Source organism: Myxocyprinus asiaticus, chromosome 3 (genome assembly GCF_019703515.2).
Source record: "Myxocyprinus asiaticus isolate MX2 ecotype Aquarium Trade chromosome 3, UBuf_Myxa_2, whole genome shotgun sequence".
Taxonomy (NCBI): domain Eukaryota; kingdom Metazoa; phylum Chordata; class Actinopteri; order Cypriniformes; family Catostomidae; genus Myxocyprinus; species Myxocyprinus asiaticus.
This window is the reverse complement of record NC_059346.1, coordinates 52,214,366-52,286,454: the sequence shown is the minus strand read 5'-3', so window position 1 is coordinate 52,286,454 and position 72,089 is coordinate 52,214,366. Positions and strand designations below refer to the sequence as shown.

General features: G+C 38.0%; 3 protein-coding genes, 1 long non-coding RNA gene and 1 pseudogene across 4 annotated transcripts in view; 4 read left to right on the top strand and 1 right to left on the bottom strand.

Annotated features, from left to right (window-relative positions):
• LOC127426936 (mitochondrial import receptor subunit TOM40B-like) overlaps positions 1-3,874 on the bottom strand; it is a 10,624-nt gene extending 6,750 nt beyond the window's left edge. The window contains exons 1-6 of the mRNA XM_051674137.1: positions 3,734-3,874; positions 3,143-3,293; positions 1,849-1,916; positions 1,589-1,681; positions 1,145-1,246; positions 959-1,064 (exon numbers count right to left, since the gene is read on the bottom strand). Of these exons, the coding sequence (XP_051530097.1) occupies positions 959-1,064; positions 1,145-1,246; positions 1,589-1,681; positions 1,849-1,916; positions 3,143-3,287 (514 nt within the window). The 5' untranslated portion in view covers positions 3,288-3,293; positions 3,734-3,874. The remainder of the gene's footprint in view (positions 1-958; positions 1,065-1,144; positions 1,247-1,588; positions 1,682-1,848; positions 1,917-3,142; positions 3,294-3,733) is intronic.
• Positions 3,875-3,927: 53 nt separating this feature from the next.
• Positions 3,928-9,737, top strand: LOC127426998 (uncharacterized). Its single transcript, XR_007894887.1, has 2 exons — positions 3,928-4,257; positions 6,874-9,737. It is a non-coding gene; the product is annotated as an uncharacterized LOC127426998 (long non-coding RNA).
• A 64-nt stretch (positions 9,738-9,801) lies between these two features.
• On the top strand, positions 9,802-12,923 carry LOC127420763 (ferredoxin-fold anticodon-binding domain-containing protein 1-like; annotated as a pseudogene).
• Positions 12,924-15,684: 2,761 nt separating this feature from the next.
• LOC127426852 (alpha-1,2-mannosyltransferase ALG9-like) lies at positions 15,685-31,483 on the top strand. The gene is made up of 15 exons (XM_051673888.1): positions 15,685-15,904; positions 16,689-16,824; positions 18,450-18,584; positions 18,838-18,908; positions 19,012-19,100; positions 20,244-20,379; positions 20,803-20,890; positions 21,043-21,148; positions 21,306-21,428; positions 21,543-21,697; positions 22,112-22,241; positions 24,108-24,255; positions 24,343-24,472; positions 27,085-27,215; positions 30,563-31,483. Exons 1-15 carry the CDS (start codon positions 15,759-15,761, stop codon positions 30,684-30,686), a joined length of 1,848 nt encoding a protein of 615 aa, XP_051529848.1. The 5' UTR covers positions 15,685-15,758; the 3' UTR covers positions 30,687-31,483.
• Positions 31,484-39,976: 8,493 nt separating this feature from the next.
• On the top strand, positions 39,977-70,094 carry LOC127426859 (serine/threonine-protein phosphatase 2A 65 kDa regulatory subunit A beta isoform-like). The gene is made up of 15 exons (XM_051673900.1): positions 39,977-40,125; positions 41,008-41,098; positions 41,247-41,347; positions 41,452-41,684; positions 44,223-44,370; positions 46,204-46,359; positions 46,827-46,941; positions 50,574-50,644; positions 56,324-56,458; positions 57,064-57,237; positions 57,434-57,494; positions 60,800-60,954; positions 62,252-62,394; positions 62,530-62,621; positions 68,867-70,094. The coding sequence occupies exons 1-15, from the start codon at positions 40,048-40,050 to the stop codon at positions 68,881-68,883; spliced, it is 1,770 nt and encodes a 589-aa protein (XP_051529860.1). The 5' UTR covers positions 39,977-40,047; the 3' UTR covers positions 68,884-70,094.
• The last annotated feature ends 1,995 nt before the right edge of the window (positions 70,095-72,089 follow it).

Sequence of the window (72,089 nt, the reverse complement as noted above, 5' to 3'; positions counted from 1 at the left end):
TTAAACACTTAATTCTGTTCCTCACACAATGCTATCTTATGATATCAAAACACTTGAAAAATAAGGTGAAACATTTGAACATTTGCATTGCATTACATAATCAACTACAATTACAGGCTTATTCCAGTGTGATCAAGTTGCGCAGTAGCTTAACTGATAGAGTGTTGCTCTTGCGATGGAAAGGACCAGGGTACGAGTCCTGAAGAGCATGTGAGACGACACATGAGCCAGAAGTGTCATAGAAGCATTACAGAATAATGTGGTTGCTTCAGCAATTGCGTTTTTCATGCCACTTTTGATATTTATGACACTATCGGTTATTGGTTTTGAGGAAGGTTTTATCGATTTAAAACTCAATAGAGCATTAGCCATGAACCGTGAAATGTCATTTTGCAAATGTCGTTATTTTCATGAGATCAGGCTGTCTCTATGATATTCTGGCTCTAGATATGTCTCTGTCCTTCCTTCAATGTAAGTCTAAAAAAAATGCCTGTTTTATCATCCACCAGGTGCAAAATCACAGGTCTGATTGCTTAGAAAACAACAGGAAACCTCTCCTCAACAAGTCGTACAATTTGAGGTATCATTTATTACTGTACACACCGAAATTTCATTCTTAGGTTTAGGAGTTCAAATTCCTAACCCTAAGTATGTGCAATAATAATAATGATGCTTGCCTTACACTATTAATAATGGCACCACTAATGACAATGTAAAACAATGATAACTAACTTTCACTTTAACTTTAAAAATTAATGCAAAATAATAATTTGCGGCCTGTAATAGTTTCTCTTAATGAACAGACAGAGCACTTCATCAACATGGCATGTAAGGGCAACCATAGAAGTACCGGTTCAGCATATAAGTAATTGCTTGTTCTAAATAAAGCACATTTCTGTGGTATCTATAAACCAGCCTGTCTTATGGTTTAATGAGAACTCAGGTGATCATGTGGTACCTGATTCACTCAGGATGTCTGGGTTGGCCATTGTAACTGCTGCTGTGAAGTCACTGCCTCTGTATTCAGTCTCAAACTGCCACGTGACAAATTGTGCCAGTTGAGTCTATAAATATATAAGAAGTCAATTACTATTTCTATTTAATTGCATGTCAGTGCATTATATTACGTAATGCTGGGACTAACTTGAAATACTGCTTTAGCTCTTATTCTCTCACTCAGATGGAACAAAGAGTGTGCGTTTAAGCTGCCAGAGGAGTCCATTTCCCCAATGAGCATGGGTGAGCCCTTAAAAGACAGGAGATCAGTGGATTATACTGAAGAAATGTATAACATATTTAATACATCACGCCACAAATGTCACAAGGCCCCCCTAAACCCAAAACAACTTTTTTTGTTAGTATGTAACTTTTGTGCAATGATTTGATTTACATCTTAGTTAAGGGTGACATTAACAACTGTGGATGTTAATGGGACACTGTGCTTTTAGTTGGGGTTATCTGTTATGTTATGTGTTATGTTTTTCAGGATGGGGTGTGTCTGTTTGATTTATAAATTATCATGAAACAACAATGGAAGAAATACATTTGAAAAGAAAAAAAGAAAACTGATTTAATTCTGGATCCTTACCGTATCTTTGCTATCAGTGTCTGATTGTAAGTGTTCAGCGTGAAAGCGATAGCTGGATGGAGCAACAGCACTGAGGTTAAATGCGTGACTGACCTGAGGTGAGATAAATCCACAAGTCCTTCAGTCAGATATTCAGAGCTGACAAGCCCTGAACATTATCATCATAAATAAGACTAAACAAGGGATATTTTCTTATTGAAATAACTATTTGTTGCATTCATATTTGAAACTGAAATCAGATACAGTATATGTGAACAAACCTTGAAAAAACTGCTGAGGGTCTTGTTTATAACCAATTTTACTCCTTCAATCTGCTGTGGAAACACATCTAGGTAGATGCAAGCAATTACAATTATTATCTGATCACAAGTCAAAACTATATGTGAAACGCTCCATCATAAAAAGAAAAGCATTGAAATTATTATATCTGCCACACTGAAATTATTACATCTTGACAATGGTTTGGAGTCACTTTCTAATCATTTGTCAATGGCATTGTTTTTAAAATATGATCTAAATGTCATCCCATACTAGTTTAGGACTGTTGGTTTTTAGTAATGGAAGAATACACTGAAAATGATTGATGAATGTCTTAAATTGTCCCACTTAAAAGGGGTAGTTCACCCAAAAATTAAAATTCTCTCATAATTTACTCACTCACATTTTTTCTGCTGAAAACAAATTAAGATTTTTTTTACAGTAATCCATACAACTCTAGTGGTTTAATCCATGTCTTCAGAAGCGATATGATAGGTGTAAGTGAGAAACAGATCAATATTTAAGTCCTTTTTTACTATTAATTCTCCTCCCTGCCCAGTAGGTGGTGATATGCACAAAGAACGTGAATTGCCAAAAACAAAAGAAGAATGTGAAAGTGGAGATTTATAGTAAAAAAGGACTTAAATATTAATCTGTTTCTCACCCACAACTATCATATCACATCTGAAGATATAGATTTATAGACTCGAATGCAGTAGTGTAGTCTAGGGCACACACAGGCATACGCCATATGCCCATCTATCTTTCTTAGGATTTTACGTATGCCCACCTGAAATAAGTGATGATACGTATTGTCGCCAGTACAATGAGTAGGCTTTTGACCCGGAACTTTTTCAATCTAATAACACGATGCCGCTGCACCGCTGATTGAATTGTGTTTGATTTAAAAAGTGTACAGAGATTCCCTCTAAATGAGTCTAATAAATTCACAAAAGTAGTTCATAAATTCACTGTATGCCCACCTCTTCAGACACTACTAAACCACTGCTCATATGGATTACTTTTATGCTGCCTTTATGTGCTTTTTGGAGCTTCAAAGTTCTGGCCACCATTCACTTGCATTGTATGGACCTACAGAGCTGAGATATTCTTCTAAAAATCTTCATTTGTGTTCAGCAGAAGAAAGAAAGTCATACACATCTGGGATGGCATGAGGGTGAGCAAATGGTGAGGGAATTTACATTTTTGGGTGAACTATCTCTTTAACTGTATTCACCTTACTTTATGTTTGAACAGACTTTGATACAAAACCTTTACAGAAATATAATTTCAGACCTTTACAGTTGCGGTGCAGGCCATCAAAACTCCCCGGGTTGGGCAGCCGTCCATCTCTCCTGTCCCACCGTGATAGGGGTCTATCTTGTGGAAAGGGGGAGTTCTGACGCCCTGGGCGGGATGACAAGGCCAGTACACTGCCCATGGGAACCTACAAGCCAAAAAGAGAGGACCACACACTTCCAACCTGATCTTCTGAACTGTGTAGGACAACAGCAATTTGACATGATGTAAATAACAATAGAGAGATCTCAGCTGTATAATAATAAAAATAGTTATATTCATAAACAATAAAGATAAAAATTGATATAAAAGAAAGCGAGCACATGCATAATAATAATCATACAAGAAATATAATCAACACTGGATGATGCATGCTTCATTAATTATGAAATTACAATATTGTTAATCATGGTTGCAGAATAATGCAAAAATAAAAATATTTAATATTGAAGTGTTGTGCACAACTCGACATTTATGAACACATTTGCACGCTTTATCAGTGCTTAATATTCGCATCTTAACGATCATCTATATCCATGCATTTGGGAAAATTTTGTTAGGCTTTGCAAGTGTATTGTTTCTACTTACGCTGAATGAATGTGGGCTGTGTACAGTATAATAATGTCATATGCAAAAATGATATCCTGAAATCACACTTGAAAAAGCGAGATTTATAAATGCAATGACCGCTGGAAGAGAGTAAGGTGAAAGGATGCCGAGGGATGTAATGATGACAGCTCTAGTGCAGACTCCAGAGTCGGAAGCAGCTGATCAATGCGGTCATTTAAAGAGGAGCAACGACAAAATACTTCCCTACAGAAACATACTGATGCCCATACGGCACACCACTGCAAACAACCACATAAGACATTTGAAAGATGAATGATACATATTATCCTTGTTATATTATCAGCATATGACTTTATTGTGATTGAAAACACATCATTTTGTTCTTAAATGACAGGCTGTGGTTCCTCCTGCGCGAGACAACATGGCAGACGAAGCCACCAGGAAAGCAGTCTCTGAAATACCGCTTTTGAAAACAAATTCAGGACCAAGAGACAGAACTTTGAGTGCAGAGACTTCGAGAGGAATATTTAGCTCTAATAAAGGTAAGCTGTATTCTTGTTGGCTACTGTGTTGGCTGTTTAAGTGAATTAGCATACGTGTCATTGCTCAGGAAAGCAGACAAAATAGACAAACAATAAGAAAAGTCGTAGTTTCAAATATATGCGTTTCTTAAAATCAAGGGCGTAGAATACGCAGGGCTTGCGGGGGACGTGTCCCCCTCACTTTCAATAAAACCAAAGCACTTTTTCACTGGGCAAATGGGTTTACTCTGTGTCTTTCATACAGCAAATGTCTAAATCTGTAAATGCAAAAGTTAAAATTCACTGGGCATTCATGTAATTAATTCAATTAAAATTTTAATTGATTAGGAGCCCTAAAAATATATATCTTATATAGGGTTGGGAGGGTTACTTTTGAGATGTATTCCACTACAGATTACAGAATACATGCTGTAAAATATAATTTGTAATGTATTCTGTTAGATTACTCAAGGTCAGTAACGTATTCTAAATACTTTGGATTACTTCTTCAGCACTGGTAGATTTTTTCACTTGTTTTGACTATAAAAACTCTGCCAGTACAGTAAGACAAAATACACATGTTAAAAATACATTCTCTGAAAAACCTAAATATTTTATGCAGTGTTGTTTCTAAAACAAGATAAATCAAATTTATTTTGTTTTAAAGGTGCAGTATGTAAGATTCAGAAACCCTTGTTATTAATGACACATGTGGCCATTAAGTGAACTGCAGCCAGCTACCTGTTGCTCGTGCTCGTGCTCACGCACGCATTCCATAGGGACACGAGCATCAGCCAAAACAATGACGTAACGTACAAAGAGACAACGTGATTCACCGGCATCATGCTAACAGATGAGGTAGCATAATTAAAATTACAAAGTTATGATTGTTTTACTACAAACTTTGAGACTGTATATTATATTTGACTCTCCAGTGCTGGAACAGGGCTAAAACAAAGTGTGGTTATAGGTCTGACTATACGAGACTGTAGTTTGAAGTAATCACTTTTCTTTGCATGATACATAGGCTATCGTATAAATGCAGTCAATGTCGGCGTTAGCTAGCTAGCCAGCTTTATCAATAGCTGTTAGCTAAATTTGGTGGATGACGACAGTAACTGTTTATAAAATAGACTGTACATTATAAATATTTCATCACAACTGTCATTTTGATACATCGATGCGCTATTGTTTTATAATAATAGAGTGTATATATTTTCTGTGTAACCAAGTTACGTTACACTAATGAATGGGTCTTTTTGCATTATCTTGAACATTGTCTAGCATTCATTTCATGTGTTATTGTAATTTACCTGGCTGAATAATTACAGATTAACATTGTTTATGACAGTTACTGTGCAGGCAAGATCAAGTTAGCTAAAATTACACAGCTCAACCCTTATGGCACTATATTTCACATGCTTTGCAGTTATGTAAGCTTACCTGTCCAATAAGAAGAACGCCAATTCAGGGTCTGTTTTGATCCCCAAAACCGAACGAAGTTCCCTCCAGGAATCAAATGCCCTGCCGATGTTCACTCTAGTTTACACTCGATCACGATCACGTTCTTGCTTAGCCAGATGGGATTCAGTAGATAAATGTTTTTTTTTTTTGTTTTTTTTTTGGCTTACTCTGAGTTTGTGTAGGAATCGGTGTTGTGCTGGGAGCCAGACGTTTGCTGGATTCCATCTCTAAGATAACCTAGTACCTAGTGTTGCAGACTGTCTGTTGACGTGGAAGAGAAGCTACTGTCGAGAGGCAAGGCTCTCGGGAGCGTGCATAAACGTCACATCCTTTGGATTTTCCCGGCAAAACTGACCCGCTCCCTTCACAAGAAAATCAGTTTATAGGCTTTAATAGGCAACCTAGGAAGTCCGGGAAGGGCTCATTTTTTAAGTTGCGTTACACATTGGCAAAAAAAAAAAAAAGGCGAATATTACATGAAAATTGTTACATATCGCACCTTTAAGGATTTTTAGAAATTTTTACAGGAAAACAATACAAAAATTATTATCAAGAATACAATTTGTGCCCTAATATCAAAGGTCTTACTAGAAAAAAAACTAATTATGATCTAACGTGAATTTTCTTGATAAAAAAATATATGATCGTGCCTGGTAACGTGCATGTAAAATGGCTAGAAATAGCATTTTATCTTAGCGTAAAGCTGACAATTTACACAAGGTTCATTTCTATTTCTTCTGCTCCAAACTTACTTCAAACGTATTTCTCTGTCTGCTTGTATGAATGTAACACATCATAAGAAAGTGTTTCACTGCTGTTCAAATGCACTTTGGATCGCATCATTTATATGTATAAATGTTTTCCATCTGAAAGGACTAAATATTAAATGAAACAAATGACAATAAAATGCAAAGTAATCTCATCAGTAATCAAAATATTTTTTGAATGTAACTGTATTATAATTACCAATTATTTAAATTGTAACTGTAGTGGAATACAGTTACTTATTTTTTGTATTTACGTATTCCCGTTACATGTATTCTGTTACTCCCCAACACTGCTCATATATTTATGTTTGTCTTGCACTAATCATTCTGTCCCCCTCACTTTTGAAATGATTGCTATGCTGCTGCTTAAAATAATGCGGATTTTGCTCGTTGTTTTGTTTTTCAGTATGCTGAAAATAACAAAGCAGCTGATAATGATTGGTTTCGTCTAGAGTCCAACAAAGAGGGCACAAGGTCAATTTTTTACTGCTGTTTTGAGACTTACAGGTCTGCAGAACAAAATTGGGCTTTTCCCAATCAGTGGGCATTTTCAAACCATTGGTTAGTTTAGAAATGTAAGCGCAACGTAGTTTTAGCGGGAAGACTAGTAGCTGTACATCATCGCACCATAAGCTAGGTAACTCCTAGCCAATCACATGTAAGCCATTGCTTTACATGTCTGCTCACAATCTATCACATTGCTGTTTCAGTGTGTTAACACAGCAACCTCCACCACCCAACCACCACAGGTTGAGTCCCATCCTGCACAGGGATAGGCTCCTCGCCCCTGCCTCCTATCTCCGGCAGGATATGACAGTTCCGAGTACAACTTCTTCGGACTGCCAGACATGGCTTACGCCAAAGAGAGACATTACATTTCTGTGTTCTATTCATCAAAAAATGTCATCTTAAATTTCAATTAAGTCTGCGAGTCTTCCTGATAGAAACGCCCACAGATTTGAAAACACCCATTATTGTTCTGCAGAGTCCTTTACTTGGCTGTTTCTGCTGATTATAGGTATAATTTCTGATTGATGTCTCAGAGTTTATCATTGAGTATTAATGTATCTTTTCTGCGCTGGTGGTTGGGAAAATGCTGCTACATCTATGAGCTTCTCAAATATGAATTTGACATGGAATTTGATGTAAGACATTTTTGACTTCACTCATGTTTAATAATAATTGGTCGTGTGAGTGATTGTCTTCATCCCAGTGTCCAGATTCCAGTTACAAATCCAGCCACAGTGCCTGAAGTGGCCATTCCTGAGCTAGATGGGAAGACAGCCAAGATGTACAGGTTGGAACGTCTTAAATTTTACATTTCTTACATATTTTGTTGCCTTTTGTTAAGAAAGGATCTTTGTTTTATCTCAGAGGTGGCAAAATCTGCTTGACAGATCACTTCAAACCACTGTGGCCAAGAAATGTACCAAAGTTTGGATTGGCTCATCTCATGGCTTTGGGAGGAAGTAAAGTTGCAAATGAAATATTATGCCGTTTGTTTCTGAAATATTTAGTTATGAATTTATTGCATCTAATAAACACTAATCTCTGTTTTCTCCCAAGCTTGGACCATGGCTTGCAGTTGAGATTCCCGACCTCATTGCAAAAGGCATAACTCAACATAAAGATCAGCGAAACAGCTGAAAACAGTAGCAGTTTTTGCATTTACCTATGTCTTAATGGTATAACTGCGAGCACAAATGACCGTGTTAACAACCGTTTGTTTGAGATCATGGCTTGCTGTCTTTGTGGTTTCAAATTTCTTATTTGCAACCTCACAGAAACTGTGTACTACACATTCACATTTTACAAATGTACATAGATCTGTATTTTCTAACCATAGGCCATGGTTGTTTCAATATTGCCAAGGTGTATGTGATGCCTGTTATTTGTAGTATGTATGTTTTTCATTAGTCAATGCTGGTTCACCGATGTGGAACAATTTTAATTTGTGAACTTTGGGGGTCATCATGAGGATGACAAATAACTTGCTCACACAGATAACTTTAAGTCCATTGAATATTAAATTACACAAAGTGCAGGGAAGCCCCCAGGGTTTTAATAAAGTTGCTCCAATGACTGGGTTGCCAATTCATCATTAGACTAACAATTAGTTTCTAACACAACCATTTCTTGCGAATATTTTTAAATACTTGTAAGCAAATGATAAAAATTAAAAACCAAGAAAAACTTGGCAATATGCAAGTATTAATGTCTAAATATATTTACTTCTAAACCATAGTTTATAATATAATGCAGAATTATCATCTATTCAAATTTTTATTTAGTGGTGATATGTGTGTGGTTGAATTTGTAACATTTTGAATGGTTTAATACCACAAAGTTTAGTGACCTTTAAAATGTTACAAATAAAAGCTGTTTAAGATATCATCTGCTGATAACATAAATGGAATAACTGCATCATTTGTGATTTTCTGAGAGGTGATGGCTTTAGGCTAAGGGATGCATTTTTCCCCATTCTGATGGTTGATGTGAACATTACATATCTGCTTGATTTTATGCATTGAACTGCTGCCATGATTGGATTATAGATAATTGCATGAGTAAGTAGGTGTACAGTTATTCCTAATAAAGTGCATAGTGAGTGTATCTATATACTGTATATGCACATTCACCGATCAGCCACAACATTAAAACCACCTGCCTAATATTGTGTAGGTCCCCCTCGTGCCACCAAATCAGTGCCAACCCGCATCTCAGAATAACATTCTGAGATGTTACTCTTCTCACCACAATTGTACAGAGTGGTTATCTGAGTTACCGTAGACTTTGTCAGTTCAAACCAGTCTGGCGGTTCTCTGTTGACCTCTCTCATCAACAAGTGTTTCTGTCCACATAACTGCCACTCATTGGATGTTTTTTGTTTTTGGCACCATTCTGAGTAAATTCTAGAGACTGTTGTGCGTGAAAATCCCAGGAGATTAGCAGTTACAGAAATAGTCAAACCAGACCACTTTGAGTGTAGTGTCAGAAAAGCGCTATATAAATGTAACATTCATTCATTCATTCATTATTTGCTCTGCAAACACGATACAGGCTTTGGATTTTCAGGACACCGTTATTTCAAGATGACCAGAGCAACATTTCAGCGATGATTGTTCCTCTGGTTAGTGCAAAAATATAACTCCTTTTTCACTGTACATCTTGAAATTGCAGTCTCTAGACATGGTCATGATTTCAAGCTCGATTACACTATACCTTTAATCAAGAACTTTTAATGGTTCCCTTACAGTTGTTAAGGTAAAACATTTTTATAAAAGTGTTAATGGTAAGGAATTATGTGTTCAGTATTTCTTATACTATTCTTGTGATGAGTCAAGAAAAAGGTTTTCATGTAGATGGAGCACTGACCCACCTCTTCACTCGTAGTCTCCAATACATCATGCCAGAGAAATTGAAAATGGAGAAAACCACTGGTAAGGAGACCATTTGTTTTGAGCCTCCTGCAGAGTTGAGTGAATATTTGAACAGGTAAGTTATACCTTGTTGCTGCTGCTGATGGATACATCAACCTAAATTAGCTCATAATCATCCAAACTGGATAAAAATTATGAAATGATCATTTAATCACACTAATGTTATTCCGAACACACGTGACTTTCTTCTGTGAAACAGTAAAGGCAGAATATTTGCCTCAGTCACCATTCACTTTCATTGTATGGAGAAAAAGATGCAAAGAAAGGGTTTGAAACAACATTAAGACTCCCCTACACTGTCTTATAAATATTCCGCTAAGTGGCGATTTAGTGATGACATGGCCATGCCGTTTGTTTACATCATTTACATGTTTAATAAAATTGGATATGGCTGGAAGAGAGGCCATCCATTTGTCTGTCTATCATATTATGCAAAACACAATGGGCTGTTAACTTTTTGAAAGAAACTTCCACCATTACACTCATTCCTTCATCTATTTCCTTGAATTTAGTGGATACTTGTGGTCGACCAATATATTGCAGAGATAATAAATGGAATGATATATGGGATTTTTTAATTATTGGCTGTGTAAACTGATAGCCTCCAAAACATTAAATACATTCAATGAATAGAAACTTTATTTAAAAATGGCCATAGATTAATATACTGTATAATAATATCAAAACCACAACCTAAAAGAGCAGATGCCATAAAAAAAAAAATTAAAAAAAATAAAAAAAAAACATTGTACTATGCGTCACACTTTTCAGTCCTCCTTCTGTGCCCAGGTGTACTTCCATGAAGATCACATTGTTATGACAAACTTCTTTGGCTGACATTTTGTTCTTGTCACATTTTATTTAGTATGGATAGTATGTAAATAGAGACTCAGGGCTTGTTTTTCCCTCACCTATGTTCACCTGTGTTCTTGTTCATTGTATTTTCTGAATTTTTTGCCACTGACACATGAGTACCAGCTTCACAGGTCACATAGAGAGGTTTTGCTACAAATATCTGATGGACTGAGTTGTAAAATTTCCATCAGTGTCTATTTGTCATATTAGTTTTAATTTCCCAGATACGTTGTACATTTGAAATTGTCTCATTATAGTTAACATTTTTAGTGTATTCAAATACAAGGGCTGAAACGATCAATCAAAATTATCGACAACAAAAAAATTGTAGACAAATGTAAAAACTGCTCTCGCAGATCCACTCTCTAGTGCAAGACATGCTGGATTTCTCTCCCATGATTGCCACAGCTTTAGCTGTTATGGCTTGTGATATACTGAATTACAGCTAATATATGTTGCAGTGTTTATCTTATTGTGAGGTAACTGGCAATATCAAGTTCTCAGAAGAGAGAGTTTGTTTTTGTGAGATAAAGTTGGAGCGAAATCAAGCGATCAAACAGGTGAGAGGCGATATATGCATGTACAAGGTCAGGACAGAGGTTAATCAATTACTCAGGAGTGGAACAAAATGTCATCAAATTGGAAAGATAGTTAAATGATTACATCTAGTTGGAGATTATTGAACTTGTTTAATATTTTAGGGCCGACTATACAGAAAATCTTGTAGTGTATGATGCTCCACAATTCAAACCTTAAATGAAATTCACCGCACGGCCACAACACTGGACCACGAAGAAATGGAGATGGCGAACAAGCACTAAAATTCGATCTTTTAACATCACTCCATCCAACAAATTTTTTTCTTTTCTGTCTTTTCACCCAAGACCATACCCGAGTGACTCAGAACAGAGAAGCAGTGGTCCTGTACATCGGTATTTGTTTACATTGGTAATTTGTCTCCTAGAATGGGGCCGTGTGTTTTCACACGAGTTTGTGATGTATATGTATATACACAACTGCATTATATCAGCCTGTCAGCCACTCTGCTCTCTATATATCGGTATGGGCCTCGGCCATTAAAAAACCCACATCGATCGATCACTAGTGGATACCTGTTTATTGATAACCTTTTTCTGAGTGTCAGGAATTTCCTTGGTCAGCAGTCACACCACCCAGTGAAAACTGTCCAGGAACATTTATTGAGAGAGCTAAAGTCAGTGTGGCCTGTATGCACTATGAATGAGGACTTCCCAGAACTGTTAAGCTATACCTACCAGAAAAGCTTCAGGCATGTGACTCCAGTCTGACCCACTCGGACATCTACTGGATTAAACCAGCTGACACCTATATATTTGACCGAAGTGAAAATGAGCAACAAATCTGTGAGTCAATGAAGGACCAACAAAGCTTTACTGGCAGCTATGCACTACGGCCGTCTCTGTTACTTAATGTCCAGGAGATCACGCAGAATGAGGACTTCAGCCCTGGTACACTTCATGCGGTCAGTGGCCTGGCCTTTCAGAGAGTTCCCATCTCCCCAAGCCTTTCTCCTGTTTTCCACCAGCTTTTACTGGTGGGAATGTTCCTGGCTGAATCTCATCCTCTCCAGTGCTTCCAAGACTGTTTAGAGTCACTGCTTGCTTCTTATGGCATCTCCTTTGAAGAGGGGCAGACAGATGTAGAGCAGCAAATGTGGATGAATTCAAAGATGCTTCCCAAGTTTGGACGGATTGCATCTTTCCCTTTGGTTTCAGATCTTAATGAAGGTCTACAATTAAATCTTGTCTCAATAAACTTGGATCATTTAGCCACTCTGATCTTCAGCTTTGCTTTGGAGTGCCAATCCTCGCTTTCTTAAGGACTTTGAACTCAATCCACTTGGAACGTTTTGCCCATTATCTCTTTACCCACCAAGCTTCTCACATGACATCAGTTTCTGGATGGACCCAGATAGCTATGACGAACTGGATTTTCATGCCTTTGTGCGAGAGGCCACTTGGATGTAGCATTAGTAGATCACCCACACATGGGTCATGCAAGCCTCTGCTATAGGCTGACTTATCAGTCATTGGACCGTGCCCTCTTTCACAACCAGGTATTGGGACTACAGAATCAGCTACGGAGACTGTTACCTCTTCGCCTGCAGATAACCCTGAGGTGATCAAAGAGGCATAAGTAATGATTTACACAGAGCATATCAAAAGGATGTATAAACTCAGATATTAATGTATATTAAGTTTAGCTTTATATATATACAGTATAAGCAAACTGAGTGAGTCTGTATATTTTAACTGAGGATTTGTTCTGTAGTTCTCTGATAAATCAACAAAAGTGAAAGCTTAAGGGGATAGTTCACCCAAAAATGAAAATTATCTAATAATTTACTCTGTCATGTCATTCCTGATGTGTATGACTTTCTTTCTTCTGCAGAACACAAATGAAGATTTTTAGAAGAATTTTCTAGCTCTGTAGGTCCATACAATGCAAGTGAATGGTGACCAGACCTTTCAAGCTCCAAAAAGCACATAAAGGCCACATAAAAGTAATCCATACAACTCCAGTAATTAAATCCATGTCTTCAGAAGCAGCATAAGTGTAGGTGAGAAACAGATCAATATTTCAATAATTTTTTTTACTATAAATCTCCACTTTCACTTTATGAATTGTGAAAGTGAACAAATTTTGAAGCTTGAAAGGTCTGGTCACCATTCACTTGCATGTGGTTTGTTCAACCCAGTCTCATGAAAATTTTTACATATTTTATGAGTTGGCTATTTTATATGATTTAGTGCCAGTTCAGTTGTATGAATTTGTACGATTTCATCATGTACAAATGCCCGGATGTCTAATGTGGAAGTAAGCGCGAGTTCGTGTACGAGGTGTTAATGACATGCTTATTAATATTATGCCCTTATCCAACCCCCTTATCTAAACTTAACCAATCAGTAGAGTGTGTAAACATGATAGGAAGCTGTTGTGTGTGACAGAAGCAACTAATTGTCATATGTTAGATGGAAACGATGTCCAGTGACATCATTGGCTGTAGTGAAAGTCGTACGAATTAATACGAATTTGCCAAATTTAGAAAAGTTGTATGAATCTTTACGATTTTACCGTCAGAGTGTGTAGGTTTGTTTTAAAAAGGCATCCAAGAAATGTTTACAAATTTCTGTAGTACTATGAAACACTTTCATTTAGTGAAATGCAATGAGGTTTTGGAAATGAATTAATTGCTGTTATGAATTGTGCCCTATTTCTAGTGGTACATGAATTTATTATGCATGTTTAGGCATCGCTTTCAATTAATTTCATTTCATCTGAAGGTTTTTTGTTTTTTTTTTAAAGTACTGACCTTACATATGGTGCTTGGAGTCAGCTGAACATTTCAGTACAAAAAACAAACAAAAATGTACTGAATTTGACATTGTTACTGTATCATTCTGCTTTTTAAAGAACAGAAATTATGAGATGATTTGTGGTAAGCAGATCTGCATATAGTTACATAGGTTATGAACAAATATTTATATATTTCTTAGTGTTCATTTACTGGGGGTTCTGTGTAAAACAGATTTGGTACAATATTTATTGTGAAAAGCCCTATACAAATAAATTGGAATTGAAAATGTTTCTAACATTACTCTAATAGTGGGGAAAAAGATACATATTATTAAATATTTCACTCTGTAGTATGCCGATTATTAAATTTCTCAAACATGTTGTCTTCAGAATATCACGTTCACTATTTTTCTCACATAGTATAAATGGGTCTATAAACAAAAAATATAGCTGTCTTTATTTTTCACTTTATTTTTAAGTAGGGGGGCCCTCCACAAGGATCATCATATTTGAACGACCTTGGCATCAAAAAGTTTGAAAAAGTCTAAATGTTTCATCATGTTTCATTATATAGTAAATAATATAGTGCCAAGTATTTACATTACAAAGCCACAATAGCAAAAAACACCATACTAATACTTTTTTTTTTTTACACGGTAGCCTATCATAATTCCATGATATATGAATATGGTAATTATTCAGTACCATCTGATCCCATTATTGTACTTTACCATTCTGGTACAGTACTTTTAGTTAGGACAATTTTAGCATTTTCATTTTTTAAATTTGGTTTTAATTGAATTACACCATAATCATACACCGATCAGCCACAACATTAAAACCACCTGCCTAATACTCAAACCAGCCCATCTGGCACCAACAATCACCCATGTGATTATAGTGCAGTGCATAAAAAATCATGCCGATACGGGTCAGGAGCTTCATTTCATGTTCACATCAACCATCAGAATGGGGGAAAAATGTGATCTCAGTGATTTGGACCGTGGCATGATTGTTGGTGCCAGACAGGCTGGTTTGAGTATTTCTGTAACTGCTGATCTCCTGGGATTTTCACACACAACGGTCTCTATAATTTACTCAGAATAGTGCCAAAAACAAAAAAACATCCAGTGAGCAGCAGTTCTGTGAACAGAAATGCCTTGCTGATGAGAGAGGTCAACAGAGAATGGTCAGACTGGTTTGAGCTGACAGAAAGGCTGCAGTAACTCAGATAACCACTCTGTACAATTGTGGTGAGAAGAATATCATCTCAGAATGCTGTTCTGAGATGCGGGTTGGCGTTGTTTTGGTGGCACGAGGGGGACCTGCACAATATTAGGCAGGTGGTTTTAATGTTGTGGCTGATCTGTGCATGAGTGTTGCGCCAGTTCCATTGAGCTCCGCTGCGTCAGAGACGGTTTAGCAGAGATGGAGCACCTCTAATAAAATGCGGTTGTAGAAAAGTCCCGCCTTACAGGTAAAAGAGCCACTCAGCTTTCAGATACGGAGACAGTCTGTCAATCAACTCTAAAACGCGCATGCGCCTTAGTACTTTTATGCTACGGCCGCTTGTGATGGCTGCCGAGTGGGCTGACTTGCCTTGATAGACACTCTGGCTGCGTTCAGAGTGATCATAACGCCACGCGCGGCCTGTAGAAACATGGCGTCGAAGGGACTCCGTCAACGCAGCAGACGGGGAAGCAAACAAGATGCCAACAACGTGAACAACACACCAAGCGCTGACAACCGAGCAACAAAAGACGACAAATGTGTTGAGGACAATAAGTCAAGTGACCCACGAAATGAGTAAGTAAGCAGCCCGTGCGCAATGTAATATGTTTACTGTTCTTGACAGCTCACTGCTAGCTCGCTAATGCGTTAATAAAGGAGAGGTAAACATACAGTGTTCATAACCTGTCCAAGGCTTCGGAAAGAGACAATGTACTGTCACTCCATTTTAATCGGTCCCTGTGATACTTCATTGTAACATGACGCTTTTCATTCATTCATTCATTCATTCATTCACTCACTGGTATGCAGGAAAACACTGATCGGCGTCTCATAGCCAGCTGATCATATTAAAAGTGGATGTGTTGAATATTTTATTTAGTGACACTATGTAGCACTAGGAAACATCTGCCAATTGCGTATGAATACATTTGATGCTGTGTATCATAACATAGCCCAACAGTCTTTGGTTGACATTCGCACATTTCATAATCTTCTTACACTGTCATTAGCTGAACAACGCAGAGCAATATAATCACACGCAACTGACATTATTGTCATTCTGTTACATTATTATTATTATTATTTAGAATGATATAGTTGAAAATAAATAAGTAAAATGGCAACCTTGTATAACAATCCTGTGCTCTGTCCCCCTATTGCTTATTAGTTGCTACAGGCCGATCTCCAAAAAGGGGCGGGAGCTCCAGTCTCTAACCGTGTGTTTTGGAGTAACCCCGCCCCATTCTGTGGTTTTCCCGCCCTCTTCTGGAGATCTCCAGGCTGCAGCAATACCTACTTGGATTAGTTTGCTCTCTGATAAGCAAGCACATTACCTCCAATACCCCACTCTCCATTACAGGTCATCCAGTAAGGCAGGACAGGTGTGGGCTCCTGAGGGCTCCACGGCATTCAAGTGCTTAGTCTCAGCTCGCTTCTGTGCGGCTTTACTCAGTAACATCTCTGACTGTGATGAAACCTACAATTACTGGGAGCCAGTGAGTTGCACGTGTTCTCAGTTCATTGTTTACACTTTATTTGTGACACTGTTTTGCCCAGCAATGAGTCTGTCCAGATGCAGTTCTTTTCACTATGAACTTGAGTTATATATCCAGTAGATGACCATGTCTATTCCTGACCATTTGCATATAGTTTGTTACTTATTTCACATGCAAAAATAGGGTGTTTATATAGAAGTGTTAATGGTACAGCTGCTAAAATGGCCCATTTAATTCTAGGGGCCAGAGAGATGGGGTGGAAATGATCTTAAAAAAACTAAATTGCAACTTTTTTTGGTGTGATAAACTTGAACTAAATGTATAGGGTGATTCTCATGAAACCTGTCAAGAAATGCCCTGGTTCTATTTTACTCTAAATTCAAAAGAAAAAATAAGAAATTTATATTTTGCATATAGAAAATAAAGCCCCCCTTTTTCATGACAGTTATGCACATTTTACCCCCCCAGTTCTCACTATGGCAATGTAAGAAAACAATATTATGATGTAAAATATTTATACAACATATTAGTACTCCTTTGGTACTGCCTTTTCATTTTTTCTGATTTTAATAAAAAATAAATTCCTTATACAACAGCATCTTTTTAACTGTAATACAATGATTGTTACGGTAATGAGAATAATTATGGAAAACTATGTAATAGTAAAAGTAAAATGTGTGAATCACCCTGTAAGTTGACCCTTTAGGGGGAAAAAATTATATTGTGGTCACTTTAACCCTTAATCGCTGTTTGGGTCATTTTGACAAACATGTTCACCCATACCAAAGTACCACACCCACACCCTGTGTGACCGTTTATGCTAGAATTTTGATGTTTGAAAATAAATAAAATAATTAGTCAGATTTGACTGTAACAGCATGGTCAGGTTTGACCGCATATTGGGCCATCATTACAAAATATGTTCACACAATTGGTTTAGAAAAATGCTACAGTTTGACAAGTAATTGTTTTATCTAATGTCTAAATATATATCCAATGCATAACTTGCAATAATATCAGAAATGAAGTTTGTTACAGCAACATTAGGTTATAGAGATCAGCCAATGTATGGAGCTCTTGAGGCCATCTACTGGTTATAATTTTTATTTCATATAATTTTTATTTTATTCCAGCAGATGGTCCACATGTCTGAGATATTTTGTTATTTTGACTATTTATTTATTTATATTTCTGAAGTTAATTTTTTTTATAGAAGTGAAGATAACATAAAATGTGTTTTCTATATGAAAATGAATGGAGTTAGTAATTTAGAGGTAAATACGGGGGGGGGGGGGGGGAATACCGTAAAATCCCCCCAAAATGCATAACTTTAGTGTTTTTAATTGAATAAAGTTAGAGTTATTACATAATTTTTTTAAAAAAGGGCAGAATTACACATTTGATATTTTGGGTCAAATTCGACCTGGACAGTAAAACTGTAAACCTCTAATGAACAGTGAGTAAGGGTTAAACCTCCGATCACTGGGCCGTATAAATGAATATAAATATTCTTCATGTAAACAAAAAAATTTGATATTTAAAAAAGTTACTCGAGACATTCTTAAAAGCTAATTTTTCACTCTCTTTTTCTTTTTCTTTTTTTTTTTTTTTTTTTTGCTGGCCAGACTCACTACCTACTGTATGGAACAGGAATGCAGACATGGGAGTATTCTCCGGCCTACGCGATTCGGTCCTATGCCTATCTTTGGCTCCATGCCCTTCCTGCCTGCTTTCATTCCAAAATATTACAAACCAACAAGGTAAACCAGTTACCAGTCCCAACATGACTGATTACCGCTTTTGTGTTTTTAAGCACTTGAAGTGCAACAGAATATTTCTATGACCAGTGAGGTAGATACTTAACCTCACTGGAATGTCAAAATCTAAAATTGAAATAAAATAGTACCATTTATTAAATGCCTGCATTTACTGGTTACTTGTGTCTATTCATTTGAGAACCAAGTACTAAACATGTCAACTCATTTGTTGTTCTGATTTCTTTCTCCCATTCAGGTCCTGGTGTTTTACTTCCTGCGCTGCATGTTAGCTTTTACCTGTTGTGTGTGTGAGCTCTATTTCTACAAGTGAGTTCAGCATATTATATTTACATTAGGCTAAAGTAGGTGAAATTTCCATTGTGATGCAATTAAAATGGCTTACAAATCTCATGTCATGGATCTTGCTCAGGGCCGTGTGTAAGAAGTTTGGCCTGCATGTGGGACGTCTTCTCTTGGCATTCCTTGTCTTGAGTGCAGGGATGTTCTGCTGCTCTGCAGGTTAGTCAAAACTTAGCGATAATAATTGGTGATACCCAGGAGTTAGAGCACTGGTTGCATATTAATTTGTGAATTAATGGAAACAAAGGTGGGCAGCTGAGTGCCTGTGCAACACACCCTGTTAAGAGTGTCGCTCTGTAGCGGATCAGATTTAGAGACTGACTAGATGGAAGCATAATGCTCATCTAATTATAGGGATAGTTCTAAAAATAAAAATTCTCATTACTCACCTTTATGCCATTCCAGATGTGGATGACTTCATTTCTTCTGCCTAACACAAACGAAGATTTTTAGAAGAATATTTCAGCTCTGTAAGTCCTCACAATGGGTGCCAACATTTTAAAGCTCCAAAAAGCACATAAAGACAGCATAAAAGTAATCCATATGACTCCAGTGGTTAAATCCATGTCTTCAGAAGTTATGTAATAGGTGTGGGTGAGAAACAGATCAATATTTAAGTCCTTTTTTACAAAAAATGCTCCTCCTTGCCCAGTAGGTGGCGATATGCATGAAGAATACAAATCACCAAAAACAAAAGAAGAATGTGAAAGAGATTTATCGAAAAAAGGATATTTATTTGTTTCAAACCTACACTTATCATATAGATTTAACCACTGGAGTCATATGGATTACTTTTATGCTGCCTTTATGTGCTTTTTGGAGCTTCAAAGTTTTGTTGACTTGCATTGTATGGACATACAGAGCTGAAATATTCTTCTAAAAATATTTGTCTGTGTTCAGCAGAAGAAAGAATGTCATGCACATCTGGGATGTCATGAGGGTGAGAAAATGATGAGAATTTTCATTTTTGGGTGAACCATTCCTTTAACTTTTAAAGGTGTTTTCGAGCAAGCACACTCTCTAAATAGAGATGGAATGCATAAAAAAAAAAAAAAAAACTGAACTGGAGCCTCTCTGCAGTGACTAACAAACTGCAAATATATATATTTTTTTCTTTTTTGAATCGCCGTTCCAGGCCGATCTACCCCAATTTAACCCCTGGATATTATCTATCATTTGATTTATTACTAGACATTTTAGATAATAGAATTATGTCTTGCTGCTGTTCTGCTTCTATGACATAATTATAGGTATGCACTGCAGTGTAACGTTTGCTTGTGTGTCTTCTTGTGTCATATTTAGCTTTCCTCCCCAGCACCTTTTGCATGTACAGCACCGTGGTAGCTATGACTGGCTGGTTCCAGGGGCGCCCCAGTCTGGCTGTATTGGGTATTGCAGCGGGGGCCATAGTGGGCTGGCCCTTCAGCGCTCTGCTGGGGTAAGTGACATTCAACGTCCTATTGGGTCCCACTTTATATTAGGTGTCTTTTAACTACTGTGTACTTTTAATGTACTAACATTAAAATACATACAACACAATGCACTTATCATGTAACTGTTGTTGTTCTGCAAAATTCTCACAAGATTCACATTTGCTGCTACTGAGGTTGAGGTGGGGAAGGGTCGGGTTTAGGATTAGGGGTTAAGGCTAACAGTGTAACTACAGATGTAATTAAATGCAGGTGCTTTAAATGTAAGTACAATGCAACAACACGTATGTTCATAATAAGCACATTGTATCAAATGCTTCACTACATAATAGTTAAAGATACCTAATCCAAAGTGATCTGTCATAAGAATAATCCTGATGTGTTGTCAGCTAACAAGATCAATTTGGGCTATGTTGACTTATTTATTGCAGCATACCCATTGCCTTTGACCTGCTGTTGTTGAAGAAGAAGTGGAAAAGTTTTATCACATGGACTCTGGTGGCGTTGCTGCTCTTTCTGGTTAGGAAATGCATTGATTTGACATTCCATTTAGGTTGCAAAATACCATTTTAAAATCAAGAATATCCCGAATCAAGGCATTATAATGACGTAATCAATCGAATTCTTTTTTTTTTTTTTTTTTTTTTTTTACCATTGTTTGTTTTCTGTAGGTTCCTGTTGTTGTGGTTGACAGCTACTACTATGGCAAGCTGGTGATTGCTCCTCTGAATATAATACTCTACAATGTATTCACCCCTCATGGACCAGATCTCTATGGTAAATCTCAAACTATTTTTATCACTTTCCTTTGAATATTTTAGCTGAGGGAATTAATGTTAATTTCAATCTTAAGTATTTGGCATAATTCTATCTTAAGTGTCATTAGATAGTGGAAATGATCAATGCTTATACTTAAGGTTTTTCCTTCTTACAGGCACAGAGCCATGGCATTACTACTTTGTGAATGGTTTTCTGAATTTCAACATTGTATTTGTGTTGGCCCTGTTTTCTCTTCCTCTCACTGCTCTTATGGAGGCACTGCTTCAAAGGTTCAATGGTAAGAATGGAGTATTGTTATGGATAAGCCTTAAAGTTGTCCTCTTCCCACCATTTGATTGCGATTTGCTGAACACATTATTAAAAATGCACATTTTTATTGCATATATTGCAGTACAGAACCTGGGCCGGCCATACTGGTTAACCCTGTCACCAATGTACCTATGGATGCTGGTGTTCTTCACTCGTCCACATAAAGAGGAGCGTTTTTTGTTTCCCATCTACCCTCTCATCTGTCTGTGCGGGGCTGTGGCGCTTTCCTCGCTTCAGGTTAGAAATCTTAGACTGAAGCGTGTTTTATTTTGGTGTTTAGACATTTGCTACGCTGGATAGAAACAAATATGTGTTACAGCCAGGTTATGATCTTTAGACGTGTCATAGTTAACATCATCATCTACCCTTAAAAAAGAGCACTGAGGTGGTAACATAATGGTATTACCATAAATGGTAATGCAAGGTAATACCATGGTACATAACTGTATTGCAGTGTTAAATGCCCAAAACATGGTTTTACTATGGTGCTTTTTTCACAGCTGCACAGCTGTGTTAGCATATGAGTCTGATCAATTTCCCCCTCTGTTGTGTGAATTCGTTTTCCTTTAAGCCTAAATGAAATCTGAATGTCAAGCTTAAACTTATGTAGTTCCTCTAAACAGTATTTTTTTTGTCTGTTAAACCATGTAGAAGTGCTATCACTTCATATTCCAGCGCTACCGTCTGGAGCACTACACCATCTCTTCCAACTGGCTGGCCCTCGGCTCCATGCTGCTGTTTGGAGTGCTCTCGCTGTCCCGTTCTGTGGCACTCTTCAGAGGTACAAACACATTGTATATTCTGTGCTGTCACATGTTCAGTGCATGTGGAGCAAACCTTGCAACAATTCAACTTTGTCTCTAACAAGGAAAAAAAAAAATCACAAAATGGTATTATATTATTAAAAGCTTTTATATTAAAGTACATTAACATTTCATTATGTGGGATAAATGTCACTTCAGAGATGCAGCTGCATGTCATTAGGCTGATTACTTGAAAACAATTAGCCCTAATATACAATGGACATGTACATAACTGTTAGCATCTAAATTCTTTTATTGTAAGGTTTTATTGAGACAGGTTTAGTTAAAGCCGGCCCCACACAAGCATCCTCTGAATAACTCGATTTGGGTGGGGGGTGTCACACTGCTCAGTTGGTGGGCCTGTCATACTCGCTGATTAAGAACGGAGGATAGGTGTCACACTAAACGACTGCCTTAGACTTTTCTCAACACTTCCCTATCATGCCCCATGCTTGCAGCCAATCAACCTGAAGCTCGCCGAGAGCAAGAACACTGCGCAAATTTAAAATATAACCATGAACAACAATCAGTGTTTCACGGCAGAGGTTGCAATTGGAAAGAAACAAAAGAAGCGGCGAAAGGTTTGGACGAGACCACATTTGCGGGTCGCGGACAATATGGCTTGGCAAATCTCCAGCAGGAACTGGATGCAAGAACGTGCTCCTAACAGTTGCTTATTACACGTGTGAAAGTTTATAAATCGATATTAATAGACGGTTAAAGGAACATGCTGGGTTCAATACAAGTTAAGCTCAATCGACAGCATTTGTGGCATATTGTTGATTACCACAAAAAACAATTTCGTCCCTCCTTTAAAAAAAAAGCAAAAATCTGGGTTACAGTGGAAGTGAATGGGGACAATCTGTATATGTTAAAATACACACTGTTTCAAAGTACAGCCACAAGACATAAACAATATACATGTAAACATGATTTTAGTGTGTGAAAATCACTTACTAACCTTTTCTGTGTAAAGTTATAGCCAATTTTACAACCTCGTTGCCATGACGATGTCAACAAACCCTAAAACGACTGTAAAAATGATGATGTAAACAACTTTACAGCTCAAATAATACATAAGTTGTAACTGAAGAATCAGTGCAAGTGCTTTTATAAAATTATGTTTCACATTTCTGCCTTTTTAAACCCTCCAAAAATTGGCCCCATTCACTTCCATTGTAAGTGCTTCACTGTAACCTCAATTTTTAATTTTTTTAAAGAAAAGGGACGAGTCAAAATACGTTTTTTTGGTAATTAATATTATGCAACAAATGCTGTCGATTGAGTGTAACTTGTATTGAACCCGAAATATTCCTTTAAATAAGGCATAATGTACAGTCACCTTGGACTGGTTTATATTGCAATAATGACCAGCTAACTAAACGTATTACACAACTACGACTTGCCGGTGAAAATGTAAACAAAGCTCTGAGCTGAAAATCGCTGGCTTACGTTGTTCAGTCAAGTCGCACTGATGTGTTCATTATAAGCAGAGCATGAAACTGACCTAATTAGGCATACATAATCAACTTATTATTATTTTCTTATGTTTTATATGAATATTAATTAAACTGCAGAGCCCATACAGAAAGTGGAATGCTTGCTTATTTTAATGAAATATATATATATATTTTTAAATTTCACATTACTCTTGATAATTCATCATAAAGCGGTAATGAAAGGGGTTAGTGGGCTGCCAATTTATTTCCCGATTTCTTAAAGGCCATTGTTTTGAACCTCTGTTCAAAATACTTAATTTTTTCTATTCTTTCCTGACTTTGATGCAGTACAACATTTCCTTTTTGATGTCTCTCTTACTCACATGGGGTTGTATTGTGTGTAAGGCTATCATGCTCCGCTGGATTTGTACCCAGAGTTTCACCGCATTGCTAAAGACCCCGCCATCCACACGGTGCCAGATGGTAGAATGGTCAATGTTTGTGTAGGAAAAGAGTGGTACCGCTTCCCCAGCAGTTTCCTGCTGCCCAACAAGTGAGTTTGCATTCAGATTGAATGCTCAAAGACTTTTAAATAAACATGATACTAACTGTATATGCTCTCGTTTTTCTTATTTTACAGCTGGCACTTACAGTTCATCCAGTCAGAGTTCAGGGGTCAATTGCCTAAGCCATTTGCCATGGGACCTGATGCCACCTGGATACTCCCACCAGATATGAACGATCAGAACCTCGAGGAGCCGTCACGATACGTGAGTGTCCATGCGCATACATATGTGCTTGAGCTTTCTTCATTGTCCTTTTTGGCTGATTGCAAGCATACTAATTGAGCTAGATGTGTGGAAGGATGATTTTTCAAAAACAGAGCTCAAGATTGACTGCCCACTTTTTCAGTTGTTACAGAAGTAGGGGAGACCGGGGACATTTGTAACAGAAGTCAGTTGTAACACTGCTATTTAGTCAAATCAGGAACAAGCTACAGTGATGCCTCTGCACATGCATATGTGCTATAATAACCCCTTTTTGGTTTGATTTAATGGAATATTTCACCCAAAAATGCATCCTCATGTTTTTCCAAACCCATATGACTTTCTTACGTGACATGATGGTAATGAGGAGAGATGCTGTTTATTTCCTGTCGTTTGCTTTTAAAGGGAAGCTGAGCTTTCTAGTGGTCGACCAATATGGGGTTTTCAATGGCCGATACCGATATCTGTAGAGGAGGATCGCTGATATAAATGCTGATAAACATAATACAATTTAAGAACAGCAAATCAGATTTACACAACATTTCTTAAGTGAAACAAACACATATTTTATGCAATATTGACTCAAATTTGCTTAAACTTGAAAATAAAAAAACCTTGAAAACAGAAAGTGTTGACTATCCATTGACATATATTGGTAGATTTTGGAACTGACACAAGGGAAAGTTAACACATTTTTAATCGGCCAAGCGAACACTGTTATCGGGTGTGGTAATTCTCTTGCTTTCTAATAAAGGAGGAAGTGGGAGCCAGTTAAACAATCCACGTCAGTCTTTTTATTCATACATTTTCAGTGACACAAATGGTTTGCTTTTCAGCAACAAATGCACACACATATTACTTCTGCTGCATGTGTCTCTCTCTCTCTCTCTCTCTCCTCTGGTGGTCTGGATTGCCTCTTTTATCCCTCTCCAGCCCTCACAGCAACACAGAACAGCTGTTAGAGATAATTTCCCACAGGTGTCATTCCTTACCATTCTTCCTCCCGGCCTCGCTCTCCACAGATGTCGCTCGGCCACGCCCACATCAATAATAGTCAAAATGGTCAAATATCGGCTGAGTAATTGGCCTGGCCAATATTTGAATTCAGAATTTTTACAAAATGTGTTACTAAATAATTATAAATAAACCATTGGTTTTTCATATCACATTTTCATGCTTATTACCAATATGCAGATGGTTTTAATTTGGTCAGTAATTGGCCGATAAATATCGGCAGCCGATACATCGGTACATCCCTATAAATTTTCCTCTTTCCTGTTTTTTTTTTTTTTCTCCCCAATTTGGAATGCCCAATTCCAGTGCGCTCTGTCCTCGTGGTGGCGTAGTGACTCTCAGTTGGCTCCGCATCTGAGACTGTCAATCCGCACATCTTATTATGTGGCTTGTTGTGCACGTTACCGCGGAGACATAGCGCATGTGGAGGACCATGCTATTCTCCGCGGCATCCACGCACAACTCACCACATGCCCCACCGAGAGCGAACCACATTATAGCGACCACGAGGAGGTTACCCCATGTGACTCTACCCTCCCTATTAACCGGGCCAATTTAGTTGCTTAGGAGACCTGGCTGGAGTCACTCATCATGCCCTGGAATTGAACTTGTGACCCAGGGGTGGTAGTCAGCGTCAATACTCGTTGAGCTACCCAGGCCCCCCAATTATTTCATCATTAAGAGTCATCATTAATCTTTTGGTAGATTTTGGAACTGACACAAGGGAAAGTCAACACTTCTGTTAATCGGCCAAGCAAACACGTTTATTGGGCGATGCCTATAATTGCCAATATCAGCCGATTAATCGGCCTGGCCGATATATCGGTCCATCACTAGAGATTATGTAATCTGCTTGTAGTGTAACTACCATCACACAACTTAGATAAGACAAATATAAGGCCATCTAATCATTCATTACCTCAAACCTAAAGATAAAGAAAGATAACATTGATGCTATAAGTCTATGAGCTCTGACCTGACATAAATCTCTGCATATGTCAGTGTTGTTGCTGTATGTGACAAATGACATTTTCTGATTAACAGTTTTATTGATTCACATATTGAACACAGAAAAATAAAACCTATATACACAGAATCAACAATTAGCCCCCAACAACATCCCAGTGGTTGTACATGATTATAGACACACACAAAAAATAAATACAAATAAAATAAAAAATGATAATAAACACACATCCAGCAATGTCAGATATCTGCCCCATTTCTTCACAAAAAAATTCAATTTCCCTAGTCTTCTAAATGACCCTTCTTCAAAGGCTGCCACCCTCCCCATCTCCGAGCACCACTTCTGAAATGAGGGTGCTCCAGCCGACCTCCAACCCCTTAAAAGAATCTGTCTGGCGACCATGACAGTGGTTAGGACCCAACTCTTTTTGTGTCCCCATTGCCCAAAATACAGAGTCTGGGGCAAAATGAAACCAGAGTGCCCAATACATCACACACAAAATGTTGAACCTTCAACCAAACTCCTGGATCTTAACACACTCCCAAAAGACATGGGTTATGTCTCCATCCTCTGATTGGCATCGCCAGCAGGTAGGTAAAAATGTCATTTTCAGTGATTGTTCTCTGGCTCTCAGGTGGAACTGAAGCAGTGTCATTACTTGGTGGATCTGGCAACAGACACAGAGGCCCCTCGAGAACCACGATATGCTGCTAACAAAGAGGAGTGGAGTATTATCGCTGACAAGCCTTTTCTAGACACTACCAGGCAAGTTTTTATAGGTGCACAATGGACTTTTTTGGAAACAAATGAAAATTTGGTTACATGCGTAGACCTGTTGGGTAACTACATTTGTGTAATTTTTCATTAAAGGAATAGTTCACCCAAAAATTTAAATTCTGTCATCTTTAACTCACCCTCGTGCCATCCCAGATGTTTAAGACTTTTTCTTCTGCTGAACACAAATGAAGATTTTTAGAAGAATATTTCAGCTCTGTAGGTCCATACAATGCAAGGGAATGGTGGCAAGAACTTTCAAGCTCCAAATAGGTGATAAAGTAATCATAAAAGTAATCCACAAGATTCCAGTGGTTTAATCCATGTCTTCAGAAGCAATCCAATCAGTTTTGGTTGGAACAGACCAAAATTTAATTAATTTTCCCTCTTCATCTTGACGTTGTTCTCTAGGCACGATCATGATTTCAAGCTTGATTACACTTCCTAGTGCTTGACACATGCACAGGATGCTAGATGGCGCTACAGGAAGTATAATTGAGCTTGAAATCATGATCAGCAAGGAGACTGCAGATGTCAAGATTTATAGTGAAAAATGAATGATATTGTGGTCTGTTCTCACCCAAAATTGATAAGATTGCTTCAGAAGACATGGATTAAACCAATGGAGTTGTATGGATTACTTTTCTGCTGACTTTATGCACTTTTTGGAGCTTCAAAGTTCTGGCCACCATTCACTTGCATTGTATGGACCTACAGAGCTGAAATATTCTTCTAAAAATCTTAATTTGAGTTCAGCAGAAGAAAGAAAGTCCTACACATCTGGGATGGCATGAGGATGAGTAAATGAGAGAATTTTAACTTTTGGGTGAACAATCCCTTTATTTTGAGTGTTGTAGGGTATGTTCTTGTCCACTAGAGGGTGCTCTTGTCCTTTTATAGATACTTATGGCATCATTGTCAGCAAGTGCTCATCATAAATTGTTGACACTGGTTGTCCTATCATACCAAGAGAGATTATCCTTGACCCAATTTCAAATCAAATCTTAGTAATGATGTCTGAGTGTCTTTATTAGTGGTTGATACTGTTGTCTAGAGAGCAGGGTGTCTGGTGGCCGTTATAATACTATAATTTGGGTAAAGTAGGGTCCAAAACTTTGAGGCCGCACTGAAAATCTGGAAACCTAAAAATAAACCAAAGTTTAGGATTTCCGAAAAAACTGAGGAAAGTTATGACATAAAATGAAGAAGAAATATTTAGCATTTTGAACAATGCCTCATGATTCAACTTGAACATGTTGTAGAAATGGTCAGATATTCTTGCATCAACTGAAGCACGCAAGATGCTTTTTGAAACAATCTCAAATCATGCTGGAATAAAATGGATCATTATTAGAAAAAGACACATTTTCACAAGTGCTCTCAGATTTTTGGACACCACTGTATTATGCAATTCAATGATAGCGATGATCCTTTTTTTATATCAATTTAAATGACCCTGATTTTATAAAATTTGTATTGTATTTACAGTTTATATACAGTTGTGCTCAAAAGTTTGCATACCCTGGCAGAAATTGTGAAATTTTGGCAATGATTTTGAAAATATGACTGATCATGCAACAATTTATTTAAGGATAGTGATCATATGAAGCCATTTATTTTCACATAGTTGTTTGGCTCCTTTTTAAATCATAATGATAACAGAAATCACCCAAATGGCCCTGATCAAAAGTTTACATACCCTTGAATGTTTGGCCTTGTTACAGACACACAAGGTGACACACACAGGTTTAAATGGCAATTAAAGGTTAATTTCCCACACCTGTGACTTTTTAAATTGCAATTAGTGTCTGTGTATAAATAGTCAATGAGTTTGTTAGCTCTCACATGGATGCACTGAGCAGGCTAGATACTGAGGCATGGGGAGCAGAAAAAAACTGTTAAAAGACCTGCGTAACAAGGTAATGGAACTTTATAAAGATGGAAAAGATATAAAAAGATATCCAAAGCCTTGAAAATGCCAGTCAGTACTGTTCAATCACTTATTAAGAAGTGGAAAATTCGGGGATCTCTTGATACCAAGCCAAGGTCAGGTAGACCAAGAAAAATTTCAGCCACAACTGCCAGAAGAATTGTTCGGGATACACAGAAAAACCCACAGGTAACCTCAGGAGAAATACAGGCTGCTCTGGAAAAAGACGGTGTGGTTGTTTCAAGGAGCACAAAATGACGATACTTGAACAAATATGAGCTGCATGGTCGAGTTGCCAGAAAGAAGCATTTACTGCGCCAATGCCACAAAAAAGCCCGGTTACAATATGCCCGACAACACCTTGATACGCCTCACAGCTTCTGGCACACTGTAATTTGGAGTGACGAGACCAAAATAGAGCTTTACGGTCACAACCATAAGCACTATGTTTGGAGAGGGGTCAACAAGACCTATAGTGAAAAGAATACCATCCCCACTGTGAAGCATGGTGGTGGCTCACTGATGTTTTGGGGGGGTGTGAGCTGTAAAAGCACGGGGAATCTAGTGAAAATTGATGGCATGATGAATGCAGCATGTTATCAGAAAATACTGGCAGACAATTTGTATTCTTCTGTACGAAAGCTGCGCATGGGGCGCTATTGGACTTTCCAGCACGACAATGACCCTAAGCACAAGGCCAAGTTGACCCTCCAGTGGTTACAGCAGAAAAAGGTGAAGGTTCTGGAGTGGCCATCACAATCTCCTGACCTTAATATCATCGAGCCACTCTGGGGAGATCTCAAACGTGCGGTTCATGCAAGATGACCAAAGACTTTGCATGATCTGGAGGCATTTTGCCAAGACGAATGGGCAGCTATACCACCTGCAAGAATTTGGGGCCTCATAGACAACTATTACAAAAGACTGCACGCTGTCATTGATGCTAAAGGGGGCAATACACAGTTTTAAGAATTAAGGGTATGTAGACTTTTGAACAGGGGTCATTAAATTTTTTTCTTTGTTGCCATGTTTTTTTTTTTATGATTGTGTCATTCTGTTATAACCTACAGTTGAATATGAATCCCATAAGAAATAAAATAAATGTTTTGCCTGCTCACTCATGTTTTCTTTAAAAATGGTACATATATTACCAATTCTCCAAGGGTATGCAAACTTTTGAGCACAACTGTACATATTTATATTGTCCAATTAATCTATTTAATATATCATTGTATAACTATCTTTATTGCCAAACTGACTGTAATGAAATTAATGCATATAAAGTAGTCTATTATGTATTTTGAAAACCAGCTTCAGGTAATGCAAGTGGCCTTCCTTGTTTGCAGGAATCTTTGTGTGCTGTTCCTGATTGTGGTGCCATTTTCTTTTTTGTGTCTCTCCCGCACAGGTCCTCCAGATTCTTCAGGGCCTTTTTTATCCCATTTCTGTCTGAGCAGTACACCACCTACAGCAGATATGTCATCCTGAAACCACGACGACCCAAACACACCCGGAAAAGAACGCAGCCTTGATTCGCTGTTCCTGTTACTTTCCATCATTGTATCTCTCCATCAGTCCTCTCCTGTAGTGAATCATCATTTGCCCCAAGATCTTCCCCTAAACTCTTTCTCTTTCTCTCTCTCTCTCTCTTTCTCTCTCTGTGTGTGTGTTGACCTATCAAACCATGTGGTGTCTGCCTGTATTTAGGCATCCGTATTGACGCCCATTCTGGACAGTTCCAGCAGAGAGCCTGGATGCCTTACCCATTTTACCAATAGTGGCCGATCATCTCAGCTCCATTCCATTGCCATGCCCTTACGCTGCATAATTAAACACTGATGCCTGCTTGGGCTTTTCTGCATCTTTCATTTCAGAAGATTTCTGTTAAGACGACCCTTTAAGGGCTACAGTTACTCATTTTTAATGACCGCATCCTTTTAATTTCACCTGGTCTGGGACAATGAACTGTACTCCATAAATGCAGATCCCAATCCATTTTGTCGCCATCCATTCAGAGTTCAACAGAAGACATGAACTTAATTTGTCCTGTTTGAGCAACTGGTCCTGGCCAGCAGCAGCATCTCAGGACGAAGGTTGCACCAAAAAACTCTCTGTTGTCTCCAGTTGCGTTGTCCGTATAAGTGGGGATTGACTCGAAAATGGTCAGGTTGCCGACCAGGACAGTTGAGTGTTTACATTCCAAATCATGTTTGTCATCTTAATCATAACAGTGCTAACTATGATCGAGTTAAATAAAAGAAGGCTGTCTGAATGAGCATGGGTATGCCATCTCTGAGGGTTAATTTCTGGAATAAATTTTGGACACACATTTCTGGATTCATGTTTGATTTCTTCAACAACGTTTTTTCAAAGGTTAGTGTACTTGTTAACCAAGTCAACAAAAGTGTCTGTGAAGAGCATGCTTGAGATGAAATACTGTATAAGACAAGTTATATCTTGTCTGTATCAAGGTAAATTTAACTTGTGAATAGCAGAATATTTTTATTGTGCATCATTTCCAAACAAGCTGTAAATTTGCCAAATTGTGCAAAATATGTGTATTTAGGAAACATAAAGTGTTAGCTATAAAATAAGCCTTAGGAAGACAAAGGTATCTGTCATTTTTATTTTATTTTTTTAAACATTGAAAATTTAATTTTTCAGCATCATTTCCACCACTGAATTCTATTAATCACAATACAGAATTTGACTGCTGGACATTGTAGATAAATGAAACAATTAGTGAATTTTAGAAAAAGTGTTTAACGAGACTTTCCTTTCTAGAAGTCTGCAGTGGTAAAAGTGCTTACATACTGTATATACTTCACATTTGTTTTTCAGATAAATCTAATTTGTGTCTATGTATTAATTTCTTTACAAAACTAAAATTAACTACAAAAAATTGAATTGGATGAGTTGAATAAATAGTTATTTAAAGGCTTGGAAAAATCACAGAAAGTTTATGAATTATTTTTAAAGAGTTTTTCAAGTCTCTTTGTGAGTGCTTATGAAGGGTAAAACTTCTAGTAAGCTGTACTTGTATTTCGCAAGTTGTTCTTTTGCACACAGTTTTTCTAAGTAAATCTTAATGGTAAAATCTACTTTATGACACTATTGATTAGTAAGTAAATTTAACTTAAACTTTTTAGTGAATTCAGTAACTTTTACTTAGAAATATGATATATATGGAACTTAAACATAGTAAAAATTTGACTTACATGTTTAATCATGTACTACATGACATACAAAAGTTTTGTAAAGCATGCTATCCAGTCTATGAGACAAGATCACCTTGTTCATTGGGGATTTTATAGTATTGGAGATATTTGTACACTAACAAGTATAATCAATTGATTCCCTGATATACAAATAGAAATCCGCCCCAGCAAACTCTATAAAATCTCTCTCTATATTTTTTCAAACCCAGTAATCATGAATGACTTGACAGTTCATGGAAATTCACTGGTCAGAAAAAAAGTGTAAACCCTGAAATTAGCTTGAGGTCAGATTTGCTATTATTGTGTAACTGGATAAAAATAAGCTAAGATCAGCATTGACATATCAGTAGCCCTGTAACATATTTTAAACAGTTTATGATGTTTCCCAGTTAAGTGCTGCAGCTCTGGGTTCCATAGAGATTCGAAATCATCATTGATCTACATCATTCAGAAACATGCATCATTTCCCCTGTGTGTCATTGTTGGTTCTGCTGAAGAGAAAATAGGTATGCCTTGCCGGATAGATTGTGGGTGTATGAAAACATGCTCAAGGCAATGAATGTGTGGCTTGTGGGATTATTAAGCTGTCTACAGTAACGGCACATTAAGCCCTACAACACTATAGGGAACTCTGATCCTTTTTAAATCCTGGCATAGATGCTCTACCCAATGACGCAGAAACCCCTTTGAAACATAGATGAGACATAGTTTTCCAGGCACTGTTCTCTACTACATAGTTTAAATGTCACTTTCGGTTAAGTGGAGCAAAGAACCAGACCTGAAAATTTATGCAAGTTTACCATTTTTCGTGTGCAAAAAAATCTAAATTAAACTGAGTGCATTGAAACATTACTTTTAGATCGCTGCAGTTTTTCCATTTGATTTTCATGCCATCATACTGATGTACTGTCTGGATCAAAGTCCAACATATTTACTAGGGGTCTAAAATACATTATGATGCATTGACAATGAAAAGTCAATGCAATGATTACAATTAGCTACTAAACTCAGCAAAAAAAGAAACGTCCCTTTTTCAGGACACTGTATTTTAAAGATAATTTTGTAAAAATCCAAATAACTTTACAGATCTTTATTGTAAAGGGTTTAAACAATGTTTTCCATGCTTGTTCAATGAACCATAAACAATTAATGAACATGCACCTGTGGAACGGTCGTTAAGAGACTAACAGCTTACAGACGGTAGGCAATTAAGGTCACAGTTATAAAAACTTAGGACACTAAAGAGACCTTTCTACTGACTTTGAAAAACACCAAAAGAAAGATGCCTAGGGTCCCTGCTCATCTGCGTGAACGTGCCTTAGGCATGCTGCATGGGGGCATGAGGACTGCAGATGTGGCCAGGGCAATAAATTGCAATGTCCGTACTGTGAGACGCCTAAGACAGCATTACAGGGAGACAAGAAGGACAGCTGATCGTCCTTGCAGTGGCAGACCACGTGTAACAACACCTGCACAGGATCGGTACATCCGAATATCACACCTGCGGGACAGGTACAGGATGGCAACAACAACTGCCCGAGTTACACCAGGAACGCACAATCCCTCCATCAGTGCCCAGACTGTCCGCAATAGGCTGAGACAGGCTGGACTGAGGGCTTGTAGGCCTGTTGTAAGGCAGGTCCTTACCAAACATCACCGGCAACAACGTCACCTATGGGCACAAACCCACCTTCGCTGGACTAGACAGGCCTGGCAAAAAGTGCTCTTCACTGACGAGTCACGGTTTTGTCCACCAGGGGTGATGGTCGGAAGGAATGAGCATTACACCGAGGCCTGTACTCTGTAGCGGGATCGATTTGGAGGTGGAGGGTCCGTCATGGTCTGGGGTGGTGTGTCACAGCATCATCGGACTGAGCTTGTTGTCTTTGCAAGCAGTCTCAACGCTGTGCATTACAGGGAAGACATCCTCCTCCCTCATGTGGTACCCTTCCTGCAGGCTCATCTTGACATGACCCTCCAGCATGACAATGCCACCAGCCATACTGCTCATTCTGTGTTTGATTTCCTGCAAGACAGGAATGTCAGTGTTCAATCCCATTGAGCACGTCTGGGACCTGTTGGATCGGAGGGTGAGGGCTAGGGCCATTCCCCCCAGAAATGTCCGGGAACTTGCAAGTGTCTTGGTGGAAGAGTGGGGTAATATCAGCAAGAACTGGCAAATCTGGTGCAGTCCATGAGGAGGAGATGCACTGCAGTACTTAATGCAACTGGTGGCCACACCAGATACTGAATGTTACTTTTGATTTTGACCCCCACCCCCTTTGTTCAGGGACACATTATTCCATTTCTGTTAGTCACATGACGGTGAAACTTGTTCAGTTTATGTCTTAGTTGTTGAATCTTTATGTTCATACAAATATTTGCTGAAAATAAAAGCAGTTGAAAGTGAGAGGACGTTTCTTTTTTTGCTGAGTTTAGAATACCCATGCATTGGGTTCCCACATTCATGGAAAACCTGTAAATGTCAGTGAATTTTATGTTTGTGACTTCCAGCCCTGAAAAAGTCATGAAAATGTTACTTTTTTTTTTTCTTCAAGTTTTGATGCAATTTCTATCAAATGATTTTTTTAAAATCCTTATCCAGTAATCACAAACAAATATAAAATTCATGGGAATTCATTGGTCAAAGGTGTGGGAACCCTGAATGTATTACGTGTTAATTTCTTTTCCAAAATGACCTACTTTAAGTTTTAAAATAGTAACGAATCATGCCAAAATAGATGAATCAAACCGAACCAAATTTTGAACAAAGTTCAGATTTCACGATGCAGCATCACATTTAGTAAATAACTATAAAATTATTCAAAGAATTGAGCTGTATCATCATCAGAGCAAAAATGTACAAGCCTTAATTTTAAGGCACATAATGAAGTACATCTATCTCATATTTGTGGATTATAGTTAGCATGACATCTCATATAAAAATGGTCCTAGTTGCAAGTGACATCACATTGATCACATTGGCATTCACAAGTACATCTGCTCCACTTTTGACGTGTCTGTGTCTGTAAATTCCACCTTTAGGTCAGAGATGATGAAAGCAGGTAAGTGTATTGTGCTGGCCATTTGCTCCTCCGTGCTGGCAGGATCAACCACCTGGCGCTGTCTGTCGGGAGACGGACTAAGAATTACTCTGCCTTTTATGCCTGTTTTGATGTTTATTATATGAGACCCTGCATGTCTTTGCCTTTGTAATAGACATGCTATTTATTAAAGTAGCTACTTGCAACAGAATGTTGCATGAAAATGCTTTATGGAGATCGTGCTGTATTCAGTGTTCCAGATAGATGATCAGCATCTCCTACCTTTTTCCAAACATGCATAACAAAAGAAACTGCAAGCTTGATATCAGGTCACCTAAATAGGGCAAGCTGGATCAATGCAATCACTGCAACATGTGAAGATCACATACTTTTTTCAAAATGTGAACTAACAAAAGCAGGCCCAGGATGAATAATGGATGTCAGTGTGTTTTAATTGAACACAAATTAGCAATTGAATGAAGAACAGATGGTCCAGACACAGGCCCATTTAATCACACAAGACTTTTTTTTCCTGTGCATATTCAATAATGATTTTCTCATGATTCTATTTTCTTTTTCCCAAACTGGGTTTGATTCTCATTTGCTCCTGTGTTGCTGTTTATGCACAGAAACAAGTGTTTATATGGAGATCAAGTGTTCATTTGAAATATGCAATGACTTTCAAACATATGCACATTTCAGAATAGATGTGATTTTTCGTTTTGGTGTAACTAACAGGTTAATAAAGGAAGAGTGCTGTAATATTGGCTATGCTTGGAATAGAATACTAGCGTACAGTTGCATACTGCACAGTGCATGCATACTGCCTACAATAAAAAAAGACAAGATTACTGAATAAGATTTACTTAATTTGTATTTTGCAAGTTTTTGAACACAGTTTTTCTAAGTAAATGTAATGGTATAAAATTCAGTAATATCTACTTAAATTCATGACATTACATTGATTAAAGTGAGTGTGTGAATTGAACTTAAAGATTTCAGTTAATACAGTAAGCTTTACTCACAAATCTGATGTAAGCGGTATTTAAATTTAGCAAAATTAAACATTTTATTGGTACATTTTGAATTTTCCTTTTAAACACGTTTAATCACCACATAACATACCGAAGCCTGCCATGGGAAAGCTTTATGCATGTATGCTATATAAACTACTTTGCAATACATGCAATATGAACACAATATTGAGCTGGGCATGCAGACCTCAACACAATGATGGTAACAATCAAAAGGTCATTTTATTGATTATGAACAGGTAATTTTAAGCAGAAAATGAACTTCAAACTTCACAAAACAAGAAGTTCCTTAATGTAACAACAAAATCATCATCAACAACAACAACAACAAACTATTTCAATAAACTTGCAAACAGTGAAAACTTGCAAGCTCATTAATTATTCAAGCCAGATGTATGCTGAGAACACAAACTTTGAAAAGTTAAGTAAAATGTACTTATTTTATTTACCTGTGAAATTTACTCAAATTAGCAAATAAATATAACAATGTTTTCTACTTTAAGATTGACACATGATGACGCATTGTAAAGACAACAAACAATCATCAAGTATATTTACTTATAAGCTAGAGCATTCATTTTTACACAAATTGAGTAAAAATGTAGAATTTAATTATTTTTTTCTAGTTCACGCTTTAACTTATTCAATGTAGAAAGTACTTAATCTTTTCTGCTATATTTATTTTCCAGTGTATGTTGACACATGATGTCACTATGTTGCATGTTTAACATGTAAAAATGCCTTAGCAGGTCTATCACATGATGAGTCACAAAACAAGAGATGTTAAAAATCACAGTGGATATAGCTTCTGCTTCATTCATGACAACTGATGGTCAAGTTGAAAACATTGTATTGCTCATTCAGATGTTCTGTGCATGAAGAACATTTGCATACTATACAGTTGTGCTCAAAAGTTTGCATACCCTTGGAGAATTGGTAATATATGTACCATTTTTAAAGAAAACATGAGTGAGCAGGCAAAACACATTTATTTTATTTCTTATGGGATTCATATTCAACTGTAGGTTATAACAGAATGGCACAATCATAAAACAAAACATGGCAACAAAGAAAAAAATGAAATGACCCCTGTTCAAAAGTCTGCATTCCCTTAGTTCTTAAAACTGTGTATTGCCCCCTTTAACATCAATGACAGCGTCCAGTCTTTTGTAATAGTTGTCTATGAGGCCCCAAATTCTTGCAGGTGGTATAGCTGCCCATTCGTCTTGGCAAAATGCCTCCAGGTCATGCAGAGTCTTTGGTCGTCTTGCATGAACCGCACGTTTGAGATCTCCCCAGAGTGGCTCGATGATATTAAGGTCAGGAGATTGTGATGGCCACTCCAGAACCTTCACCTTTTTCTGCTGTAACCACTGGAGGGTCAACTTGGCCTTGTGCTTAGGGTCATTGTCATGCTGGAAAGTCCAAGAGCGTCTCATGCGCAGCTTTCGTGCAGAAGAATGCAAATTGTCTGCCAGTATTTTCTGATAACATGCTGCAATTCATCTTGCCATCAATTTTCACAAGATTCCCCGTGCCTTTAGAGCTCACACACCCCCAAAACATCAGTGAGCCACCACCATGCTTCACAGTGGGGATGGTAATCTTTTCACTATAGGTCTTGTTGACCCCTCTCCAAACATAGTGCTTATGGTTGTGACCATAAAGCTCTATTTTGGTCTCGTCACTCCAAATTACAGTGTGCCAGAAGCTATGAGGCGTGTCAAGGTGTTGTCGGGCATATTGTAACCGGGCTTTTTTGTGGCATTGGCGCAGTAAAGGCTTCTTTCTGGCAACTCGACCATGCAGCTCATTTTTGTTCAAGTATCGTCATTTTGTGCTCCTTGAAACAACCACACCGTCTTTTTTCAGAGCAGCCTGTATTTCTCCTGAGGTTACCTGTGGGTTTTTCTTTGTATCCTGAACAATTCTTCTGGCAGTTGCGGCTGAAATCTTTCTTGGTCTGCCTGACCTTGGCTTGGTATCAAGAGATCCCCGAATTTTCCACTTCTTAATACTGTCTGCAGAGCCACCGTCAGTTCAGAGTCAGCTCTGTAAACAATGGAGTCGGAGTGTGCTCTGCTGGAAAAACTATGCTATGACACCAATTCTAAAGTATTGTTTTCTGCATTAGATGTTTTGAAAAAAAGTTTTCATACAGTATCTGCACATATCGGTAAAATATACGGCGATACCGATATATATATATATACTCACACAAAAACGTGGTACTTTTTGTTAAAGGGAAAGTTCACCTCCCAAAAAAATCTAAATTCTCTCATTTATTCACCCTCATACCATCCCAGATGTGTATGACTTTCTTTCTTCTGCAGAACACAAATGAAGATTTTTAGAAGAATATTTCAGCTATGTAGGTCCATACAATGCAAGTGAATGGTGACCAGAACTTTGAAGCTCCAAAAATCACATAAAAGCATCATAAAAATAATCCATAAGGCTCCAGTGATTTAAATGCCTATATGTCTTCTAAAACAATGCAATCGCTTTGAAACGTTATTTGGGTCCGTTCTTCACACAAAGAGATCTGAATGCATGGAATACACCCGTAACTGAACAGGTCACTTCAGCTGAGCAGAATGTGTATATAAAATAACGGATGAACCATTGTAAAATAATACATGTTGCTGATTAAACATTACCAATGTGAATAAACGTGGCTGATTTCAAACATAATGAAAATCATACCCCAACATATCATGTCACAGTGTAGCGCAATGACGTAGTGGATTTAATCCTTTTTAGGTGGATTTTAGTTGCATAGTGGACGTTATAATGCGCATGCGTATGAACATTTACAAGTTTTGCGTCATTACTGTATCGTACTTAACGGTCATTAATATATATAGAGAGAGAGAGAGAGAGAGAGAGAGAGAGAGAGAGAGAGCCTATACACAGGCCTATATATATATATATATATATATATATATATATATATATATATATATATATATATATATATATATATATATATATATATATATTTATATTAGGTCTGCACAATTAATAAAATAAAATGGAAATCGCCATATGACGCTGTGTGATTATTAAACCGCAAAGGGCTAGGATTTAATTAAATTAATAAATAGCATGCACGCGGCTCTGTCCTGTATTGTGTAAAAGCATTAATACAGTGTTTTCTGAGCGGTTCTGTGCTCCACAACTCCATCTCGTGCTCAGAGTAACAGATGTGCTCCCAGTTCCGTGTGCTTACGTGCGCTGAGCTCACGTTCACTTTAATCTCACTTTTACGTACTTCCAAACATGTCTGGCTGCTACATGTTAATATTCAAATACAAACAATACACCCCATGGCAGGGGTTTTTATGTATAGCTGAGAGGATGTTAAAATGAGAAGCACTTTAAGGTGAGTAGTATGCTTAATTTATACAGATTTTTATGTTGGTGAAGAGGGAAAACATGTCAAGTAATGTGTCATTGAAATACGTTAATACGAAGTAATATATTACTCAGTGTACGTTTACACCCAAAACATCCACTACGTCATCGCGCTACAGTCTGCGGCGTGAGAAAGCCCGTAGCAGGAACCAACCGAACGAACAATCTTCAGCATCCAAGATGGCAGGAGCAGACAGTGACGACTCTCTTTACCCTATTGCCGTATTAATTGACGAATTAAGGAATGAAGATGTTCAGGTAATCGGAAAAGTTCTATGACATTCATTTCTATTTGAAAAGATGTACATGTGTCTTCACGCGAAGCTGTAAACAAACATCGGCCTGCCCTAGATTAGCCAGCCGGCTAGCAACCGGTAGAGATCAAAAGACGATTCCGCGATTTCGACATACCTAAAGCTTACATATTAAACTAAGGGACATTATAAGCATTTAGACCCCTCATTTATTACGGTAAAATAATCGTGTGTGTAAAAATGTCATCCCGTGTGTAAATGAAATTGAGGGGTGACAGAGCAGTTAGCTAACACTGTTAGCAGTTATGTGTGATTTTAGCTCATTGACCCGGTTACTTGGATAAACAACACAAAATTTTATTACAGTACTTTAAAAGTATGTTTAACCTAGAAGAGATTAAACCTGACTGGACCATTGAGTTGGTTTCCATTTGAACGCATTATTAACTTGAGTTAGATTTTTAATTAACTCAGTAAAGATGGCTAAAACATTTTGGCTTGAATTTATTTCCGTTTTTCTGCTTTAAATGCAAAAAAGATTTTTTTTTTTTTGTTGGCAAAATAGCTTTTGAGTACTTATTAGTTAATGTTAGCTGTAAGTGATCTCCTCATGATAATAACATAGGGCTATGATGGTAGTAATATGACCAGAATTGGGACAACATGGATATAAATATTTTTATCTTCTCTAACTCACATTATATTGAGAGAGCAAAACACTGTCTTTGCTTTAGTTTGGGATCTGCCAGCGCTAGTGGTAGACCCCATTTGATTAGCTGTCAACAGAGGCCAGAAGGTTGTTTTGCCCCAAGTAATCCTCTGTACTGCATTACTGAGTATCTGTGTTTAGATCAAATTTTTTCTTCTCACATTTCTTTGCCAATAGTTACGTTTGAACAGCATCAAGAAACTGTCCACCATTGCCTTAGCTTTGGGGGTTGAAAGGACACGCACTGAACTTCTCCCCTTCCTCACGGGTAAGATCTTGGAGGACTGCCGGTTTGTAATTTTTTTTTAATCAAAAATGTTGTTGATGGAAATATGATCTATAAACGGTTTCAAGTTTGTCCAAGTGTGGTAGAGAATTGATGTAAATCTATTCATTTGTGTATTTGTCTTGAACAGATACCATTTATGATGAGGATGAAGTTCTGCTCGCCCTTGCTGAACAACTGGGTAACTTCACCATGCTGGTTGGAGGCCCTGAATATGTGCACTGTCTCCTTGTAAGCTTCACTTACACTTTAATTTCATTCAGAAATCCAATAAATCAAACAAAGTATAGTCTGTCATGGTTTTTGTCTTATCGTTATCTGATTTGTCTTTTCAGCCCCCTTTGGAGAGTTTGGCAACAGTCGAAGAGACAGTGGTGCGAGACAAGGCAGTGGAGTCTTTGCGGAAGATCTCCCATGAACACTCTCCAGTGGACTTGGAAGTGCACTTTGAGCCTCTGGTGAAGCGTTTGGCCAGTGGTGACTGGTTCACATCACGTACTTCCGCCTGTGGACTCTTCAGTGTCTGCTACCCACGAGTTTCAAGCACAGTCAAAGCGGAGATTCGCCAGTAAGTTTGATATCTGTGTGAGAAATAATTTGCTATTATGCTACTTTTTCTGATGGGAAATATTTATAGGTTCATTAAAGGCCTATTCCCACCATGAGCGAAGTGAAAAATCACTCTGTTCATTCAAGTGTTTTAATGCTAAATGCAACCCATATGATAATCCTCATTCACTTGTTATAATGCAGAATATTGCAATGAAATGGTACAGTGAAAGTACAACAGGATGATAGCATGACATAGGAATATATCATGGTGTAATGAAAATAATATTGGTGTTCTGTGAGGAAAAAGTACAGCTGTTACATTAAAATGTTGCTAGGTAGGTAAAGTATAAATAATATGTTAAACACTCTCATATGGACTCCGTTTCCACCTGGTATTAAGATGCGTTTTCGGGTGATCCGATCACAAGTGGTCAGCGTTAAATACAGGTGTTTATGGGGTGCAAATCCTTTTTTTTTTTTTCTTCAATTTGGAATGCCCAATTCCCAATGTGCTTTTAAGTCCTCGTGGTCACGTAGTGATTCACCTCAGTCCGGGTGGCGGAGAACGAATCCCAGTTGCCTCTGTGTCTGAGACGGTCAACCCGCGCATCTTATCACATGGCTTGTTGAGCGCGTTGCCATGGAGACATAGCGCATCTGGAGGCTTCACGCCATCCACCGCGGCAACCACTCTCAACTCACCACGTGCCCCACCGAGAACGAACCACATTATAGCGATCACGAGGAGGTTACCCCATGTGACTTTACCCTCCCTAGCAACCGGGACAATTTGGTTGATTAGGAGACCTGGCTGGAGTCACTCAGCACACCCTGGGATTCGAACTAGCGAACTCCAGGGGTGGTAGCCAGCGTCTTTACTACTGAGCTACCCAGGCCCCTGCAAATCGTATCACAAAAGCCACATTTAGAGGTAGTCAAAAACGCATGCGATCACACCACATTTGAGGTGTAAACACTATCCATCCTGAATACAAGCCAGATAGCAGTGAAGCGCCACCCTTCACCTCTCAATCAACTGCTGCCCTAAAACAAGAGCTTAAACTTTGCCGGTTACGAGCAGCCTTAAAAGGAAATGACCGTACGATCTGAGAATTTGAAAAAGTGACTACATATACCAGCACGAGAACTTCACTGATCATCTTTAGAGTGTCTGTTATCCACATGCAGTGACAGATTAGAAGCACACACTTCTGACGCTGAGGTTAATACAGGTACAGATCATTCTGCTTGAAATGTTGCATTTGTGCTTAGATAAAATTTGAGCTGCAGCTGGGAGAAACAGTGACCACGCTTACATGCACTTAACAAAAAGGATTATTCCAGGATTTTTACGGTAAGCATAGTTTTGAAACGTCATGTAAGCAAGAACGGCGATTTTCTTTACGCCGTTAAAGGGATTAAGAGAAAGCGGTTTAACACACCTGGGTTTCTCCTCAAGAATGCAGCTTATGGGGTCATGTAAACACATAAGTGGCATTCTAATAGGTTTTTGATGAGTGTGCATGTGCGTGGAACAGACCGAATAACAAACGTCATAGGATGGAGCCCAACAACAAGTCAACACAGCTGAAAGATTTCAACATTTCTGGGATTACAGTGAGAAAAGCACATACACAATAAACTATACCCATTTATACACACCATTTTAAAATATCAACTGTCCCTCTCGTTGGCGTTTATACGCTTGTATGTTGGAGGAATCCCTTAGTTTTACGTATGAGGGAAACCCCACTATTGAAGCACAAATCTGCTGCAGGTTGCAATAGAAAGTTAAGGAAACAAACACAGCAACAACTCTGGAATATCTGAAAATAAAGTGAAGCAACAGGGAATAAAATAGCGAAGACTACCTTGGATGCCATGTCTGTTATTTACACAAGCGTCGCGGGGAAATTAAGTTGCTGTGGAGAAACCTGCTTACTGACTGAGCTGAATGTATACGGGAGTAAAGAGTACACCACTTAAACAGTGCATGTAAACGGGAACGCTGCTCTCTCGCAATAAGCCACTCTCTGGTGTCCATGTAAACATAGTCGTAGTCTTTAATTACTTTTTTGCGGTTTATAATAATTCAGTAGCACACTAAGATAGTGATTGATGTATGTCATTTTGAAATCAGAGATCCTCGCCTTGAAAGCCGAACACAGGTGCTCACAGGAGATGCATTTATGCTACCTGGTGTAAACAGTGTTGTTTTTAGCCTGCCAACGTGTAATTGAATCACCCAAGATGCATCATATTACCAGGTGTAAATGGTGTCTCTGAGGCCAATGATAGCAACCACTTTCAGCTCCACATTTATTTGGAATATATGTTCTGGACACATGACTCAACAGTTTATATCATATTTGTCAGTGAGAAAGTCTTCATTCCTTTGAATATTCACTCTTAGTGTGAATGGGCCTTATGGCTAACCGTTATTAACAGAAGTGTTACATAATGTTGAAAAACAATTTGGGAAAGAAATGGGCTCTTTACCACCTCATTCTTGTGTGCTGGTTAAGTGGTAGCATGTTAACTCATCTCTCCTCAGGCACTTCCGCACCCTGTGTTCTGATGACACTCCCATGGTGCGCCGTGCCGCTGCCTCCAAGCTGGGCGAGTTTGCCAAAGTGTTGGAGCTGGAGTATGTTAAGAGTGACATAATTTCTCTCTTCACTGCATTGGCATCTGATGAACAGGTCTGCTTTCAATACTTTTCTCCAAACTGTACACTGATGTAATAATGCCATTACAGTTAAGACTCTGTGCACATGTTGCATGACGTGACCAGTTTTGCAAGGTTTTTTTTTTTACTTTTATATGCTGCAACAGGAATATGTGGTAGACATCAATCCAGTTTTTTTTTTTGCGCTGCATTGAATGTATAGCACCACAGAAGAAAAAAATATATTTAGAGTTGAGTGCTTGCAGTCTGGATTGAATCTGATGAGATAAAAAGACTGCGTACCACAAAAGACAACACATCCCTCTATTTAAAGACCTTTTGAGATGGTGCTTTTAATGAATTTGTTGAAAAGAATCTCAAACTCGCAAGTTATTGGTTTAATCAGTCTGATGAATCCTTTGCTGAATGAACTCACTGTATCCATCAGTGGTTACTTAAAGGTGCTGTAAGCGATTTCAGCCTTTCCACTTCCATGAGAATGAGCTGTTGGATTAGCCACGCCCCCTCTTTCCGCACTCCAAAGATACCAAATGAGCTTTATTAAGACAGAAATCATGCAGAAACGGTTGTTAACAACAACAGCAGCAAAATAGTGCCCTCAACTGACAACTGTTATGAACAACATGGCTTAAAAATGACAGTAAGTCTCAATAATTCGCTGCAACTACACAATGTGAACGTGCAAAATGATTGGCATGTCGAAATCATCATTGTCCGCGGACACATTATTTTTTTTTTGTTGCTGTTTACAAAGTCTAGAGCTGGATCAGAGACAGATGAGATATCTTACAACACTTATTTCAGTAATATCTCTCAGGGAGTCTACCACCCCTGGAGTCGCGAGTTCGAGTCCAGGGCGTGCTGAGTGACTCCAGCCAGGTCTCCTAAGCAACCAAATTGGCCCAGTTGCTAGGGAGGGTAGAGTCACATGGGGTAATCTCCTCATGGTTGCTATAATGTGGTTCTCGATCTTGGTGGGGCGCATGGTGAGTTGTGCGTGGATACCGCAGAGAATAGCGTGAAGCCTCCACATGCGCTAGGCCTCCGCGGTAACGCGCTCAACAAGTCACGTGATAAGATGCGTGGATTAACGGTCTCGGAGGCGGAGGCAACTGAGATTCATCCTCCACCACCCAGATTGAGGCGAGTCACTACGCCACCATGAGGATTTAGAGCGCATTGGGAATTGGGCATTCCAAACTGGGGATAAAAAGGGGAGAAAATCGAGAAAAAAGAAATCAAATATCTCTCAGGGTGTAGCACATTTTTGTTGCATACCTTTCCATGAAAGAAATCGCTTCCAGCACCTTTAATTAAAATCTCTCACTTAACTGCAAGTCATTGCATTCAGGACTCGAAGGAAGCCAGAACTTTGTTGTGTACTTTTTTGTGTAAAGTTTGTGAATCTTAAATCAGTATCGTTACTGACTGGATGTTCATATGACAATGTGTTGTTGAAGATGCACATTTGCACACTTTTTTTTTTTTTTTTTTTTGTAGTAATAAACTATTTAAAAAATATTAAATCTTGAAAATCATTCAAAGGTTACCAAAATAGTGTGTGTGTGTGTGTGTGTGTGTGTGAAATATATATATATATGTGTGTGTGTGTGTGTGCATTTTATGTATACAGTATATACACATGTATACAGTGCTTAAGATGTTTTTTTTATATATATATTTTCAGCTTTAGTGTGTCAGTAGGAAATATCAGATTTTATACTGACATTATACTGACATGTTAGATTCCCAAACATTCCTTTTGCAAATAGAAGTAGAGCAGAGAGTCCTGCAACAGATGGCATGGTTTTGTTCAGAATGTTTTGTTGTATCTGCTCTGCTGCAGGACTCTGTTCGTCTTCTGGCTGTGGAGGCTGGTGTCAGCATTGCCACTTTATTGCCCCAAGAGGACCTGGAAGCTCTGGTAATGCCCACCTTACGGCAGGCAGCAGAGGACAAGTCCTGGAGGGTTCGCTACATGGTTGCAGACAAATTCTCAGATGTAAGAAAAAAGCCAATCACCATTTAATCGTATGCATGTTTTGTCCATGCCAGACTTTGTATGCAACAAAGGAACTAATTGTTTATCCTTTGTTAATGGAATAAGGAATTTACCCTTATGTTTAAATTGTTAATGTTGTAACGGTTAAATGTTATGGCTTAATCCTGAGTATTTGTACACGCTCTAACTTTGCCATAGATTAGCAATATAAAACAATATAAATTGTAATATAAAAGTAATATATATGTAATATAAAAGATACATGATTTAATGGCTCTGCACTGGTAAGTGAAAAAGTAATGAACACAGGCGTTTTGGCCTGCTTTGAAAAATGAGACTTAATTGACTGCATCCTAGCATGTATCGGGAGTGCCTTTGTCCCTGTAAAGCACTGTCTGCAGGAAACACTGAAGTGTTACTGTGTAATAGAGATGTGAAATGACATGCTTGTCTCTGTGAATTTACAGCTGCAGAAGGCCGTAGGTCCAGAGATCACAAAGAACGACCTAGTGCCGGCTTTCCAGAATCTTCTTAAAGACTGTGAGGCTGAGGTTCGGGCAGCTGCTGCCAACAAGGTCAAAGGTGAGATAAGGCCCATAAGCAGCCCTAATAAATGTAACCAACAGATTAAAATCAGTAATCACAATGAATCTTTTTTTTATTATTTTTTTTTAATTTATTATTATTTGCATGATTAATTTTTTTGGTAACACTTTCTAATAAGGTTCCATTTGTTAATATTATTTGCATTTGGCATCAACTAATAATGAACTCTATATATATATATATATATATATATAATGTATATATATATATATAATGTATATATTTTACAGCATTAATTAATCTTTGTTAATGTTAGTTAATAAAAATACAATTGTTCATAGTGCATTAACTAATGTTAACAAATACAACTATGGATTTTAAAATGCATTACTATACTGTATGTTGAAATTAACATTAACCTTGATGAATAAATGCTGTAAAAGTATTGTTTATTTTTAGTTTAAGGTGCAGTATGTAAGATTCAGAAACCCTTGTTATTAATGACACCTGTGGCCAGCTACTTGTTGCTCGCGCTCGCGCTCTTGCACACACTCCATAGGGACGTGAGCGAGCGAGCATCAGCCAAAACAATGACGTAACATACAAAGAGACTGAGTGCGATTCAACGGCATCATGCTGACGGATGAGGTAGCATAATTAAAATTACACAGTTATGATTGTTTTACTACAAACTTTGAGACTGTATATTATATTTGACTCTCCAGTGCTGGAACAGGGCTAAAACAAAGTGTGGTTATAGGTCTGACTATACGAGACTGTAGTTTGAAGTAATCACTTTTCTTTGCATGATACATTGACTGCATTTATACGATAGCCTATGTCGGCGTTAGCAAGCTAGCCAGCTTTATCAATAGCTGTTAGCTAAATTTGGTAGATGATGACAGTAGCTGTTTATAAAATAGTCTGTACATTATAAATATTTCATCACAACTGTCATTTTGATAAATCGATGCGCTATTGTTTTATAATAATAGATTGTATATAATTTCCGTATAACCAAGTTATGTTACACTAATGAATGGGTCTTTTTACATTATCTTGAACATTGTCTAGCATTCATTTCATGTGTTATTGTAGTTTACCTGGCTGAATAATTACAGATTAACATTGTTTATGACAGTTACTGTGCAGGCAAGATCAAGTTAGCTAAAATTACACAGCTCAACCCTTATGGCACTATATTTCACATGCTTTGCAGTTATGTAAGCTTACCTGTCCAATAAGAAGAACGCCAGTTCAGGGTCTGTTTTGATCCCCAAAACCTAACAAAGTTCCCTCCAGGAATCAAATGCCCTGCCGATGTTCACTCTAGTTTACGCTCGACCAAGATCACGTTCCCGCATAGCCAAATGGGATTCAGTAGGTACATTTTTATTTTTTATTTTGGTGTACTTGGAGTTTGTGTAGGAGTCAGAGTTGTGCTGGGAGCCGGACGTTTGCTGGATTCCATCTCTAATTGGGCTTTTCCACTGCACGGTACAGCTCTACTCGATTCTGCTCACTTTTTGGGGGTTTTCCACTGTGGATAGTACCTGGTAATATTTTAGTACCACCTCGGTCGAGGTTCCAAGCGAGCCGAGCCGATACTAAATGTGACGTCAAAACCCTGCAGATCACTGATTGGTTAGAGAGAATCGTCACTACCAGCGTCACTGGATTTGCGACACAGGACATCAACCCGCTAATTTTAAAATTAGCAACAGTAACAGCAATATCATTTGTTCACACGACTTTTGAATTGTAAAAAGAAATGGCTGTGCGCAAAACCACTCCGTGGTCAATAAACGAGGTGCAGACGTTCCTCTCGTTAGCGACGAACGAAACGACACAAAGCAAAAAATTCTTTCAGGAAGTGTCTCAGCTGTTGGCCGCACACGGCTACTACCGGACCTACCAGCAGTGTAGGGAAAAATTAAAAAAACGTAAGTGACTACAGAACCATCAAGGACCACAACAGCCGGAGTGGTTCAAACAGAAGAAAGTGGAAGTGGTTCGACCAAATGGACTCTATCTATGGCAATAGACCGGCGAGCAATGGGAGGGAGAGTGCCTTGGACTCGGCGTTGTTGGAGTCCATGATGGAAGATGGTACGTTTTGTTATGTTAACTCTATATTCTGCTTGAAAGCTTCACTTTATTTAGTTGATCAGCTACTGGAAAGCTTGCTTCTAAAACAACCAGGCAAAATCACCATGCAACAACTGCTTTATGCAGCACAATGAGCTAGTAGCTAACAGTTAGCGGTCGTGTTAATGTTTATTTTCAGTAATGTTTGTGTCGCCTTTAAGATGATGTCACGGCAGTAGAGGTGGCGCAACTATGACGATCAGCCTATAATCCAACCCACAAACTGCAGTGGAAAAGCAAGCTCAGAAAAGTAAAGTGAGCAGAGTCGAACTGTTACGTGCAGTGGAAAAGTGCCATAAGACAATGTTACCTAGTGTTGCAGTTTGATGTCGCTGTTGAATAGCGGAAGACAAGCACTGAGGCAAGGCTCTCGGGAGTGCACATAAACGTCACATCCTTTGGATTTTCTCTGCAAAAGTGACCTGCTCCCTTCACATGAAAATCAGTCTACAGGCTTTAATAGGCAACCTATGAAGTCCGGGAAGGGCTCATTTTTTGAGTTGCGTTACAAGCCGTTCACACATTGACAAAAAAAGGCTAATATTACATGAAAATTGTTACATATTGCACATTTAACTAATGTAAACAAATGAAACCTTATTGTAGTATTACTCGTTTTTTCATTTCATTCTCAAATTTTGAATTTGAATAAATTTGCTTCTATGTCTTTTCAGAGTGTAGTGTGTTCAGTTGCTCTAAGGAAAAAAACTATTTTAACTAAGATTTTTTGTAACTCCATACATCTGACCAGTAGCTTGCTCATTAATGCTGAGTTTCATACGATATTTCAGTAACTGTGCCATGTGAAGAGTGCAAAATGTATTTTATAAATAAATTTGCTCAGGATCTTTCTCTGTGAATTTTTCTTCATTTACTGAGAAACAAGCTTAGCTATGGATTTGTTTGGTGTACTTAACACCGGATACCTATGGTGGTGTTTTTGCAAATCTTCAAACTATTCTTTAGAAAGAGGTTGTAACAGAATAAAGTAGTTTCAATGCCAAATTTGGAAAATGTGTCAAATTTAACAGCAACAAGGGGTGGTCACTCTAGGCTTTGAGCACGTGACTTTTTTTTTTTTTCCGTACAATGCAACGGACCAGGATATGGTGTCACGTGGGTGGACTTCTTGTGTGAGTAAATAATACATCACAAATAACATAATATTTTGTAAAACATTTTTAAATATATTGTCTACTCGCTTTCCTGCAACAATACAACACACAGCTTTAAAATATGTATTCTTTGTATTGAGCAAAGAGGTCAGCGTGTGATGTTTTGCTTTTCTATTGGTCACGGGTCCTCTCGTCATACGAATTCACGGTTCAGAGTTCACCAAGCTTGAACTTTGGTACACAGTTGCGCAAGAAATTTCTTCGCACGAGGTTGCATTTCTAGTCTCCCGCGTTTGGATGTGTTTGAATGGGAGTGAATGGAGAGCGAAGTGTAGTGTGACCGCCCCTTTAAACCTATTTAATCCCAAAAGTTATGTTATTTTATTATTATATTTTTCTCATCAGAATTTTGTGAGAATTTACCAGAGGACAGCAGAGAGACGATCATCATGACACACATTCTTCCTTGTGTTAAGGTAAGTTGTTTTTGTGCACATGTCAAACAAGATCTCTGCAACCTGTAACTCTTCAGACTAAACGCGTTTCATTCTTCAATTCACATCTCATCACATTTAATTGGTGTTCAGTGCCACGACTGGATCAGTTACTGGCAGATAAATCTCTGACACAGCATCTGTTCTCTAAGCACCTAAGGCTTAAAAAAATCAGATTAGCAAAGTGTCATTGTCTCTGTACCCTGACCTACTGGCTATAGCATGTAGTGCCTGACCGATATATCGGTCGGCCGATATTAGCCTTTCACCTGTATATTGGTATTGGCGTACGTTTACTGATATGCGCCGATATGAAAACTTTTTTTCAGAACAAATAATGCAGAAAACAATACTTTAGAATTGGTGTCATAGCGTAGTTTGTCCCGCAGAGTGCGCGCCAACTCCATTGTTTACAGAGCTGAACAGATGGTGGCTCTACAGACAGGGCGGAGTTAAACGGTGTCTTCTCGGTAAGTTGCTAACTAGTTTGTGAAATACATACTGGAAAGTTAATAAACAATGACCCCATCATTTTCTCTTTTCAATATAACTAATGTAATGTTAATCCTGTCCCTGACAACCATGTCACTCATGTCTGTTTGCTGTTAGCCAGCTATAGTTTGTCAGTGCAGTCAGTAATGTAACAGATTGAAAGGTAAACATCAGAGCATCTTTTTGCAGCTCAGCAGACAACGGTGCGGTGGTGGATTGTGTCTGAGTGTTGATTTCACACTACGCTGCTACCTAGTTGGTGAGACGCAATGCTGGTCCATCTTTTATTCTCCGTGACAACGAGCTTATAGCTAACTAGCTAACCATGTAGCTACTTTCATTTCTTGTCAGCTGAGTGGAAGCTAATGTGTAACCATGTATTCACCAAACTGTTTTGTTCAGGATTCACAGTTTGGTACCCCCTTCAACCGAGCAATTCCAGTCGTTGCATTTATAAAATGTAATATTTAAAAGTCTGGTTTTCCACTGTTGAAAGTATCTCCTGAACTTGTATAGCAGAATACGGTGTAACGCCGCTGTTTTTCTCTTGTCTCGGCAGGTGTAAATGCTTCTTGTTTTACAACCTGCCAATAATTGACTGGCAGTATTAAAATAGTCAGCATTTGACTGATACTAAACAGTAGTACTGGTGTTTATTTAGCTATTTATTTAATTTTTATTTATTCTTTATTTAAATGGTCAGCAATTGACTTATACTAACAGTACTGATGTTTAAGCTATTTATTTAATTTTTATTTATTCTTTATTTAAATGGTCAGCAATTGACTTATACTAACAGTACTGATGTTTAAGCTATTTATTGTATTTTTATTTATTCTTTATTTTCTCAGAGTTCATTTCTAGAATTTTTTTGACAATGTATAATAATAATGTCAAATATTCTTTGATAAAAATATCTGTTTAAGAAAGCAGCCTTCTGAGTACCTTTGCATAGTCATATCGGTGCAAAATCGGTGCAAAATCCACATAGAAAAGGTCTGTTTTCATTCCAGCTCGTAAATTAAATATATTGGCCACCATATCAGTAAATGATATCAGTATCGGTCTCAAAAATCCCATATCGGTCGGGCTCTAATAGCAAGACTAGGACACTTCTCTGGATCACTTACTGTAAATCAAGTGTTTTGACCTGTATCTTTTATTGAGAAGTGTCTAGTTTTTGCTTCAAACATTCTGGTGAAATGCCTTGATGTAAATGTTTTATTCATGGTTGTGCAGAATTTCTTTCCCCAAACCTTCTGTGCAGCTGAAGTTATTGCATTGCCATAGCAAACATTTTTCCTGTGAAAAATATTTTAGACCAGCACACTTTTCATGGGAATAGAAATGGAAATGTGATCCATTGAAATGTGATCCATACTACACTTGGAATGTGATTCATTCCAAGTGTAGTAATTTGGTGCCAGATTTGGAATAAATTAAATTCTGGCTGGCTTCTGGTGAAAAATATTTTCAGTTTAGCAAAACCAAGTGTCCCTTGTTGTCGATTTCCTCAAATTTGACCAACTAGCTGCTAGAAACAGGGTTCGCACAAGGTCCTTAAAGAGCTTGAATTGAGCTTTTAGAAATTTAAGTACTGGATTACCTGGAAAATTGGCATGTTTTGTTTAAAAGTGCTTGAAATTTGAACATTTCTTTACATTTAGCATGCCTGAGAAATGCATTAATGATAATCCGTATATCTTTTGATATTCACGATATGCCCGCACAGCGCACATATTTGAACCGCCCAAGATTGGAAAGGGCTATCTGACCAAAATGAAAAGTGACCAGTCACAGCTCGTTTGATTTTTACATGACATGTGGGGCGGGTAAACAACAAAGGTCTGTGTGTTGTTGTTGCCAAATGTCATATGTGGATACACAGACCTCTAAATCTCGCCTGTGCAACCAAATTTTGCACTAGGCGGCAAATGTCTGTCAGTAGCCACTGGCCAGTGATCGATTTGTGTAGTGGTGAAGAACTTTAACACCGAAATCCTTTCATAACATGTTGTGTAGCATGAATGCGTACACTGCATAGAATGTCACCATCGCTTGAGCTTGAACCGTGATATGCCATAGTTAAACTTTACCACAGACTGTTTTCACAATATTCTCCCTTTTAATGCATATGCCTTTATAGATGAGTGTAACATGACGGTTGGATTTCATGCACGTTATGAGTGTAAAATGTAGTTTTACCTGCTAGATTTAATGTGTGTCCATCAAAGATGATATCCAAGCACTCATAGAATAATGTCTCTCTTAATATCCTTTCTGTTCTTTAACTTTACAGTTATTCATCAAGAGGTAAAAAGAAGCATTCATTCTAGTCAGACATAGCGTGGAAACCGTGCAACTCTTCTCTTGTTAATATGCGCTCAGTCGAAAAGCACGTCTGTTCAGATGCTGGCTCTGAAGTGCTGATTTTCTTAGAGACCGTACCATTTTAGTGCTTGTCAAACAAATGAATTTAAACTCAAAGCTAAATATTTGCAAATAGAAACAATTATTTCAAACAGTGACAGCTCATCATTAATAATATATGAAATTTCATGACCATGTCAATTGATAAAACGTAGAATTTATACATTTTTAAAAAGCTAAAATGTGACTAATAATGATGACAACCAAATTTGAAATATACTGTATATATATATAGATACTGTGTATATAAAGAATATACACACTTTCACATACTATATATAGTGAATTTCCTTTTCTGACTGATTACCTCCTTTATATTTGTTAATGGTCCATTCATGCCATTACAAGTTTCCTACTTGAACGTATTGTTCACTTCACTCGTATTACAAGTTGGGAACTCAGAATTATATAAAAGCTCTGAGTTTTTCTGTGAAGTCCTTGTAAATGAAAAATTGGTGCTGGAAAAAGCACATGAAAGTCCTTGATTTCATTCAGTGATGCCTGTATGGACCGTGTAGAAAGCAGGCATATAAATCACATTAGTTGACACAATGGGAACTCTATTTGTTGCATTGTTTTATAACGCGTATGGAACTCTCACTTATTTTGGATCTCCTTCAACTTATTCACCTTATTAGGCTCTTATCAGAAACAGGATGACAATGATAAAATGCAAAATATTGTTGGCTGTCTAGATACTCAACATTTCTAATCAGATAAGATAAAGCAATGTCAGGCTGTGCATTGGTTAGATTTCTCTTTTAAATGTCAGTGTTCACTAATACACAGCCTCTTGCTTTTTGCTTTTATAAAGTGCTGGCAACGTTGAGGAAGCGTGTTTAAACACGAAAAATTGTTGTGTATATTAATAATCGGAATAAACAATTCTTACATCATGTAATGTAGTTCATTTAACTATAGCCTGTTAACAGACCCCAAGCAGCATAGCAACTTGGTCAGATAATATTGGTCAGGTTTGATGTACAATAGGAGTGTAACGGTTTATCTTGACACGATGCATCAAGATTAAACAATTTGACTGCGCATCATGGAGATGGGACATTTTTTCATTTTATTTTTTTAATTCAATTACTTTAGCGTCTTTTCTATCCAATTTGCACAACATCCTACGGCTACAAATGGAAATCACTTCACTGGAAAGGAGGAGCTCTAAAATACAATTGCACACTAGCAGCCACAGGTGTTGTACGATGGGTTCAGCCGAAAGTGAAACTAGCAGCGTGAGAGAGACGGGCTTTTTCAGCACGAGGGATTGAATGTCCGTTTTAAACGCGAGAGAAAGTTTATAGAGGTTTAATGAGAGTACAATTTTGTTTTATTTTTTACCTTTTTTACCCAATTTGGAATGCCCAATTCCCAGTGTGCTTTTAAGTCCTCGTGGTCGCGTAGTGATTCGCCTCAATCCAGGTGGTGGAGGATGAATCCCAGTTGCCTCCGTGTCCGAGACCATCATCCCGCGCATCTTATCACGTGGCTTGTTGAGCGTGTTGCCACGGAGACATGGCGCGTGTGGAGGCTTCACGCTATCCACCGCGGCATCCGCGCTCAACTCACTACGCGCCCCACCGAGAACGAACCACATTATAGTGATCACGAGGAGGCTACCCCATGTGACTCTACCCTCCTTAGCAACCGGGCCAATTCAGTTGCTTAGGAGACCTGGTTGGAGTCACTAAGCACACCCTGGATTCGAACACGCGACTCCAGGGGTGGTAGCCAGCATCTTTACCACTGAGCTACCCAGACCCTGAGAGTGCCATATTAATCCTAATTTCAAATGTAATGTCTGATTTGATTTCATCAGTAAATTATTATTTAACTGGATAAGCATGCACTTCCATTAAATATGTATTTTTGAAAAGAATATCTAGATGTTATCAGAGACAATATTATTTTAGAAAAATACAATTTTAATTTAAAATATTTTAAATGTATGTAATCAATAACAGTGTGTAAGCAGCATATGTTTCTAACATAATTCTGTATTTTCAGTAAGCAGAATTATTAGCTAATTGTTCCATTCGGTGTCACCATTGCCCTGTTCTGGGCTGTTTTTAGTCCCAGTACATCTCCAATGGATCATTTAGCCCTTTTAAAAACAGTGCTTTTAGCTACGTTTAAGGAATGTTTTGCATATGTCTATAAAGCAGTAATAACTCACGAACCGTGAGTTCAGTATCATCAACCGACTCGTGAGATGAGTGAACTGTTACATCCTTAATATACAATATGAGGTTCACAATTCGATATAATTTTGATTCGATATAGCAAAACTTGAATGACAAAGTATGACAGATTTTTTATTTATTTTTTACACAGTATGGGCAAAACATGACAAAATTTTGGTCAAAATGAATAATTTACTAGTTTGTAGTTTTAGCATCTTGTTCAGCACAAGAGCTGCTTTTACGGTAATGTTATTTTTTTTTTTTTTTTTTAGAATTGAGATCTAAACAGTGGCATCAGTGTTATTTTTTATTTTATTTTATTTTTTTCAAAATTGTGTATTAATAATAAAAAAAAAAACAGAATAATCGTGATTAAAATCTTTAGCAAAATAATCGTGTTTATCATTTTCACTATTAATTGCTCAGTTTGGACTTAATGGGTCTAGTTATGTTGCATTTTAAGATGATATAATTCTGATTGTTATCTCCCCTTTTCATAGTGATTGAATTGCATTGAAACGTTGATCGTGGTTGTTTTATTTGTCCACAGGAACTTGTCTCAGACACTAATCAGCATGTGAAATCTGCTCTGGCTTCAGTCATCATGGGCCTCTCCACCATCTTAGGCAAAGACAATACTGTTGAGCACCTGCTTCCCCTTTTCCTGGCCCAGCTCAAAGATGAGGTAAGCCTGCTGTGTGTGTGCGTGTGTGAGATACAGACAGCACAGGTCTGGCTGAGGTAATTTGCGTCACACTGCAGTCACAGATGAGACTTCTGTGCAACTGGCCACTTTGATCTTGATGAGGTGAGGCTTTGCTAATGCTGGCCTTTTAGTGGAAAGCAGGAAGCATTGAAGTGAGAGATGAATGGATGAGTGTAGCACACTTATCTATCATCTTCTCTTTTTGTTGCTTGCTGCTGTCTATATTGCGATCTCTTTATTTAAGCTGTCGTGGAGTAGACTTTGAACGTCTCTTCACGTTAACTGAACAAAATAAATAGAACAAGGCCAGCTCTTGCTTGCATTGATCCATGTTTAATGACAAGACAGTAAGCAGTTTTATATTCTTGTAAGAAAAATGTTGGAAAAAATAGTGTTGGTTTTAATTTTTAGCATGTTGTCAGCCCCCCGCCCTGCAAAAACTAAATCCAGTAGGGCACACTGTTCTGTGTGCATGTGTTGAGAAATCCACCAAGTATTATAATAATAGCATTTTTCATCGTCTTTGCTTTCTAAACCAAGGCTGATTACTGAGATTACTGTTGAAATTCTGTCTTTTCTCTCAGTGTCCAGAGGTCCGCCTCAACATCATCTCCAACTTGGACTGCGTAAATGAGGTGATTGGAATCCGACAGCTTTCCCAGTCTCTGCTTCCTGCTATCGTTGAACTGGCTGAAGATGCCAAGTGGAGAGTTCGACTGGCGATCATCGAGTACATGCCCCTTCTGGCTGGACAGCTGGTGAGTCCCAACCCTCACTGTCGTACAAAGGACATTTACCCTAGAGATCGGAAAGTTCCATTGGCCAGTTCCTATTCTTCAGTCTCTTCAAACATTTAACTGATCCTATTAGCTTATTACTTTCCAAGTCGTCGTGAGTTGTGTTCACTAATGTGTAACCAATTTGATGTATCCTTTTCTTTTCTGGTGCTTCCAGGGTGTAGAGTTCTTTGATGAGAAGCTGAATTCTCTCTGTATGGCGTGGCTCGTTGATCATGGTAGGTTACATGAGTGACTTTACTTGGCTTAAGCCTAGTGCACATAACAAGACCTACACATTGTAGGTGACCTTGTGTGCACTTTCCCACTGCGAGTTCTTACAGATCTATACAGTGGTGTGTGATATGCCGGTAGACATGACAAACCGGTAGAAATTTGACATCTGGTATACATTTTGGATTACCATCTCTATCACGGTTGCGCAAAATCGCCACCGCGTGGCAAGAAATTTGCACAGCATTCTATTCACGTTAAACATACGCGATACACATTCTGTCGGAGAAATGGAGGAGGTAGGTGGAATGGCTGCTGGTTCCTCAAATCCCTGTGAACGAGAAGATTAAGAGGAGGTTCAATTTCAGTTACATTCATCTGCCGAAGCATATTCAATCAAATTCATCTTGCGTTCAAAATATGCTTTTAATCGGACATGCGTAGCTTTGTTTCACATGATTTTTGCACGTGCTATCTCTGGTGTACGCCAGTCCAACAGGCTTCCCGTTTGTGCTCCAGAGACAGGAGAGTGCAGAGCAAATCACCCGCACTACTCAATCTCGATATTGTGACACAAACCACAAAAATTACGTGACTCCTTGTTTTTTTTTTTTTTTTCTCCCCTTTTCTCCCCAATTTGGTATGCCCAATTCCCATTGCACTCTAGGTCTTCGTGGTGGCATAGTGACTCGCCTCAATCTGGGTGGCGGAGGATGAATCTCAGTTGCCTCCACGTCTGAGAAAGTAAATCCGCGCATCTTATCACGTGACTTGTTGTTGAGCGCGTTACCGCGGAGATGTAGCACATGTAGAGACTCATGCTGTTCTCCGCGGCATCCACGCACAACTCACCATGTGCCCCACCGAGAGCGAGAACCACATTATAGTGACCACGAGGAGGTTACCCCATGTGACTCTACCCTCCCTAGCAACCAGGCCAATTGGTTGCTTTGGAAGCCTGACTGAAGGCACTCAGCAGGCCCTGGATTAAAATTTGCGACTCTAGGTGTGGTAGTCAGCGTCTTCACTTGCGTAGCTACCCAGGCCCCCAATTACGTGACTCTTTAAATTCTACTGAGTTTTTTTACCTTAAAGCACTATGGAGGAAGTAAAATATCTCAAACGGCAAGACGGCTTGATATTCTAACCAACACTGATTAGGACAATGTGCTAAAACTAGGGCTGCCCCCTAATAGTCGACCAAATGTTAGTCGATGAGAAGAGTCTTGGTTGACCAAGTTTTGATTGGTCGGTTGGTCGCAGAAAAAAAAAAACTCAACAGGAAACCGACGAACACCGGTATTACCGCTGGTTTGACGCTAGGTGGTACTATGGGGTAATTTTCGTTAAGCAGGGTTAGGGTTAAGCCTACACAATAAAGCAAAGACACCTTGATTTCAAACTTTGAATTTTATTTTGTATTTATTTTAACAAAAAATGTAAATGAAACTGGAAAAAAATTGTGCAATTAAAATGTGTGTTGTTCAACTTTTTGAAAGATGGCTTTACAACAGTTGTGAAGGGCAACATCTCTCTGGCAAAGAACCTACATCATCTGTGCATTCTCTACTGGACGGGTATTTCGTTGTCCGGGAAAATACATCATGTGTGTGAATAAATTTGTTTTGTTCCCTCCTTCACGATATATATATATATATATATATATATATATATATATATATATATATATATATATATATATATATATATATATTGCAATATCCAATTAAATCAGCAACCCCTGGGCTGAGGGATTGGTGAATATTCTTGTTTTAGTGATTTTGCATTGAAAATTAAATACATTTATTTAAAAAACGAAAAACTTAAATCAAATACATTTCTAAATTCAAACTGCACTCCAAACGAAATGAAAAAGCAATTAAAATAATGAAGTGATCAAAAAAATAAGTAACCACCTTTCCATTTACCGTCAGACGAGTATCCGTCTAAACATGCAGGTGGAAAATTACTTAAATGAAGACATAAAAACAATTACAAATGTACAAATAATAATTCTAAGGATGATAATAATCACTGAAATATAAATAATGGTTCAAGGTGAACGTGTTTTTGTATTATTTCATGATTTAATCACAGATGTATGGGCTGCAGAGTTGCGTTCACAATGAACTGTTCTGTGGAAAAAAATGAACTCAAAGCACCTCCTGAGCTGAGATGTCTGAGGTCATTTGCAGCACTCATAGACGATACTGTTCTTGCAAAATAAATAAAAATAATTCAGAAGACAGAAACAAAGAAAGAGTGAGAACCTTTTACATGTCTGTGTTCCACGAGACTGCACACCTCCGTACAAACAGCATGTCATACAGAGACGGCTTTTCTGTCATCTGTTCTTAATAATATAATAAAGTGTTTCTTCAAGCGCGTGTCTGTGTCTACAGGCAAATTATTTGTAATATTAATTTGATAATAGTAATAACAATAATAATAATAATTTAACACATTAATGGGAAAACGAGCCAAATATCATCTTGACATCGTCAAAGGCATCAGCTATTGGCGATCACTCTGACCATCATCGATCCCCGAGATCATCGTCTGTCTGCAAAACCCTAATGTGCATTTCTCTCTATAAATTAACACAATGTTCAGACAGTCTTCTTGCTGGTTTTTCTGACACATTTAGAATCATTACTGCTTCGTGTGTGTGTGCTTGTAAAAATGTGTATTTTAAAGGCTCATTATTACGGTTTAGTATTTCTCTGTAATGTAGAACAGTGTTAGCAATGTTACTTATAACATTCTTTCTCAGCCCTAGAACTCAAACCATTTTCTGATGCCCCCAAAATATACATATTTAAGTAGTGAAATTAATATCATAAACGTGGGACAACTAGTCGACTAATGGCATAAACTAACGCCTACCAGTCGACTAGGAAAATCTTTGGTCGGGGGCAGCCCTAGCTAAAACAATGTGTCATGCGCCAACAATTATGTGTCATGCAGGTTTTTAAACTACACATCATCACCTTAAAATTCTATTTGAATTGTTAGATATTAGGAAACAAACTGGCCATGTTTGCCTTCAGATATCCATATATTTTCTATAGAGATGACTTAAATCACTAAGAGCCTAATGAAGTGTTTTTGTTGGATATTATTTAACTTATTTATTACATCCTTTGTGCATTGCTTTGAGATGATGATGATGAGTTTCTTGAGGAAAGTTTATAATAATAATAAGAATGTTAGTTACAACATCAAATTTAGCATTATCATCTTAACATCTGTCTCTGGCATGAGGTACAATATGTTGGTAAACTAATATGTTGGTCTGTTTGACCCTCAGTATATGCCATCAGAGAAGCAGCTACCTGTAACCTGATGAAGCTGGTGGAGAAGTTTGGAGCAGAGTGGGCACAGAACACCATTGTACCCAAAGTCCTGGGCATGGCCAATGACCCCAACTACCTGCACAGAATGACTACCCTTTTCTGCATCAATGTAAGTCACTGTTTATCAGCTATTACAAGCTGCTGTTGAGTCACAGAGATAAGTATGATGCTAATGCACAGTTGGCAAAGCGCAGTTTGACGTATGTTTTGACACTAACATAATTATAATCTGTGGTGTTATATCATCTTATAATGGTGCATGATGTATTTGGCTGCTACATCAAACGTTTGAATGACTTTACGACTGCAATGCTATTTTTGCACTCTAAACAGCATCTACAATTAATACTACGGCTTTCATGATAATGAAATTTGGCTGACGATTAATTGTCAAACAAATAATTGCGATTATGATGATTAATTGTCATACAAATTGTCATATTTCTTAAGGTGTGCTTTTTTTTTCCTGTGTGTGTGTTTCATAAACTTTAAGAAGTCAGGGCCGCCACAGTCTAGGTAATTAATGGGAAACACTGATTTACTTATATTATACTTAAATAATATTTGATTATTATGCAATAGTAAAATATTTCTGTCCTAATTTCTTAACTTTATTAAGTTATTTTAATGCTCTGATTAATCCCACAAGCCCTTATTTGTCATGAAGCAAAACTTTTGAGATTTTGTTTCATAATTTCATCACGCCACAGAAGTAGAATAAACATGTGTCTCCTCCTCTGCGTCACTGCTTGTTATTAAAACTGCATATTTGAACCCGAAATGGCCAAGATAATTTGTCATTACACGATCGTTTAAAGTGAAGCCGGTGTGCTTTGTGCTCACTATCAGAGTTTTTAGTTTATATTTTTGCGGGAGTTTGGCGCCAGCCTCCGCTGAAAGCGTGCACATCAGAGCGCTTGAGAGGCTCTTCACGCACTCTTCCAGACAGGAGCTGCTCTGGTTGAGATCCATGGTGCAGCTCAGTGATGCTCCGAGTTCAACTGAATGTTACACAAACACACCGTTCATGACATGTATACAATACATTCGCTTAAAATTCCATTATTTGGGTATTAAAATGTGATTGGAATTGAAATGCCCAACAATCGCTGTTATCTCAGATACCCACGGTTAGATCAAATAACCATGATCAGGCGGTTATTTAATAATCAAACCAGGCCTAGTTAATACAACCACCCAATGGCTCTGTTCCAAAACATAGTGAGCTGTCTAGATAGACACACATGCTTGAATTGAAACCTCTTAACTGACTGATTCATAGACAGCAACTTAAGAGCCTCAGAAATAGCGTTCCTCACGCAAAGTGCACAGGATACCGACTCATAATTGATTTTTATTGGCTAAAATTGCATCGGCACCCAGTCCACTGACCCTTTGTTTTTTAGGCTTTGTCTGAGGTGTGTGGCCAGGAGATTACCACCAAACATATGCTCCCTGTAGTTTTGAAGATGTCCAATGACCAGGTTGCCAATGTACGCTTCAATGTGGCCAAATCTCTTCAGAAGATTGGACCTGTGCTGGACAGCAAGTATGTGATTACAATATCATCTATATTTGTATTTATCTCAATTTGATTTTGTATTGATCATTTCTTATCGCTAAAAAAAACTCATAATGGGACTCACTTTAGGGTCATGCTTCTAATACGTTTTTTTCATTACAGCTGTCTGCAGACAGAAGTGAAACCAGTGCTGGAGAAACTGGCATCCGATCAAGACATGGATGTCAAATACTTTGCCCAAGAGGCCATCAGTGGTGAGTTCAGCATCTATTGAATGGCGAGATTCGTATAGGACATTGAAATAAAAAAAGTCACATTTGTAAAATTTGATACGCTTCTTAAAGGTGAAGTGTGTTATTTCTGTGGCATAAAACAGAATTAAAAAAATTCAAAAGCCCACAGAGGCCATAAACTAAGTCATCATTTTGTAAAAACATAATTAGTGGTGTTGCTAAGACAAGCATCACTATAATAATAATAATAATACCTTTTATTTATAATGTGCTTTTCTTACACTCAGAGCGCTACAAGATTGAATAAACACATAACACACAACAGCAACCACCATACCAACAAATTTAAAAAGACTAAACACAAAATTACTAACATACAGCAGCAACCACACATAAAACTAATATTAATAAATATTAAAAGACTACCTTAAATGAGTCTTAAGTAACTTCTTAAAACAATCCAAGGTTGGGGTGTTTCTAATAGTAAAAGGAAGAGCATTCCATAGCTTAGGGCCTCTGAAAGAGAAAGCTCTTTCCCCCATAGATTTAAGTTTGCAGGAGGGCTGCTGAAGTGCAAATTAATTGGCAGAACGTGAGGGAGTGTAGGGCGTATCAAGACTGCAGAGATACTCTGGTGCAATACCGTGAACTGCTTTATATGTTAAAATGAGAGTTTTAAAATCAATACGAGCATGGAAGCCAGTGCAACTGCGAGAGCACAGGGGTAATGTGTAGACATGGTGAGGTGTGTGTAAGAACACAAGCAGCAGAGTTCTGAATATACTGAAGCCTATTTAAGGTTTTTGCTGGTAGGCCAGAAAAGAGGGCATTGCAGTAATCCAGCCTAGAGGTGATAAAGGCATGGATAAGCCTTTCTGCATCAGCCAGAGAGAGGAAGGGCCTAAGTCAGGCAATATTTCTAAGGTTGTAAAAGGCTGTTTTGGAAATATTCGTAATGTGTGCATCATATGTCAACTGAGCGTCAAAGATGACACCCAGGTTCTGCACTTGAGAGGAGGGAAGCACACCGCTGTTGTCAACCATCAATTTAAGATTTAGGTCAACTTTACGTGTAGCAGCCAGTGTACCAGTGAGCTTGAGCTCCGTTTTGGAACAGTTCAGCTTAAGAAAATTATGCTGCATCCAGGTATGAATTTTATGCAGACACTCCGTCAGCACAGTTAAAGTGCAGTTAATATCAGGGCCAGTGTTGATGTAGATTTGTGCATCATCAGCATAGCAGTGATAACCAAGGTCATACTTCCCAATAATCTGCCCGAGGGGAAGCATATAAATGCTGAATAGAGTGGGGCCCAACACTGACCGCTGTGGAACACCCTGATGCACTGGTACAGTCTCAGACTTATTATTCCCCAAGATGACAAACTGAGAGCGGTCTGTAAGATAAGATCTGAACCAGTCCAGCACTGTCCCAGAAAGACCAAGCCAGCTGTGCAGCCTGTCCAGTAAGATGGTGTGTGATATAGTGTCAAATGCAGCACTGAGGTGTAGCAAGACCAAAATACTGCATGCACCTGTGTCATCTGCAATAAGTAGGTCATTCATGACCCTCACCAATGCTGTCTCAGTGCTATGCCCAGTTCTAAAACCTGATTGAAATTGTTCAAATAAATGATTTCGAGATAAGTATGTAATTGTGCTGCAACAGCACGCTCCAGAACCTTTGCCAAAAAAGGGAGATTGGATATGGGCCTATAATTTGACAAATCAGAGGCATCACATCCAGGCTTTTTTGGGACTGGTGTGATTGCTGCTATTTTGAGTGTCGGGGGAACCGATCCAGATTTTAATGAGGAGTTCACAGTTGAGGTGATATGAGGACTAATAGATAGAAAACAGCCCTTGAGAACAGATGATGGAAGGGGATCAAGAATACAGTTAGTTGAGTTCATGGACATAATGGTTCTGACAATGAAATCAGTTGTAAAACTCGAAAAAGCATGAGTCACAAAATTTGTTGGTAGAATCTGAGGCAACTTGGACAGAGGGACAGAAGCTATTGAGTTGTTTATATTCTCAATCTTACCAATGAAATAATTGAGAAACATATTACATTGGTCTACAGATGAACAAGTAGATGAACAACTATTGCTCTTACTTTGGGTTTAGGATTTGAACAAACCCCTAAATGTGAATATTAAACTTTGGCGCATATTTGTCGCACTCTCTTTCTACTGACATGAATGATACCTGAAATTGTGACGAGTTGTACTAGTACTTTTTAAGTGATTGGACTTAAGACTTTCACCTCTCTGATGATAAAATGGTTGAAAAATCCCATAGACTTTCATTAACTCTTAAATGCATGGGTGTTTTGCCAAACATTATTAAATATATTACATCTTTAGTGACCTGGCACGTAAACAGTATATATCAAAAATGGATTTAAAAAATGTCCTGATAGTGTACAATTTTTAAAGTGTTTTTTAGACAATTTGAAAATAATATAATGGAATATATTCTGTTATATTTTGATGTTTTATTTTTCATATCAAACAAATAGCAACAAATAACAGAACAGATTTCATTACTTCCACGCTGAAATTTTGAGACGCTTCTGGCTATCAGACACATATTGAGCTACACATAACACAAGCTACATTCATGTATGTTCTCAGGCACTTATTAAGTCTAAATAGACATACAATGATGTACAAAGAAATAGATATCATGTACATAAAATACATAACGTGATAGACATACAAAGCAATAGATATCCTGTGATGGTAAACATATAGAGATATAAAATCATCATAAAAATATGAATTATGGAAGCACAAATATATTTTGCGACACTTGCATATCTTGGGTCACTAAAGACCCTATACACTTTTGGTAATTATTCATAAGGGAAAGATTAAGGAATACTAAAGAAATGGGGGCATAACTAAAAAAAAATGATGAGGTAAGAGGGGTGGAACGAGGTACACCCAGTACACCCTGGCAACCTGAGTTTCCATCCACAGTTTGTGAATTTTGGGATATTGCATAAAAAATGCTGGATGGAAACACCAAAATACAAATTAAACCTCCAGAATGCATGCAAAAAATGTATACGCTCACTTGAGGTGGACACAATTATTACCTCAATATAAAAACAATAGGAGTCAGAGAAAGCAAATGGAAACGTATGTGTGTGTGTGGTTTAAGTAGGCCTGTTGGGATTATTAAATAATCGTCTGATCGCGGTTATGTGATAATTTTGCACTTTAAATTCATCACATTTTACTGTCCAAAAAAAAAGAATGTTTGAGTGTCTCATTCACTTGAACTCACTGAGCCGCACCGAACCGCACTGAGTGCAGCTCCTGAAGAGTGCGTGAAGATTAATCACTTCAGAACCAGACTTGAAGTGCTGCGATGTATGCGCCGTCTGGGGAGGTTAGCTCCAAACACCCGCGAAAATATAAACTAGAAGTTTAGTGGACACAGAGCGCTCCGGTTTCACTTTAATATAATGATCGTGTAATGGCAAATGTTATTTGTCGTTGTGGGTTCAGACACGAAGTGTTAATGGTATGAAGTGACAAAGAGTCCCAGATGATAGAATGAAGAAACACAGAATCTCAAATTTCTTTCTTGATATAAAATAAGGGCTTGTGGGTTTAATTAGAGAGCCTTAAAAATAACTTGTGAAAGTGAAGATATTTGGACAGAAATATTTTACAATTGCACACTTTAATGTAATATATTATAATAGCTATTGGGGTTGGCTGGGTTCCAACAACAGTGTAGAAGCAAAATGGACCAAGACTAAAATTGACCAAGAAAGAGAGAGAGAGATTTTAAGTATTTTGATATTTAAAATGTTATTTTTAAATGCATTCATAAGTTTTTAAAGCCATAAAGGAAATCATATAAAAGTGAAATATGAATAAATGACTTCTTAAAGTTTATGAAGCACACATACAGTTGAAGTCAGAAGTTTACATAAACTTAGATTGAAGTAATTAAATCTCATTTAACCACTCCACAGATTACATATTAGCAAACCATAGTTTTGGCAAGTCCTTCAGGACATCTTCTTTGTGCATGACACGAGTAATTGTTCCAACAATTGTTTACAGACAGATTGTTTCACTTTTAATTGACTATAACACAGTTCCAGTGGGTCAGAAGTTTACATACACCAAGTTAACTGTGCCTTTTTTAGGCAGCTTGTAAAAGTCCAGAAAATTATTTCAAGCTTTTAGGCAATTAGCCAATTAGCTTCTGATTGGCTAATTGGCTAATCAGAGTCAATTGGGGGTGTACCTGTGGATGTATTTTAAGGCCTACCTTCAAACTCAGTGACTCTTTGCTTGACATCATGGGAAAATCAAAAGAAATCAGCCAAGGCTTCAGAAAACAAATTGTGGACCTCCACAAGTCTGGTTCATCCTTGTGAGCAATTTCCAAATGCCTGAAGGTACCACGTTCATCTGTACAAACAATAGTACGCAAGTATAAGTGCCATGGGACCACACAGCTATTCTGTCTCCTAGAGATTAATGTAGTTTGGTGCGAAAAGTGCAAATCAATCCCAGAACAACAGCAAAGGACCTTGTGAAGATGCTGGAGGAAACAGGTTGACAAGTATCTATATCCACAGTAAAAACGAGTCCTATATTGACATAACCTGAAAGGCTGTTCAGCAAGGAAGAAGCCACTGCTAAAAAACTGCCATTAAAAAGCCAAACTACAGTTTGCAAGTGCACATGGGGACAAAGATCTTACTTTTTGGAGGAATGTCCTCTGGTCTAATGAAACAAAAATTGAACTGTTTGGCCATAATTACCATCGTTATGTTTGGAGGAAAAAGGGTGAGGCTTGCAAGACGAAGAACACCATCCCAACCGTGAAGCATGGGGGTGGCTGCATCATGTTGTGGTGGTGCTTTGCTGCAGGAGGGACTGGTGTATTTCACAAAATAGATGGCATCATGAGGGAGGAAGATTATGTGGATATATTGAAGCAACATCTCAAGACTTCAGCCATGAAGTTAAACCTTGGTTGCAAATGGGTCTTCCAAATGGACAATGACTCCAAGCATACCTCCAAAGTTGTGGCAAAATGGCTTAAGGACAACAAAGTATTGGAGTGGCCATCACAAAGCCCTGACCTCAATCCGATAGAAAATTTGTGGGCAGAACTGAAAAAGCATGTGCGAGCAAGGAGGCTTTTACAAACCTGACAGTTACACCAGTTCTGTCTGGAGGAATGGGCCAAAATTCAGCAATTTATTGTGAGAAGCTTGTGGAAGGCTAACCAAAAGTTTGACCCAATTAAAACATTTAAAGGCAATGCTACTAAATATTAAAGTGTTTTTAAACTTCTGACAATAAAAGCTGCAATAAATCATTCTCTCTACTATTATTTTGACATTTCACATTCTTAAATTAAAATAGTGATCCTAACTGACCTACGACAGGGAATGTTTTCTACGATTAAATGTCAGGAATTGTGAAGAACTTAAAGAGTTTAAATGTATTTGGATAAGGTTTATGTAAACTTCTAACTGTACACCCATGACAAAGGCATGACAATTTCTTTGACAATTGATCATCATAATCGCTATTATTTGTTTGACAAATAATCGTCAGCCAAATTTCATAATCATGACAGCCCTAGGTTCAAGCAAGACCTGACCCACACACATCAACCCACCCAATCACAAGCACACACATACACACAAACATACAGCACATAAGTATATTTATTCTAATGTAAATTTGGAGCATTTACTTTATATAAAATTAGTAAATTTTAAATGTTTTAATTGGGGAGACGTTTTGACTTTTGAACTGTGATTTAACTATTTGACCCTCTCAACAGTAGTACGTATAGCATCTCAAATGTTGCTCTGGTTATTCTAAAATGCCAAAGCCTGTCATCAAATTGATTGGCTACTATTACTTCCCAAAACTGCCTGACACGCTTTCGCTCCCAGACATAAGGCATCTGCCGGCGATCGCAAGCAAATATGAGGTTTGTGAGACCGGTTCTAAACCACAAGTAAAAGCCGCAACTTCCATTTATGTGCAGGCTTTCCTGGAAGTAAAGATTTTGTTCTCTTGAACACATGAGATGGAAACGCTGCTTTATTCACAGATTGTTTTAGTGTTATTCTTTTTTTCTTTTTGCATAAATTAAATTCGTAACCTAATGACTAATGCTGTGGCAACCACCCAGAACACTAGAATCGTGGCAGAGGGTTTTTACAAATCTGCCCTTGCCAACAATTCTCTTTTGGTTTCTCCCTACAGTTCTTGCCCTGGCCTAAAGTACCTTCTTGCTGAACACAAGACCCAACTCAAGCTGACCTCCATTATATTTATTGACATCCAGGATCATCCACTGGACTGTTAATGGAGAATCAATGTGTTCTGTTCCCTCTCAGTGAGAAATGTTTTGGGGAAACTTGGCTTCTGTCAGTGTTTTGTCAGATTATAACTCTCTTCACCCTCAGCCTTGAATGAACGTTCACCACACACCATCTTACTTTTCGTTCTTACCCCACAATAAGGCTGGCACCAAACACCCTTCCCTGCTCTGTGTATTTTGCTAACCCTCATCTTAGTGTCTCTTAGATGGCGTTTTACTGTTTGCGTAACAATGTAATGACTGCTTAGCCATTATTGCATCATAGAATTAGAAAAAGCATTTTATTAGATGTAATGATTGAGATGTCAGTTGTCCAGATTTTACTGTAATGCATAACTTCAGTCACCAACATAATCTGATGGGCTGAACCGTGTTTGCTCTTACTGCTGATATTAATACTGCATGAGTTTTGACCCATGCATGCATACATCATGGCAAAGGGTGAATCACTTCTGCTACTGTCGTTTAATTAATCTATTCCTGTAGCCCTCTTGTCTTACACTGACTGTTGTTGGACCAAGACTCCTGAAAGCACTAGCCGCATGTCCATGCATTCAGTGGCATACTCTTATACTCTTCTCCCAATTCCTAAAAAAAAAAAGCTTATTTTCTTAAAGGGACCACAAAAATTTTTGATCTCCTTCCTGTAACTGTAATAACAAAGGATAGGTATTCATAAACGGCCCTGTTTATTTTTAGATGGCAAGCCCTTTTCTGTGCCATTGACTATATTGCACATTTTCTGTGAATTTGTTTTTCTTTTATTATTATTTTTCTAAAGATGTCTACCTTGTGTCCTTTGTATGAATGCTTCTGCATGCTTCTTGCACACAGGTTACATAGGCCATCAGTATATATTGAGGAGAACCTCGATTAACCACAGGACACGTATATAACAGTGATGGTTAATCCCTCTCCCCAATTTTCCGGACACATTTGCTTTGCTTGTGATGTTGACTTTCCAATTCCTCTTCAGCTTCAGCGTGCAGCCAGTATAGTAGTATCTTCTGTGTTATGAGTGTCAACAGAATGTGCTTTGGGTTTTATATGAATATGGTCACATTGCCCTTGATAGAAGGGGAAACTCAATAAAAATATTATATAACCTGATTTAACTGTGCATGGTCTTTTTGTAATCCAATACAATAAATGCAATACAGTAAAATGCAATGTATCATAAGGACAAATATGAACTGCATCTGAACAGAACTATTGGGAGTCAAGAATTTGGGTGTCAAGATTAAGTATCTTGGAGACTCAGTTGCCCATGTGTGCCTTAATTCCTCGTGATAAGTATTTTTTTTTTTGTAATTAAATCTGTCCTAAGAGAGAGAATAATTGTATTTTCTTGTCTGGAAAACCACATTCAAATGAAATGCATTCGAACTAAAATCAGGAGTTTTTTTTTTTTTTTAAGCTTCAAAATCCTTTTTATTCTTACAACCGGGCCACTAATAGTCTGTGAGAGCTCTTTCATCGCTTTGACCATTTGTTCCGACAAGGCTGTTATCTATAATCTAAATTCTGTAGCTGCTGCTGTCGTGCTGGCTGATGAACCGTTTACTGCTGGAACATCACGACTCACCTTTTGAGTGTTAGTGCTATTCTACTCCACCAAATCATCAGGGGAAATTAGCCAGCTCTCTACATTATGCAGCACTCCTGTTCGTTCAGCAGCTCTGCCGTTATATCTTTATGCTGTCGAGACACAAAAGAACTGTCTAAAGTTACCTTTTGTCTGGTCCTCTGGGAAATAAGTTTGATTTACTATGACAGAATGGCTGTTCTCAGGTTCTCATTGTTCTTTTGCAATATTTCTCTACTGTTTGGTTTGGGACCAGTGATGACAAATTACAGCTTGCAAGCACCACATGCAGTTTAGAGCTTTAAAGCAGTGGTTCTCAACTGGTTTTGCTTCAAGACCCAGATTTTACAGTGGACATATGGCGATCACACAGTTCCAAAATTGCTTATCGTGATTTAGTACTGTGGCTATTCTCTCTAGAAGTAGCCGTCCAGCCAAGATGACTCAAAGGGCACAGTGCAGCATGCTTAATGGATACAGGATAATGTCAGGGAGGCTGGGCGACAGCTGAAGCTCAGTAGAAGTTGGGTGATGCAGCAGGACAATGACCCTAAACACTGAAGTAAATTCACTACAGAGTTGCTTAAAAAAAAAAGAAAATCCACCTTTTGGAGTGGCCCAGTCAGAGCCCTTTGGTATTCAAAAATGGCACCTTCCTTTGGTATTCGTAGTCATTTTTGACCAGAAGATTTAGATGTGTAACACTTTTTATTTTTTATTTTTTGATGATGATGATTATAATGATGCCATTTTTTTCTTCCCTTAAGTAAGAACAATAAACTTATGCATTCCTTTTGGGGTTTTATGCTATTTTGATCTTATTTATATGTAAAGTTCAAAATGTTACCATTAATTTGAGACCAGGGTTGGGCAACTATTTTGGTAAAGGGGCCACATCGGGCTTTATGTAGTGCGTAGGGGGCCACATTGTATTCCTTTTGAGATACAATATTCTCCATTGATTTGGTTTTTGTATCTTTTAAGCCCAGAAATAGTTGTGCACTCAATTTTCTGATGTGTATATTTGACTGATGGGACTATTCTGCAAAGTTAGATACTTTTCTATCAGGCATTAAAAAACTGAATAAAGGCTGAGCTTATTATAAATGATTTACCATCTACTACCCTGTTAATTTATTATTCAATTTAACACTCTCTACATCAAGGGTCTGTTTTAATAAAAAATCAAAAATCACAGAAATTTTAATGTTTGTCACAAAGCGGGCGAGTTTACTTATTCTCAAAACATTACCCGTTTACACACTAAATGTGCGTTAGGTCCCAATGCAAGATAACTGAAATATCAAATGGGGAAAAAAATGCGTTTAGAATAAATGAGCCACGGGCCACATTAAACCATGTGGAGGGCCGGATCCGGCCCATGGGCCGTAAATTGCCCAGGTCTGGTTTAGACTGAGGACTTGTTGTATCTTAATTTTATATTTTATCACAAGATATGCATTTGGATATATATTTAGACATTATCAAACTATTTTTTGTCAAAGTTTAACATTTTAAAA

Coding starts and splice junctions, on each gene's coding strand:
- LOC127426859 (XM_051673900.1), top strand. CDS start 40,048: ATGGCAGGAGCAGACAGTGACGACTCTCTTTACCCTATTGCCGTATTA. Junction 46,360..46,826: donor TTGCAGACAAATTCTCAGAT/GTAAGAAAAAAG, acceptor GTGAATTTACAG/CTGCAGAAGGCCGTAGGTCC. Junction 60,955..62,251: donor CTACCCTTTTCTGCATCAAT/GTAAGTCACTGT, acceptor TTTGTTTTTTAG/GCTTTGTCTGAGGTGTGTGG.
- LOC127426852 (XM_051673888.1), top strand. CDS start 15,759: ATGGCGTCGAAGGGACTCCGTCAACGCAGCAGACGGGGAAGCAAACAA. Junction 16,825..18,449: donor CCTACAATTACTGGGAGCCA/GTGAGTTGCACG, acceptor TTTGCTGGCCAG/ACTCACTACCTACTGTATGG. Junction 21,698..22,111: donor TGGCGCTTTCCTCGCTTCAG/GTTAGAAATCTT, acceptor TAAACCATGTAG/AAGTGCTATCACTTCATATT.